The sequence below is a fragment of the Cetorhinus maximus genome, chromosome 13, assembly GCF_964194155.1.
Source record: "Cetorhinus maximus chromosome 13, sCetMax3.hap1.1, whole genome shotgun sequence".
In the NCBI taxonomy this organism is placed as follows: Eukaryota; Metazoa; Chordata; class Chondrichthyes; order Lamniformes; family Cetorhinidae; genus Cetorhinus; species Cetorhinus maximus.
The window spans coordinates 72,609,883-72,681,971 of record NC_135891.1 but is presented as its reverse complement, the minus strand read 5'-3'; the positions used below and the strand labels follow the sequence as shown (position 1 = coordinate 72,681,971).

General features: G+C 46.4%; 1 protein-coding gene across 2 annotated transcripts; it reads right to left on the bottom strand.

Annotated features, from left to right (window-relative positions):
- Nucleotides 1-34,114: 34,114 nt before the first annotated feature.
- Nucleotides 34,115-61,654, bottom strand: LOC144688686 (androgen-induced gene 1 protein-like). Of its 2 annotated transcripts, none has more exons than XM_078555522.1 (6): nt 61,231-61,654; nt 58,343-58,492; nt 58,089-58,190; nt 57,712-57,827; nt 50,225-50,376; nt 34,115-35,288 (listed from the first exon to the last, which is right to left on the bottom strand). In XM_078555522.1, the coding sequence occupies exons 1-6, from the start codon at nt 61,381-61,383 to the stop codon at nt 35,260-35,262; spliced, it is 702 nt and encodes a 233-aa protein (XP_078411648.1). In that variant the 5' UTR covers nt 61,384-61,654; the 3' UTR covers nt 34,115-35,259. The 2 variants fall into 2 exon arrangements, with proteins under 2 accessions (XP_078411648.1, XP_078411647.1); XM_078555521.1 differs by lacking the exon at nt 34,115-35,288 and adding an exon at nt 38,100-39,723 and having other exon boundaries at nt 61,231-61,649.
- Between the last annotated feature and the right edge of the window lie 10,435 nt (nt 61,655-72,089).

The following is a 72,089-nucleotide window of genomic DNA, read 5'->3' as shown; positions in this document are numbered from 1 at the left end:
CTGTTACTAAAGCATACAGAATCCTGAATTTATCAATAGGGGCATAGAGTAGAAAAGCAGGGAAGTTATGTCAGACATATATAAAACACTACTCCAGCTGAGGCCGAACCAGTGTCCAGTTCTGGGCACCGCACTTTAGGATGGATTCGAAGGCTTTAAAGCGAGTGCAGGAAAGATTCACAAGAATGGTTCTAGGGATGAGGAACTTCAGTTACAGAGAACAATTGGAGAAACTGGGACTGTTCTCCTTGGAGAAGAGAAGGCTGAGAGGAGATTTGATAGAGGTATTCAAAATCATGAGGGGTCTGGACAGAGTGGATGGAGAGAAATTGTTCCCACTGGTGGAAGGATTGAGAACCAGAGGGCACAGATTTAAGGTAAATGGCAAAAAAAAAGTAATGGAGACATAAGGAAAAACTTTTTTTATGCAGCACGTTTTAGGATCTGGAATGTGCTGCTTTCGAAAGGGAATTGGATTGTTATCTGAAAGGGGAAAATTAGGAGAGCTACAGGGAAAAGCAGAGGTGTGGTAGTCAGTGAATTGTTATTTCAGAGGACCAGCACAGACATGAAGGGCTGAATGGCCTCCAACTGTATTGTTCTGATTCTATGTATTACACATTACCAGCTCTAAAATAGCCTATTCCCTGGTTGGTTCCAGAACATATTGTTCTAAGAAACTGTGCTGAATGCATTCTATTACCTCATCCACCAGGCTACTTTTGCCAATTTGATTAGCCTGTTCTATATGAAGGTTAAAATCTTCCATGATTATTGCAATACCTTTCTTACAAGCCCCCATTATTTCTTAATTTATACTCTGTCCGACAGTGTAGCTACTGTCAGGAGGCCTATAAACCACTCCCACTAGTGACTTCTTTCCTTTGCTATTTCTTATCTCCACCCAAACTGATTCTATATTTTGATCCTCAGAACCGAGGTCATTTTCACAGCTGAACTGCACTGATCTCATTCTTTATTAACAGAGCCACCCCACCTCCTTTTCCTTTCTTCCTGTGCTTCCAAAATGTCAAATACCCATGAATACTCAGATCCCAGCCATGGTCATTTTGCAACCATCTCTCTCTGATAGTTATATCATACTCATTTATTTCTACTTGTGCTATCAATTCATTCAACTTTTTTCAACTGCTGCAAACATTCAGATAAAGAGCTTTTAATTTTGTCTTTTTACCATTTTTCTCTATTCTGATCTTATTTGCTGGTGCACAATTATGTCACGACCGAGATGGGAGGAGTGCGTGTATGATCCAGCCCCACTACTCCACAGGCTGTACCATTAATTTAAAAGTTTAATTTTCTCACCAAAATAGCCAATTGTCGAATTCCCCTCCTGGTGTCCAGAATAAAAGAGACTTTAACTAGGCTTCTTTCAATAAACTCAGAACGATTGTTAATTATAAAACAAAGCTTCTTTTTAACAAGTCGCAAATGCTGGTTAACACACAATTGTAATCGGCAAGTATAACAATCAATCTCTTCCTAAAGAATTCCCCCAGCACACACACACACACACACACACACACAAAGGACAAACAGATAGAGTCTCTCTGTAGAAATGGGCTTAAGAGGATTTGCATTATAAAATAAAGGATTAAGTTCACAGGGTCCTGGCGCTGTTGACCTGGAGTTCCCTCATGTCCCACAATGGTCCTAGTGGATGTCTGGAAGTTCTCACCAACTGGTCTCATCTTTGTAGGTCCAAATGCAGACCAGATGCACTCAGATGCAAGTTCTCTGGCTACAGATTGATAGCCACACACAATTTTAGGCAAGGTAGAGAGAGAGAGAGCCAGTTAGGGTAGCCTTCCTTTCTCAGCTTGTTCCCCAACAAGACTTCAAAACTAGCAGGTTCACAAATTCAGTTTTTTTCTCTCTCCCATGTGATTTCCAGCAAGTTACCAACCTTTGCCTTTTCAGTTTTTCCCCCTCAATTAACATGATTGCTGCTCAAAACAAACAATCAGATCTTCCTCAAGTACCATAAAGGTCGGGTGATTTCTTGGAAGGGTCTGGCTTGCTGGCAGTTCCAAGGTGAATTTATGGCCTTTTTTAAAAAATCCTATGATAGCATCCAAATGTACAGATAATGCCAAGTTCTTCCATTTTGTAAAAGAAAACTTTAGTCTCGAGAGATATGATTCTAAGATACCTCCGCCCTAAGAGATGAAACACCATTTCCAAATGTGTTTCATCACAAAGTATACAGAAAAAGATGTGTACAACATATAAAATAGAATTCAAACATGCACTCACTCAGCCATTCACTCCTTATACAGAATCTCTTCCGTTTTCTGACCTCTTTGCTTTCCAGATTTTTTCCAGAATTTGCATTCTTAATAATGCATCAGCAATTATATTATCTTTCCCAGCAATATGAAAATTTTTTCAGTTATAAGGCTTATTAGCAAGCTCCATCAGAATAGTGTGTCATTCTGAGACTTGAATTTTTCCACAAAGGCCAAAGGATTATGGTCAGGATATACTAGTGCTTTTTTACAGCCATGACAGATATATACCTCAAAATGTTTAAGAACCAGTAACAATCCTAGGGTTTCCTTTTCTACCGTAAAGTATCTCTCTTGATGTTGATATAATTTTTTAGAAAAGTGCCTCACTGGCTTCTCTATGCCCAATTCATCTTCCTGCAATAAGACTGCACCCACCCCCAAGTCACAAGCATCGACTGCCATCTTGAGGGGTTTAGCAAGGTTAAGAGCAGCTAACACAGGTTCATTAGTTAGGATCGCCTTCAGCTTCTCAAAAGCTGTCTGGCACTCACTTGACTGTACCACCTTTGCCTTCTTTTGCAATAAATCCGTTAGTGGAGAAGCTATTGTACTGAAGTTTGGCACAAATTTATGATAGGAGCCACTTATCGCCAAAAAACTCATGATTTCGTGTTTAGTTTTAGACATAGGGAATTCGATCAAAGCCTGTACTTTCGCTGATCTTGGCAACACTTGCCCTTTCCTGACAATGTACCCTAAATAAATTACTTGCGCTTTTGTGAACTCACTCTTGGCAAGGTTTATTACTAGATCCACCAACTATAATTGATTAAATAAGGCTTCCAATTGTTTTACGTGATCTGTTGCTGTAAATCAATACATCACCTAAATAAACCACACAGTCAGAAACATTAGTGACCACCTCTAAGTATGAAAATGTGGTGTCTAACTGACATAATATTTCAGTGTTAGCTAACCGGATAGTAGGAAGTTCGATTTGTGGGATGCCTAAATCTCCTTCCACCTCACTGTCACTGTGTATTTCGTCCTCCAATGTCCTAACTACCTGACATACCTGCTCCTTTTTATCTTCCTCCCTACGATGGTATTGTTTTAACATACTGGTATCACACAGCCGATTCTTTTTCCTACGATCTGGTATATTTATCAAAGGATTACCTTTACTAGCCCTCTTAATTACCTTGTACGGACCACTGAACCGTGCTTTCAGAGGTTCCCCCTGTAATAGCAATAATACTAACTCTGGTTGTCATGTTCAGGTCACAGCTTGCTTCTCTGCCCATTCTTTCATCTTTGTTTGAGAAACTTTAAAATGTTCTTGAGTCACTTTGCAGGCCCCCGACAGCCGTTCCTGGCACACAGACACATAATCTAGTATACAGAATTCATCCCTCTGTCCTAAAATCTTTGGCCAAAACTTTGGCTTTTAACACGCTCTCTGATGGAAAAGCTATGCCTTTCCTCAGCAAAAATGTTTGAGTGGCTCCTGTATCTCTTAAATTAAAGGACAAAAATCCTTTATAACTCTCATGTATCTCATTCACCTCTCCTGAACTCACACTCTGTTTCACAGTTGCAGTTAGCGCTACAACTTGATCTGTTATATTGTCAGTCAGGGTTCCTTTTCCTGAATCGTCCTTACATACTGCAATAAGTCTCATGGATTTCCCACGCAACCTCCAGCAATCGGCACAAACATGTCCCACCTTCTTACAATGGAAACAGTTAGGCCTTTAAATATCACTTCCACCCTCAGCACCTTCCTTTCTGGCCTGAAGAGGGGTTTCTGGGGCATTCCCGACTGTGCTTTTTCTTCCTTGGCTACTTGCCTTCCTTTCACCTTCCCATCTTCTATCCAACTTGGGTTTGTGGGGATGATGAAAAAAGAGTTTAGGTTTATGGACCAGCTCATAGTCGTCAGCCGTCCCCACTGCCTGTCTGTTTAACCCTCCAGTCTTCAACATGGGTTCTACCGACTGGAGGAAGTGAATTTTTAAATTCTTCCGAGAGAATTATTTCTCTAAGAGCTTCATACATTGTCTCTACCTTTAAAGCCCGTATCCAATGGTTAAAATGACTTTGCTTTACCCTCTCAAACTCAATATAGGTCTGCCCAGGCTGTTTCCTTATATTCCAAAATTTCTGCCTGTATGCTGCAGGGTCCAACTCATATGCACTAAGAATAGCCTTTTTTGCTGCATTATAATCCATAGACACTTCTTCTGACAGCAATGCATATACCTCATGAGCTCTATCCACCAACCTACTCTGTAAGAGAAACATCCAGATTTATTTTGGCCACTTAATTTGCTTAGCTACCTTCTCAATAGAAATAAAGAATGCCTCAACACCCTTTTCCTCAAAATTTGTAAGTGATTGTTCAAATTTAAACATCTCCCCACTGGGCTTTGGGGTGGAGGCGGTTGTTTCACCATCAGCACTTTCCTCAGCATCTGAGGCGTCTCTTTTAAATTCCAGCCTTTAAAGCTGATATTCCCTTTCTCATTCCTTCTCCCTTTCTTCCCTCGCTAACTGGTCTCTTTGGAGGTCAAGTCTTTGCTTTTCTAATTCTTGTTGAAATGCTCTCTCTCGTTCCCTTTCCTATCGTTCCCTTGCCTTTTCCTTCACCCGAAATTCCAGTTCCAACTTCTGTTCTAACTGAAATTGTGCCCATGTAAACTTGTCTCCTTCTGATTCTAAAGGGTTCTCTGGTTCTTGCACTTCCATTTTCAGCTTTTTGGCCACTCATCTTCAAAGCTGTGCTTTCTTAGCCCTCACACTAACTTCTGTCCGTAACTTTTCCACCACACTCACCAACTGAGCGACAGTTAACATCATTAAAGAATCATAACTTAACCCAGGCTGCTTCAAAAGCTCACTTGCATCAAAGGAAGTCATTTTAGTTTACTAATGTAAAAAGAAAAATGAAACCTGGTCTCTGTCCTTTTATCCCTTACCGATTGCTGTCATTCTGTATCCAATCACCTGCTGTCTGCGTTTCAAATCCCGCAAGAGCCCCCCAATTTACATTACAACCGAGTTAGGAGGAGTGCGCGTATGATCCAGCCCCACTACTCCACAGGCTGTACCATTAATTTAAAAGTTTAATTTCCTCACCAAAAGAGCCAATTGTCTATTTCCCCTACTGGTGTCCAGGATAAAGGGACTCCAACCAAGCTTCTTTCAATAAACTCAGAAGGACTGTTTAATATAAAACAAAACTTACTTTTTAAACAACTTGCCAGTACTGGTTAACACACAAATGTAATCAGGAAGTGTAACTATCTAGCTCTTCCTAGAGAATTCCCACATACACATAAACTTCATAAATAATTCACACACACACCCTTCCTAAAGAAATCACACACACACCAAAACCAATAGAGTCTCTGCAGAGATGGGCTTTGGAGGATGGTCCTTATAAAATAAAGGATAAAGTCCGCAGGGTCTTGACCCTGTCGACCTGGAGTCCTCTCGTGTGAAGTTCTCACCAACTGGTCTCAGCTTTGTAGGTCCAAATGCAGACCAGATGCACTCAGATGCAAGTTCTCTGGCTACAGATTGATAGCCACACACAATTTTAGGCAAGGTAGAGAGAGAGAGAGCCAGTTAGGGTAGCCTTCCTTTCTCAGCTTGTTCCCCAACAAGACTTCAAAACTAGCAGGTTAACAACTTCAATTTTTTTCTCTCTCTCATGTGATTTCCAGTAAGTTACCTTTTCAGTTTTTCCCCCTCAATTAAAGTGATTGCTGTTCAAAACAAACAATCAGATCTTCCTCAAGTATCGTAAAGGTCAGGTGATTTCTTGGAACAGGCCTGCTTGCTGGCAGTTCCAAGGTGAATTTATGACCTTTTTAAAAAAAATCCCAGGTTAGCATCTGAATATCCAGATCATGCCATGCCATCTTGTAAAAGAAAAATTCAGTCTTGAAAAATACGTTTATACACTCTGTCCCTTCCAGTCACACTCTGGTTATCATTATCCATATTGCTACCCTGCACTATTGCCTTGTCTTTTCTCTTTAACTTTCCAAATCTTCCCCCCTCACGTGAATCCTCCCCACTAATTAGTTTAAATCTATCTCTACAGCCTTAGTTATATGATTCGCCAGAACACTGGTCCCAGAAAGGTTCAGGTGCAGACTGTCCCAACGGTACATCTCCCACTTTCCCCAGTACTGGTGCCAGTACCCCATGAATTGAAACCCAGTTCTCCCACAGTGATCTTTGAGCCACACATTTAACTCTCTAATCTGATTTATCCTATGCTAATTTGCTCATGGCTCAGGTAGTAATCCAGAGATTATTACCTTTGAGGCTCTGCTTTTTAATTTAGCCCCTGACTACTTATACTCCCTCAGCAGAACCTCTTTCCTAGTGCGACCTCTGTTGTTGGTACCTACATGGACCACGACCACTGGATCCTTCCCCTCCCACTACAACTTCTTCTCCAGCTCTGATGAGGTGTCCCGAACCCTGGCTCTGGGCAGGCAACACAGCCGTCTAGACTCTCATTCTTGGCTGTAGAGGACGGTGTCTAACACCCCAGCAATCCTCGGTGAGTGTTTTTTATTGTACTGATGTCAGCTTTGAGCTCATGTTTATGTTGAGTCTAATATGTCCAAGCAGCAGCTGAAGAATTAAAACTCTGACTGTGCAAAACTCCAACAATCGTGCTCACCTCCTCCCTATACAGGTTTCCAATCCAGTAGTATTAACAGCTGCAGACGAATGTTGGTGTCCACAGGACTTCCAAAGCAGGTTATCCCAAACAAATTGACAGATATAGATAAGAATGGATTTCTTTCATAGTGAAGATAGGGAGAATCTGCATCATAAGGCTCTGAGTACTGTTAGGTACTGACTCAAATGTGAGGGCCCACCACCTCTTCCTTTTAATGTTGTAACATTTATTGCAACATTAAAGTATCAGATGCTCCTGGTGTAACAGTTTTCATCACAAAAAGGAAATAGCTGAGGACAATATTCATACAGAAAACTTAGATCGATTGAGTAGAGAAACAAAAATCTAAGAGACTTGCTCTAAACAAGGAAATGGCTGTAGTGAAATTTGAGGGAGCTTAGAGCAAACAATGATAGATAAATGAGCAGAATATTGCCGAGTGTGAGGAAAGAAAGCTTTGGACTTATATTGCATTTCCACAACAACAACATCACAAAATATTTCATAGTCAATAATGTACTCCTGAAGTGTAATCATTGTCATAATGAAATGCAGCAGTCGATTTGCACACAGCAAGCTCCCACAAACACAATGTGATAATGACCAGATGTGATGTTGATTGAGGGATAATTATTTGGCAGGACTCCTGAGAGGGCATATATTGAAGACGGATAGAAAAGACAAGAGATAACATGGCAATATTAATCAGAGGCAACTTATGCTGAACAGTGAGAGACTGAGGGAGAGAGAGAGAGAGCTCAGAATGGGCTACATTTTTAGGGGTGTGTTACACCCCTGTGGGAAGGAAGGCTGTGGGAAGGAAATCTGCAGTTAGGTCAGTGGGGGAATAGGAATAAATGTTAAAGTCTGTAAGTTACTACATATCGAGGTAATAAAGAAAATGGTTAACAGACACAACAGGAATGTTCATGCTTCACAAAGCTGATAGAATGAATTATTTCAGGAGAGAACGCAAACCCTCTATAAACTGAGAGAAGAGTTCCAGCATACAGTTAGATTTAGCATCATTATGGAAAAGGACAAAGATAGAATAGGAGTAAAAGTTCTAAATTGGGGGAAGATAAGTGTTACAAAGCTGAGAGGTGAACTGGTGAAAGTGGGCTGGATACAGCTCTAGAAGGGAAAAGAGTGCCAAATCAGTGGGAGGTATTCAAAAGTGAGATACTACAGGCACAGTGTAGACATGTCCCCACAAAGAAGAGAGATGGTAATGCCAAATCTAGAGCCCCCTGGTTAGCCAGAAGCATACAGGGTAAGATAAAGCAGAAAAAGAAAGCTTATGACAGTCATAAAAAGCTTAATACTGTGGAAAGCCTAGAAGAGTATAGAAAGTACAAGGGTGAAGTCAAAAAGGAAATTAGGAAAGCAAAGTGAGGATACAAAAAAATATTGGCTGGTAAAATCAAAGAAAACCCAAAGATGTTTTACTAGTACAAGAGCAAGAGGATAACTAAGGAAAGGGTAGGGCCTATCAGAGATGTACATAGTAACTTGGCATTGATGCTGAAGATGTGGGCAGGGTTCTCATTGAGTACTTTGTCCCTGTCTTCACTAAGGAGAGGGATGATGCAGACATTCTAGTTAATGAAGAGGAATGTGAAATACTAGATCCAATTAGCACAGTGATAAAGGATATACTGATATCCTTGAAGGTGGATAAATCACCAAGGCCAGATGGACTGTATCCCAGGCTGTTGAAGGAAGCCAGGGAGGAAATAGCAGGTGCTCTGAGGATCATTTTCCAATCCTCACTAGATACAGGCAAAGTCCCAGAGGATTGGAGGTCAATTCAAATCAATATTTTGCACCAGTCTTCATGGTGGAGGACGCTATAAACATTCCAAAGATATCAGATAAGCAAGTTGCTAATGGGAGGAAAGATCTTGTAACAGTCTCTATCACGAGGGATAAAGTATTTGAGAAACTAATGGGACTAAAGGCAGACAAGTCACCAGGATCTGATGGCCTGCATCCAAGGGTTTTAAAGGAAGTGGCTGCAGAGATAGTGGAGGCATTGGTCAAAATGTTCCAGAATTCACTGGATTCTGGAAGGGTCCCAGCCGATTGGAAAACCGCTAATGTGATGCCCCTGTTCAAGAAGGGAGGGAGACAAAAAGCAGGAAAGTCGTCAACCTAACATCTGTCATTGGGAAAATGCTAGAGTCCATTATTAAGGAAGAAATAGCAGGACATTTAGAAAAGCTTAACAAAATCAAACACAACATGGTTTTGTGAAAGGGAAATCATGTTTGACAAATTTGATAGAGTTCTTTGAGGGTATAACAAGCAGAGTTGATACAGGGGAACTGGTAGATGCAGTGTATTTGGATTTCCAGAAGGCGATAAAGTGCCACATAAAAAGTAATTGCAGAAGATAAGAGTTCACGGTATTGGGGATAATGTATTAGCATAGAGTGAGGATTGGTTAACACACAGAAGACAGATAGTCGGGATTAGTGGGTCTTTTTCAAGTTGGAAGACGTAACTAGTGGAGTCCCACAAGGATCTGTCCTAGGGCCTCAATTATTTACTATCTATATTAATGACTTGGAGGAGGGGGCAGAGTATAATGCATCCAAATTTGCTGGCGATACAAAAATAGGTGGGAGGGCATGTTGTGATGAAGACATAAGGAATCTGCAAGGGGATTTAGACAGGTTGAGTAAGTGAGCAAAAACTTGGCAGATGGAGTTTAATGTAATAAAGTGTGAGGTCATGCAACAAAAACAGAAAATGCTGGAAAAACTCAGCAAGTTTAACGGCATCTGTGGACAGAAAAAGGGAGTCAACGTTTCAAGTCATGCACTTTGGTAGGAAAAATCAAAAGGCAGACTATTATTTAAATGGAGAGAGACTCCAAAAAAGTGCGGCACAGAGGGATCTGGGTGTTCTTGTGCATGAAACATAAAAAGTTAGCATGCAGGTGCAGCAAGTAATTAAAAAGGCAAATGGAATTTTGGCCTGTATTGCTAGGGAGTTGGAGTTTAAAAATAGGGAAGTCTTGTTACAACTGGAGTACAATTTTGGTCCCCGTATTTAAGAAAGGATATACTGGAATTGGAGGCAGTTCAAAAGAGATTCATGAGGCTGATTCCCGGGATGAAAGGGTTGACTTATCAAGAACGGCTAAACAGGTTAGGCCTTTATTCATTAGAGTTCAGGAGAATGAGTGGTGATCTCATTGAAATGTATAAGATTCTGAGGGGGCTTGACAGGATAGATGTTGAGAAGATGCTTCCACTAGTGGGGGAATCTCAAACTAGAGGACATAGTTAAAGAATAAGGGGACACTCATTTAAAACTGAGATGCAAGGCAATTTCTTCTCTCAGAGGGTAGTGAATGTCTGGAATTCTCTACCCCAGCGCGTTGTGGAGGCTAGATCACTGAAAGTATTTAAAGAGGAGGTAGATAGATTTTTGAACTATCAGGGAGTTGAGGGCTATGAAGAGCTGGCACGAGAGAGGAGTTGAGGCCTGGGGCAGATCAACCATGATCTTATTGAGTGGCGGGGCAGGCTAGAGGGGCCAAATGGCCTACTCCTGCTCCTATTTCTTATGCTCTTATATCTGCGAACATTGTACCATTATTTAAAAAGGTGTGAGGGATAGCCCAGAAAGTTATAGGCTGGTCAGTCTGACTTTGGTGGTGGGCAAATTATTGGAATCAATTCAGAGATACAGGATAAACTGTCACTTAGAAAGGCACGGATTGATAAGGGATGGTCAGCATGGTTTTGTTAGGGGAAGATCATGTCTTACTAAATTAATAGAATTTTTTGAGGAAGTAACAAGGAGGAGTGATAAGGATAGTGTAGTGGATGTCGTCTACATGGATTTTAGTAAAGCATTTGACAAGGTCCCACATGGCAGACTGATCAGAAAAGAGATCCCGTAGGCAAGGTGGCAGGTTGGATCCAAAGTTGGCTCAGCGGGTAATGGCCAATGGATATTTTTGCGAGTGGAAAGTGGTTTCCAGTGGGGTTCCACAGTGCTCAGTGTTGGTGCCCTTGCTGTTTGTTGTTTATATTAATGATCTGGATTTAAGTGTGGTTGGCATGATTGGGAAATTTGCAGATGACACAAAAATTAGTCAGATAGTTGATAGTGATCAGGATAGCTGCTGTCTCCAGAATGATGTCAATAGTTTGGTTGAGTGGGTGGAAAAGTGGTAAATGAATTCAATCCGGAAAAGAGTGAGGTAATGCATTTGTGGAGAGCAACTAAAGCTAAGGAATACACAATAGATGGGAGGATATTGGGAGGGATTGAGGAAGTGAGAGACCTTGGAGTGCATGGCCACAGGTCCCTGAGGGTAGTAGGACAGGTGGATCAGGTGGTAAAGAAAGCATATGGAATGCTTTCTTTTATTGGAGGTATTGAATGCAAAAACAGGGATGTAATGATGGAACTGTGTAAAACACTGGTTAGGCCACAGCAGGAATTTTGTGTACAGTTCTAGTCATCACATTACAGGAAGGACTTAACGGTCTGGAGAGAGTAAAGAGGAGATTTACAAGAATGTTGCCAGGGCTTGAAAATTGCAGCTATAAGGAGAGATTGGATAGGCTAGGGTTGTTTTCTTTAGAACAGAGGAGGCTGAGGGATGAACAAAATTATGAGGGGCCTAGATAGGGTAGACAGGAAAGACCTGTTTTCCCCTAGTTGAAGGATCAGTTCCCAGGGTGCACAGGTTTAAGATGATTGGTAGAAGGATTAGAGGGGACACGAGGAAAAACCTTTTCACCCAGAGGGTGGTGGGTGTCTGGAATTCACTGTCTTAGTTGGTGGTTGAGGCTGAAATGCTCAGCTTATGTAAAAGGAACCTGGATCTGCATCTGAAGAGCTGTTACCTGCAAAGCTACGGACCAAGTGCTGGAAAGTGGGATTAAAAATGACCGGCTAGTTTCTTTTTTGCTCTATTATTGGCTGGCGCAGACATGATGGGCTGAATAGCCTCTTTCTGCACCATAACCTTTCTATGGTTCTATGGAGACTGCGAAATTTATGAATAAACCATTGAAGGCTCCATTTGAAAGAAAGGGTTTCTTGATCTGCAGAATGTTTTGGAGCTAGTGTTGTTCCTGGGATATTGCGAAGCAAAGTGAGAGCTATTGAAAGGCAGTCCCTGATCATTAAATAATATTAAACAACGGAAATCAAAAGTTAGGACTTTAAAGTTCAAGAGGAGTGTTATGTCTGGTGCTGCAATTTAGCAAGGGGGAATTGATGGTCCTGTGGGAAAGAGTAGGATTTCCCACACTCATATCACACACAGACAGCAAGTCTGACAAGGAACCAGGAGCTGGGAATAGACAACAGTAGCAAGGGTGAACCAGGGGCAAACTCATCAGCTAGAACCATCTCACAGTACAGTATGGCATTAGAACAGGGAAAAGCTTAGCTTTAAGCAATGGATGGAGGGTGTGGGTAAGAGCCCCCACATGAAGAGGCAAAAATGGGCCTGTGTCAGGATCTGATGATTCTGGGAATGTATAGTTCTCAGGGGGTGCCCACAATGAGCTGAGTAAAAAAACCGACATCATCTGATTATTATTTCTATTTCTCAGTCTCTCAGTGACATCATCCAAAAACATAACATCAGGTTCTACATGTACACTCATGACACTCAGCTCTTGCTCACCAGCACTGCTCTCAACCCTAAAATCCATTCATTACCCACTAACTTCATCCCTCTCCCTGGCAATGGCCTGAGGCTGAACTGCTCTACTCACAACCTTAGTGTCATTTTTGACCCTGGGATGAGTTTCCGACCACATATCTGGATCATCACTCAGGGACAGACGGTGGTGCAATGGTATTATCACTGGACTAGTAATCCAGAGGCCAAGGCTAATGTTCTAGGGACACAGGTTCAAATCGCACCATGGCAGCAGGTGGTGAGGGAACCAATAAATCTGGAATTAAAACTACTGTCGGTTGTCTGAAAAAAACCCCCACCTGGTTCAGGGAAGGAAATCTGCTATCCTTACCTGGTCTGGCCAATATGTGGCCAGGCTTAGAGCAATGTAGTTCACTCTGAAATGGCATAGCAAGCCACTCAGTTGTGAAACCTTAAAGGAATGAAACTGGACGGACGACCCGGCATTAACCTAGGCACCGGAAACAACCTAAGAGAGCTGTCCCACAGATTAGTCAAGCAACAGCCTGACACTGTCATACTCTCGGAATCATATCTCACAGATAATGTCACAGGCAACTTCCTTCATCATCCCTGGGTATGTCCTGTCCCACCGGCAGGACAGACCCAGCAGAGGTGATGACGCAGTGGTATACAGTTGGAGGGAGTTGCCCTGGGAGTCCTTAACATCGCTCCAGACCCCATCAAGTCTCATGGCATCAGGTCAAACATGGGCAAGGAAACCTCCTGCTGATTACCACGTACCGCCCTCCCTTAGCTGATGAATCAGTATCCTCCATGTTGAACACCACTTGGAGGAAGCACTGAGGTTGGCAAGGGCACAGAATGTACTCTGGATGGAGGACTTCAACGTCCATCACCAAGAGCGGCTCAGTAGTACCATTACATTCCGAGCTGGCTGAATTCTAAAGGACATAGCTGCTAGACTGGGTCTGCGGCAGGTGGTGAGGGAACCAATAAGAGGGAAAAACTTACTTAACCTCATCCTCACCAACCTGCCTGCCACAGATGCATCTGCCCATGAAAGTAACGGTAGGTGTGACCACCGCACAGTCCTTGTGGAGACGAAGTCCCATCTTCACATTGAGGATGCCTTCCATTGTGTTGTGTGGCACTACCACTGTGCTAAATGGGATATGATATTGGCCAGTTATAGCAACTCAAAGCTTGGCATTCACGAGGCAATGTGGACCATCAACAGCAGCAGAATTGTAATCAACCACAACCTTGTAATCAACCTCATGGCCTGGCATATCCCCCACCCTACCATTACCACCAAGCCAGGAGATCTATTCAATGAAGAGTGCAAGAGGGTATGCCAGGAGCAGCACTAGGCATACCAAAAAATGAGGTGTAAACCTGGTGAAGTTAGGACTATTTGCATACGAAACAGCATTAGCGGCAAGTGATAGATAGAGCTAAGCAATCTCACAACCAATGGATCAGATCTAAGCTCTGCAGTCCTGCCACATCCAGTTGTGAATGGTGGTAGACAATTAAACAACTCACTGGAGGAGGAGGATCCACAAATATCCCCATCCTCGATGATGGGGGAGCCCAGCACATCAGTGCAAAAGATAAGGCTGAAGCATTCGCAACAATCTTCAGCTGGAAGTGCCGAGTGGATGCTCCACCTTGGCCACCTCCTGAGGTCCTCAGCATCACAGATGCCAGTTTTCAGCCAATTCGATTCACTCCATGTGATATCAAGAAATGGCTGAAGGCACTGGATGCTGCAAAGGCTCTGGGGCCTGACAATATTCCAGCAATAGTACTGAAGACTTGTGCTCCAGAACTTGCCGCGCCCCTGGCCAAGCTGTTCCAGTACAGCTACAAAAGTGGCTACTGCCCAGCTATGTGGAAAATTGTCCAGGTACGTCCTGTACACAAAAAGCAGGACAAAACCAACCCAACCGATTACCACCCCGTCAGTCTAAAATGACTGAACAGTTGTGAACAGTGATACCAAGTGGCACTTGCTTAGCAATAACCTGTTCACACTGATGCTCAGTTTGGGTCCCACCAGGCTCTTTCAGCTCATTACAGCCTTAGTTCAAACATGGACAAAAGAGCTGAACTCCCGAGGTGAGGTGAGAGTGACTGCCCTTGACCCAGTGTGGCATCAAGGAGCCCGAGCAAAACTGGAATCAGGGGGGAATTTCTCTGCTGGTTGGAGTCATACCAAGCACAAAGGAAGATGGTTGTGGTTGTTGGAGGTCAGTCATCTCAGCTCCAGGACATCACTGCAGGAGTTCTTCAGCTCAGTGTCCTCGGCCCAACCATCTTCAGTTGCTTCATCAAGAAGAACCTTCCTTCCATCAATAGGTCAGGAGTGAGGATGTTCGCTGATGATTGCACAATGTTCAGCACCATTCGCGACTTCTCAGATACTGAAGCAGTCCATGTCCAAATGCAGCAAGACCTGGACAATATCCAGTCTTGGGCTGACAAGTGGCAAGTAACATTCGCGCCACACAAGTGTCAGGCAATGACCATCTCCAACAAGAGAGAATCTAACCATCGCCCCTTGACATTCAATGGCATTACCATCACTGAATTCCCACTATCAACATCCTGGGGTTACCGTTGATCAGAAACAGAACTGGACTCGCCATATAAATACTGTGACTACACGAGCAGGTCAGAGGCTAGGAATCGTGTGACGAGTAACTCACCTCCTGACTCCCCAAAGCCTGTCCACCATCTACAAGGCACAAGTCAGATGTATGATGGAATACTCCCCACATGCCTGGATGAGTGAAGCTCCCACAACACTCAAAACTCAAGAAGCTTGATACCATCCAGGATAAAGCAGCCCACTTGATTGGCACCACACCAACAAACATTCACTCCCTCCACCACTGATGCACAGTAGCAGTAGTGCGTACCATCTATAAGATGTACTGCAGGAACTCATCAAGGCTCCTTAGACAGCACCTTCCAAACTCATGATCACAACCATCCAGAAGGACAAGGGCAGCAGACACATGGGAACACCACCACCTGGAAGTTCCCCTCCAAGTCACACACCATCCTGGCTTGGAAATATATCACCATTCCTTCACTGTTGCTGGGTCAAAATCCTGGAACTCTCTCCCTAACAGCACTGTGGGTGTACCTACACCACATGGACTGCAGCTGTTCAAGAAGACAGCTCACCACCACCTTCTCAAGGGCAACTAGGGATGGGCATTAAATGCTGGCCCAGCCAGTGAAGCCCACATCCCATGAATGAATTTTTAAAAAGTAGCTCCTCCTGTTTATTCTCCTTGTCAAAGTATTTTTTGAGCATATTTACATGGCACACTCGTTGACTCTTCCTTCTATCTGGGGTATTTACTATGTAGTTTACCTCAATCAGTCTCTTTTCAATCTGGCAAGGTCCACTAAACCTTGCCTTCAATAGTTCACCTGATACTGGCAACAATACTAATCCTTTTCCCCAGCCGCAAAACTATGAGCCTTTGCTCTTTTGCCTGCCTTTGCCTTCATCACTTGTTGAGATATCTATAAAAGTTTTTGAGCTAGTTAATGCATCTTACTTAATCTCTCTCTGAATTTCATCACATAATCCAGGAGAGTCGTTTCAGAACTAATTTCTCCTGAATCAGTTTGAGTGGTCCCCTTACTTCATGACCATAAATTAACTCAAAAGGGCTGAACCCTGTTGACTCATTAGTGGATCCCAATCATGTGGATAGTCTTGACTATATACTTTAATCGTATCTTTAAAGTTTGATGCCACCTTTCTAACGCACCTTGTGATTAAAGGTGATTGGCTGACAACCTAAATTGCTTTATTTCAAGGCTGTTCATACTTCCTTAAACTTGAAATTTGAACGCTGATCCGACTGTATTTCTTTTGGTAATCCATACCTTGTAAACTCCTCTACAATCACCTTTGCTGTAATTTTCCTTAAAAGTATTCTGGAAACTTCATGAACACATCCATGATTGTCAATAAGTACTGATTTCCACTTTTAGTCTTAGGGAGGAGTCCTACACAATCAATCAGGACCCTGTTAAAAGGTTCCTTAAATGCTGGAATTGGGATTAAAGGTGCAGGTTTAATCACTGCCTGAGGTTTTCCTATCAACTGACGTGTGTGACATGTTTGACGGAATTTGATTACATCTTTGTAGTCCAGGCCAATAGAAATGTTTTTCTTTCTTAGCTTGAGTTTTCCTAATTCCCAAATGTTCAGCCATTGGAATTTCATGAGACACTCTCAAAATTTCACTCCAGTACCCATATGGTATCACTACTTAGCACACTATCCCCCACTGTTCATCTGCCAGGGCATGAGGTGGTCTCCATTTCCGCATTAACACGTTGTCTTTAAGGTAATAAAACTCTGGAATATATTCTGCTTCAGTTTCAGAATAAGCTGTCAGGTAAAACTGCTTTAAGTCTGGATCCTGCTGCTGGAACTCCACTAACTTCAAGGAACTAAACACCTCAACCTCATCCTCTTCAACCTTCTCCTCCTGAGTAACTAATCGTTTCAAAGATTCATCGAGCCAACTAAGGTTCAGTATCCTCCCTGTCTTTTAGGTCCCTCCTCTTCCTGTTGAAACTTGTGCATTTGTGACTTCATAACCACACAATCTGTAAACAATCCAGTTTGCTCTTTCTGTAAAACCTCTGTTAATTGTGCCTCAACAGGCTGTTATACTACAGTTGGCATTGGGCGGAATTTTCCGTGTCTGTTAGCAGCAGGCGTGAAAGGTGGCGTGAGCGGACAAAATGGCGCTATCAGTTTCATGACGGCGGGAAGGCAAGTTGGATCATCCATTCAGCCCACCGATGGCAGGCCACGCTTCCCACCATCAGTTGTCGGGAACCTCATTGTAATACATCAGCAAAGCATTATCAGGCCATCCCGCCAGGCTCTTGCTCACCCACCCACCCCCACCCCACCCCCGGCCCAACAGGGCAGCCATGTAGCGTCCACGTGGTGGTCGGCACTCTCCGGGAAGCGTTAAGGGGCTGTCACACAGGTTTTTAGTACACCCATGCTAACCACGTGTCTGCCTCTTTTATCCTGCAGGAGGAGTACATCAGGATCATGGAGCCTGATAAACTAGCTGTATGCCTGATGGCCTATAGAGCACGAAGAAGATGAAGGAGAGAGTGACTGAGGCTCCTGGATGAGCAGAGGCAGGAGCAGCAACCTCAGGAAGAAGGGGCGGCTGGGGCTCCCACACACACCGCCCAAGAGCCACAGGGAACCATCGCAGGCCGGTGACACCCAAGGTCTATAGACGCTGCCTTTCATTCCTGCAGATGACCAAGAACACTGCAAATGTCTAGGGAAATGGTCGGTAACATCTGCCAGTTACTGCAGGATTTGGCACCACAGGGACATGGAGGGCATCCACTGCCAGTGGCTGTGAAAGTGACCGTGGTGCTCAATTTCTATGCCAGTGGCTCCTTTCAGGGCTCCACCGGTGACCTCTGTGGGATTTCACAATCCACCACCCACAAATACATCATGGGGTCATGGATGCCATCTTCCCCATGGTACACAACTTTGTGCATTTTGCCCGGGACTGGGACAGCCAGGATGCAAGGGCCATTGGATTCGCCCTGATCTCGGGATTCCCACAGGTGCAGGGTGCGATTGACTGCATTCATGTGGCGCTCAGACTTCCATTGCAACACACAGTGGACTTCATCAACCACAAGGGCTTCCACTCACTGAACGTGCAGCTTGTGTGCGACCACCAGAAACACATCCTGCAGGTATGTGCACAGTTTCAAGAGGCAGCCTCAGACTGCAGCAGAGTAAAGGTATAGCGAAGCTCATGCTGCAACTCACACCTTGGTGGAGCAAACCATCGGGATGCTGAAGATGAGGTTCCAGTGTCTGGACCGGTCTGGTGGAGCCCTGCAATACAGTCCGCAGTGGGTGTCATGCATCATCGTCATCTGCTGCGCCCTTTACAACCTGGCGCTGCAACGGGGAGAGGAGCTGGCTGAGGAGTAGATGGGGGTGCTGAACGTCGCCTCTGATGAGGAGGACGCCAACAGGGATAAGGCTGAGGAGGTCCTCAGAGGTGATGATGACGGGGATGAGGCTCTCGTACTGGCCAGACGAGGCAGGCACGCTTGGGAGGCCTCACAGCTGCTAGATTTGTGGAGAATGATGACGACATGCAGTGAGGTGACCCCATACTTCCTCACATCGCATTTGTGAATGTTTGACTCCAGTCTGGCTTATGGCAGCGCTAATACCCTCTCTCAAAATATTCCTGTCATGAAGACGCAGTGGAGGCCCTAATAGTCGCTTGATTGCAGGAGAATGATGACAACATACATTGAGGACACTCCATAAATCTTCACACAGCCTCTGAGAACGTCTGACTCCTGTCGGGCTGAGGGCAACTCACTTGTGCTCCATGATCAGGGCCATCTCAGAGACACAGCCATGAAACTTTAGAAGCATCTGATGCTTTGTCCATCTTCAGCACCGGAGCCCTTCAAGAGCTGGTGCACAGCATCACTGGTCACAGATGCTGGTGTGATGGGGGCCAGCCCCACCTTAAAGGTGCTGAGAGCACACAGAGAGTATGAGGGAACTCTGTGGCGCCTGCCCACTACATTCTGGCAGCAATGACCAGCACTGCTGAGGTGCAGGCATCAGTAATGTTACCAGGGAGTGTGAGGCTGGACCATCACTGTGGTCTGAAGGCTGCACAAAGCACAGGGAAGAGGTCCTGGGCTGAGGCACCTGCCTTTATCTTGTGCAGAAAGGTTTCACATCTGAGTGACAAGAACACTGTTCATCAGAACAAGGAGACACAGGCAGGGAGACATTCTTGGTAATTTATTGACCATAATGAACAGTATGTACAAGTGATTAACACCCGTGCCCAGGCTGTGCAACTAATTCTCCTTAACCTTCCTAACCCTGCCGCTACATCTTGGTGCTCCCCCAACATCCACAGCCGAGGTGGATGCAGCCTGCTGACTGTGACACCCTGTCTGTGGTGACTTTGGCGGGCGTTCTCTGGAGGGCCGAGACTTGGAGGGCCCCGGCCTGCTTTCAGGGTCCTGCTGTGTGGCAGTGGCACCCTCCTTGGCCTGTGGAGCTGGAGTCACCTGGATAGATGGGCCTAGAGTGTGCACCTGTGGATCCTCCTCCCTATGGGTACCCGAGGGCCCCAGGCTGACTCAAGAAGCAGAGGTAGCTGGAGTGAAATTGAGCTGCCCGGCACCCCTCTTGCGTACATACTGATGAAGGCCAACTAAGGCATCAGTGATGTAGTTGAGCCCGTGCAGCAGCGCAGAAGCGAAGTCCTGGACCAAAGTCTTCATGGTAGCCACCATCCTACCAGTGTTGACCTCGGTGTGTTGCAATGCCGGCGCTATGACCTCAGCCTGAAGACGGACAGACTCCTCCATCGTGCCTTGCAATCTGAGGAATGCAGCAGACATTCCTTCCTCATGTTCCCAAGCTTGTCTTTGCAGCTCCAGCAACTGTGACATGACCGAGTCCAGAGGTTCATCATCTGACTCGGACTCAGCACCGTTCTGCCCTCCAGCAGTCCGCCGAGTGCCAGGGACCTGAAAAGTCCCTGCCTCCGCCTGCTTTGGATCAGACAGTGCGATGTGCTCACCAGATTGTGATCCTGAGGCTACTCTAAAGCTAGGTCCCACTGAGGTGTGTGTCTCTGCATTGGTGGAGGGTGTGGGTGAGCGCAGTGACCGGACTTCGGGGAGGGTGCCTCCAGATTCCTCTTCAGAGGTTTCTTCAGGGCTTGATTGGAAGCCCTGGGTCATGGACTCTGTCGGCTGTTTGACAGATGTGCCTGTGAAAGCAAGGAGAGATAATTAGTGCATGGCAGTACCTGTGAAAGAGGACACATCATTCACAGCATGGTTGTTGCACTGCTGGACCCTCACTTGGTAGAGCAGCGCCGACCTCACCATCAGCACAGGACCGGTCCCGGTCATCACCGGCCAGCTGGATGGCTCTGTTTTCAAAGTTTGTGAGGACCTTGATTTTGTGCATTCCGCCACCAGTCTGCGACCTCTCCCTCTTGTTGTGTGCCAGCTTGTCCTGCATGGATAAAGATAAAGAAAGTATAAGCAGGATGTCTGCCGGGCCAGATGGTAAGTACGCCTGGCCTGTGTGGGTGGTGAGTGGTCCCATGGACGGGATGAGGACAATGACAGTGAGTGTGAGAGAATGAATGGTGATGTCCCTTGAATTGGCAGTGAGTGAGGGCCCTGTGGATGTGTGATAGGTTTGTGAGGGTGTGCATGGACAGTGATGAAAAGAGTGCCTTACCCTGTCAGAACGGAAGAGATCATTTATCCTCTTGTGGCACTGGGTGGCTGTCCTCTTCTGAAGGGAGTTGGCACTGACCACCGCTGTCACCGCCTTCCAAGCCTGATTGATCACATTGCTGTGCATCCTGAGGCCAGAGCGGGGACATCCAGCAGACCTCCATGGCATCCAGCAGTCACTCGAGGGACCCGTCATTAAACGGTGGGGAGAGTGGTGGGGGTCTGCAGTCTTCTTGCCTTTGAGGGCCATGTCTCCTGGGCAGCAGTGGTGAGCTGGAAGCAATGAGCACTGTGCTTGTGGTTGGCCTTTAAACATGGCGCCCGGCGTGATGCAACGGCGGGTTGATGGCGCGTGGGTGAATGAGGAGCCTGCCCGCCAAGGGAATGGCTTGTATCCCGGAAGTGCATAAATAATGAGGTTGGCTTGGGACGATGCAACGTGAAAACCTGCCATCGCCGTTGGCGGGCAGCACATCATCTTACCTGCCCTCTACCACAAATGTGCAAATTTAGGAAAATTCTGCCCATAGTCAATATCTGCGATCCAGCCTTTTATCATTCCCCAGAATAGACGGACCCCTGCAATGGGCAATTTCTCTACTACCCCAACAATCACTTCTCCTGATTTCAAATCACTTTTAAAATTTACTTTACACAATGAAATAGGTTTGACTTCACCATGGATTCCTTTAATTAATATTTTGCCCTGCAATAACCCTTCTGGACAACAGATAGCACTATCCCATAACATTAAGGACTGGCTAGCCCCAGTATCCCTTAAAATTTTGACATCCTTTCCTGCTCTTCCCTGTACACATGGATATATTTTCCCTTCGCATATAAAATCTTTAAATATCTCTGCAACCTGCCCTTCAGAACTCCCTCGGGTAAGTTGTGAAGACATTCCCACTCCTCTAACCACCACTGATTCTTCTTGCTCCACCTGTAAAAAACCGCTGGTTTATCTTGCCTCTGGATCTCAGAGCCCAGAGTACAATTACTTCCAGAGTTTTTCTGAGTTCCAATTACTGCAATCCGTTTCTCATTTAACCTCCAATAACTTGACCTCATATGTCCAGCCTTATTATAATGGTAATATATCAGTTCCTCCCTTCAACTCTACTTTCCACCCTTCTATCTTTAATTGATCGGCGTCCTTCAGCTTGATCCTTGTTATGAATATTTTTACCATCACTAGGTTTTCTAAAACAGCAGCTTCCCTGATCTTTTCACTTTGTCCTTCATCTAAATATGTCTTAATGTTTACCAGAATGCTATTTCTAAATTCTTCCATAATCATAACCTCGCTTACATTTTCAAAAGTCTTGTCTAATTTTAATGCCCTGAACCATTCATCCCAGATAATTTATTTTTCTGGTGCAAAAACTACAAAAGTCTTATGAGGTCTCTTCTGTAAAGTTCTAAGCTTCAACTGATAAGCTTCAGGGACAAGCTCATAAGGATTTAATATTGTCTTCTTTACTGTCTCATAATCTACAGATTGTTCCTCTGATATGCTTGCATACACATTCATTGCTGTACCTGACAAAACACTCTGTAACATGATAGTTCCAAGCACCTCTTGGCCAATTCAATTTCATAGCTCTCTTTTCAAATGAGGTAAAATATCTTTCAACTCCATCCTCTGTCAATTTAGGCACCAACTGAAGATTTTTAGTTAAATCAAATTCCTCAAAAATTCATCAAAGTCACCATCTGAATCGCTATCTCTCTTTTCTTCCTTCAAAGTTTCACTTTAGACAATTCATGATGTCAGTCTTCTTTCTCTCTCCGAAGCTCTCCACCCCTTTCCCTCTTCCTCAATTGCTAACCTCTCTCTCTGGAGTTCAAGTTCAAGCCCTTGCATTTCTATCTTTTGTAATCTTTTATTTTCCTTTTCCTGCTCCTCTATCCCCATTGAAGCTGTTTTTATTCCTATTTCCTTTAATTGTTTTCTTTTTCCTTCTTTTTTCTTTTTACCTCGAGTTTTTTTCATTTCTCTTTCCGTTTCTCTTTCTTCCAATTCAATTCCATTTCCTGTTCAAGTTCAAGCTTCTTCATTTGCAACTAAAGTCTTACTACCTCCAGCTGTTTTAGGAATCCCCTTCTCCAACCTTCAATGCTGGGTAAGTACTTTCACCATAGTAGCCTTACAAAATTCTGCTTTTATTTCTACCTGCACTTCATCTGCTAATTCTTTCACCTGAGTTTTAGTCAGAGATTTCAAATACTCCACAGTTACATTTCCACTCCCAGAAAAACCGTAGCAAGTGCCAAAGCCATTTTACATTCTAACCAGTTTCAAACTCCTCAACACAAAACTCCTGAGTTCAACATTCTTCTCATTTCATATCCCCTGGATTCACAAACCTCAACCCAATCAAGGAATTTTAACAATCCTGCAAGGAGCCCCCAAATTTGTTATGACTACTGCTAAGTGTTAATTGCTGCGCAAATCAAATCCCAGAGGGAAACTTGGCTTACGGACCATAACTTTTTTGTATTTTGAAAACAAGAAGAAGGTGTACCGATCTCAGCAGTAAGAGGTCCTGTAACACTTTTGGGATTTTAAAAATTAATAGTAGAAGTTATATTACCAAGAGTAAAAGAAAACTTACATATACAAGATTACAGTTACACAATAAAGGGTTAGTCTTGCAAAACATTCCCCCCAAAAAACTCTCCACTTGGTCAAACCCACAAGTAAACACCGCCAGGCAACACTCCCGTATAGATGTTAACTATATAAGATATCCAGTAATATCACACAAAGCAAAATACTGTAGCTCCAATAAAGGCATACCACATGACCTCTACCCTCATCCACTCTTCAGTGGAATCCACTTCAGAATATAACAGCTAAGAATTTTCTGGCTTGACTGGATGGTTGATTCAAACTGCACCTCCTCCCAGCCCAGAGCTAACAGCTTCCAGCTCAGCTCCGGCAATCTCTAGCTAAGCTCTAACTCTAAAATACCCTCCCCCCACCCCACCCCTTTCATCTCCAGTTCCATTGTTCTCACACCTGCCAGAAACTCAAATCCTTCCAAATATAAAATCTTTCATGTTTCCATCTTGCCTTTGCTTTTGGGTCAATAAAATATAATATTCCCACTACTATTTACCTATGGAACTCCTGCAAGACGGAAACATGTTTCTTGTTACCTTTGACTCTCCTTTGATATTCAAACAAACTCTCAGCTTATCTAAAATTGCAAATGTTAGATCTAACCTATTTACCTGTACCTCAAACTTAACACCTCTATCCTTTTCATGTTTGAACCCCCCAGACAACCTGACTCTTATCAATCTCTTGCTCAGCTTAAGTAAATCACACAGGTATGTAGATACCCAGCCTTCTTTACAGGATAACACATATTATGATCCCAGCTGATGTTAACAAGCCTTATTCCAGGGTGGAACCCAGCTTGATAGATCCTAACTTTTATTTTTGTTTAGATACCTGGAGAGTGCTACTGAACAGGAATCAGCTGATGAATTTTTAACAAAAGAATAAAATATTTATTAAACAAGAAAAGATGAACCATATTACAATACTCCTTCACCCATAACTATACCTTTACAGATATATACAGATTTATAAGGAGAACACAAGTTACAAAAGCCATCTTATGCTCTAATATTCACAGTAAGTACATAGTCCATGTAAACAAACAGGCAACCTGTGGTCAGATACATCACACTCTGAAACCAAGTGACAGATGCCACCCCAAACAGATGCTATGGATCTCTCATCAACTCCCCCCAGACGCTTGTCACACAGTGAACCAACCAGTCTCACTGAATTCCGTCCTTCACATGAGGGTTTCCAATCTCTGCTCTCCTTGAACTTGCTTTGGAATCTTCTCCCAAACCACGCTTTCATTCAGACGCCTTTAGCAAGAGTCCACCTCCAGGGTTTCGACCTCTTGTTCCAATGTTTGTCTCCCAGGATCATCACATGCATTCAAGCTGTCTTCCATGCACTCTCTCTCACCGACTCAGCTGTCAACAGTACACCACTGTTTCACACGCTCATAGTAAAGAGTTGCGGACCTTCAGTTGTCTCCTTGAACCTCTGGCTTCTTGCACGCCGATATCACTTTAAATCTGCTTCCTGCAGCTTTCTCCCTTTAAGCTTGGAGCCTTCCTCTCTGCTCCTTACTGCCACTCCCACAGAACAGGACCTTTTCCGTACCCCCATTCTTCCTTTGACTAGAAGGTATTCTTGGGACTCTTCCATTCTGTCTCACCCCTTGACCTTAGCACCTTTTGGTTCTTTGGAGATATCTACTCTCTCTGTAGTTCCCTCTTCCAGTATCAAGTCTCCCTGGAATCCTGGCTTCAACTTCATTTTGGGACTTCCTATCTGTCCTTCTGCTGTCCAGCTCTTCTGGCAGCTGCTTCCAACTGAACTCAAACTGCTTTATTTTAGTTTTGTCTGTGTGTGTGTTGGGGTGGAGGGGTCTCCCTCTCTGGACCCCTGTTGCTAGGAACAGCACAGTTTTTTCTACTCTTGATTTTGCTTTAACTTCTCTTCTAGAGTCATAAAACTCATTAGAAATGTAGGTATACAAACAGGGCTTTAGACCTGCTGTCTAAATTTAAAAATGAAACTAGATCCCAGGTTTCACCTTTTAAAGTGAAACTAAAACTCACCTCTTAACGCACAAATACAGAAATACAAATAAAACTTAAACATTAAAGATATACCTCATTCCTAACACACTGAAATACACATTTAACTTAGTTAAACTATCTCTATTTCCTAACGCACAATATTCCCCAAAAATATTTTTAAAAATAATGCCCATTCTCCCACAGGCCAGATGATAAGAATGTCTGGCATGTGTGGTGCCATGGGCAGGATGAGGGCACAATCCGCAGGGCAGATGAAGGTGTATGTGAGAGTGAATGATGACGTCCCTTGAGTGAGGGCCCTGTGGATGTGTGATGGGTTTGTGAGTGTGTGAGTTAAGAGTAATGAGATGAGTGACTAGGCTTGGCAGAATGGAGGAGATCATTCATCCTTTCTCAATACTGGGTGGCTGTCCTCTTTTGCAGGGCATTGGTGCTGATCACTGCTGCCACCGTCTCCCAGGCTGGATTTGTCATCTTGTTGTTGGTCTTCACCCAGAGTCAGGCTAGAAGACTTCATGATGGGCCTCCATAGCGTCCAATAGGTGCCTGAGGGAGGCATCGCTAAATTTGAGGGCAGCATGTTTCCTCCCTTTGGCAGCCGTGATTTTGCAGCAGCTTCTGATCCCTTAAAGAGTGCTAGCTCTGTGCAGAGGCACCCTTTAAATATGGCAACTGGACTACAGAAGACCTAACGGTGGGGGCAGGCAAATCAGAGGCCACCCCACCAGTAGCCCAGTGTGTTTCCATGGAATGCATTATTAATGAGAATGGGAATGGAACAATACGGCACAAAAAGCTGCCATTGCAGCCGGCGGGTAATAGGTCCTTTGTCCTGCCCACTACTGCACTCAGTGAAAGTCTGGGATGAATCCACCCACAGTAGCAGCAGTATGTACCATCTACAAGATGCACTACAGGAACTCATCAAGGCTCCTTAGACAGCACCTTCCAAATGCATGGTCACTACTATCTAGAGGGACAAGGGCAGTAGAGGCATGGGAACACCACCACCTGACTTGGAAATATATCGCTGCTCCTTCACTGTTGCTGGGTCAAAATCCTGGAACGTGCTCCCGAACAGCACTCTAGGTGTACCTACGCCACATGGACTGCAGCAGTTCAAGAAGGCAGCTCACCACTCAAGGGTAATCTGGGATGGGCAATAATTGCCGGCCTTGCCAGTGAAGCCCACATCTCATGAATGAAAAAAAATAATTCAGGCCACCTATTTCCATCCCCATATCATTCAATTCTTGTTACATCTCCGTCATCTGGTGCTGAAATATTCATCCACGCTTTGTTCCCTGTGGACTTGACTATTCCAACCCTTTCCCCCCATTTTAACCTCCAGAAACTTCAGCTCATCCAAAACTCTGCTGCTTGCCTCCTAACTTGCACTAAATCTCTTTCACCCATCATCCCTGGGCTCACTTATTACAATGGCTTCCAATCCAGCAACACCTCGATTTTAAAATTCTTATCCTTGTTTTCAAATCTGAAATTTATCCAAAAATCTCACCCCCTCTCCAACTCTAGTATCTCCTTCAGTGACAAGGGGTCCATTTTTGGTTGACAATTGCTCCTCTGAAGTTTCTTGGGAAAATTAACTCCATTAAAGGGGCCACATAAATGCAAGTTATTGTTGTTACTGAAAGGCCAAAAATATAACAGAGGGTCAGGCTTGATATTGAGGGAATCGGCCTGTTACTGAGAGTCAGGCCTCTTACAGCGTGCTTTTAATGTTTTCTTTGCATATAAATTGGGATAAGCACACTAGCTCAGAAAGGTATTGAATTTTTTTTAAGGGTTTTCAGGGTAGTTTTAGAATATATAGAACAGAAGCAGGTCATTCAGTCCCACCTGTCTATGCTCCAATCTCCTCCTATCCTTCTAATCTAACTCCATTAACATAACCCTAAAACCATTGAAAGGTTAGGGTGCACAAAGAAGCCATTCAGCCCATTGTGGCTGCTCCAGCCATAACAAGAGAAAAAATTAAACCAGCCGCTCATTTTAATCCCACTTTCCAGCCCCTGATCATAGCCTTGCAGATTACGGCATTTCAGATACAGATCCAGGTTCCTTTTAGATGAGCTGAGCGTTTCAGCCTCAGCCACCAACTTAGGCAGTGAATTCCAGATGCCCACCACCCTCTGGGTGAGAAAGATTTTCCTCACGTCCCCTCTTAATCCTTCTACCAATCACCTTAAATCTATGCCCCCTGGTAACTGACCCTCTCAGTTGGGGAAACAAGTCTTTCCTGTCTAGCTTATCTAAGGCCCTCATAATCTTGTACACTTCAATTAGGTCACCCCTCAACCTCCTCTGTTGTAAGGAAAACAACCCTAGCCTATCCAATCCTTACTCATAGCTGCAATTTTCAAGCCCTGGCAACATTCTTGTAAATCTCCTCTGTACTCTCTCCAGAGCAATTATGTCCTTCCCATAATGTGGTGACTAGAACTGTACACAACATTCCAGCTGTGGCCTAACCCGTGTTTTATATAGTTCCAGCATTACATCCCTGCTTTTGTATTCAATACCTCATACAATAAAGGAAAGCATTCCATATGCTTTCTTGACCACTTGTCCTGACACCTTCAGGGACCTCTGGACATGCACTGCAAAGTCTTTCAATTCCTCTGCTCCTCCCAATATCCTCCTATGTATTGTGTATTCCCTAGCTTTGTTTGCCCTCCCAAAGTGCATTACCTCACACTTCTCTGGACTGAATTCTATCTTCCGCTTTTCCACCCACTCAACCAAACCATTGATATCATTCTGGAGTCAACAGCTATCGTTTTCACTGTCAACTACATATCCAATTTTTGTGTCATCTACAAATTTCCCAATCGTGCCTCCCGCATGCAAGTTTAAATCATTTATACAAACAGCAAGGGCACCAACACTGAGCCCTATGGAACGCCACTGGAAACCACTTTCCACTCGCAAAAATATCCACTGACCACTACCCTTTGTTTCCTGTCGCTGAGCCAACTTTGGATCCAACCTGCCACCTTCCCCTGTATCCCATGGGATCTCACTTTTCTGACCAGTCTGCCATGTGGGATCTTGTCAAAAGCCTTACTAAAATCCATGTAGACAACATCCACTGCACTACCCTCATCAATCTTCCTTGTTACTTGCTCAAAAAATTCTATTAAGTTGGTAAGACACGATCTACTCCTAACAAAACCATACTGACTATCCTTGATCAATCTGTGCCTAAGTGACAGTTTATCCTCTCTCTCAGAATTGATTGCAATAATTTGCCCACCACTGAAGTCAGACTCACCAGTCTATAATTCTTTGGCTTATTGTATCAAATATTTCACACTCCTCCTCATTAACAAGAATGTCTGCATCATCCCTCTCCTTCGTGCTCATTGAGAACCCTGCCCAGATCTTCAGCATCAACACACTAGTTACCATTTACATCTTGATTAGACCCTGCCCTTTCCTTAGTTATCCTCTTGCTCTTAATGTACTGCTAAATCATCTTTGGGTTTCCTTTGATTTTACTGCCAATATTTTTTCATATCCTTTCTTTGCTCTCTTAATTTCCTTTTTAACTTCATGCCTGTACTTTCTATACTCCTCTAGGCTTCCTACAGTATTAAGCTTTTTGTGATTGTTATAAGCTTTCCTTTTCGGCTTTATCTTGGCCTGTATGCTTCTGGATAACCAGGGGGCTCTAGATTTTGCAGTGCCACCCTTTTTCTTTGTGGGGAAATGACAACACTGTGCCTGTAGAATATTGCTTTTGAATACCTCCCACTGATTTGACACTGTTTTCCTTCTAATAGCTGTATCCAGTCTACTTCCGCCAGTTCACCTCTCAGCTTTGTAAAATTTTTCTTCCCCTAGTTTAGAACTCTTACTCCTATTCTATCTTTGTCTTTTTCCATAATGATGCCAAATCTAATTATATTATGGTCACTATCTCCAAAATGGTCCCCACTGCTACTTCATCCACTTGTCCAGTTTCATTTCCTAAGGCTAAATCTAGAATTGCACCCCCTCTCACTGGGCTTATGTGCAGGCTGAGTTTTGAATGCAGTTCAAGAATTTTGTGCCCTCTGTGTCCTTCACACTGTTTGTATCCCAGTTGATATTAGGATAGGTGAAGTCCCCAACGATTACTGCCCTTTTGTTTTTGCATTCAGAAATTAGCCTATTTGCTTTTCTAACTCCCTTCCACTATTTGGGGGTCTATAGTATACTCCTAGCAGTGTGGCTGCTTCTTTATTTCTGAGCTCAACCCATATGGCCGCATTTGATGCTTCATTGAGTATATCATCCCTCCTCACAGCTGTAATTGATTCTTTGACGAATAATGCTACACCCTCAGCTGTTTTAACTCCCACTCTATCCTGTCTGAAAACTCTATATCCAGCGATGTTGAGTTTGGCCTATTTTTGCCCCTCTTTAAGCCAACTTTCTGTTATAATGATGGTATCATGCTACTGTGTATCTATCTGTGCCTTCAGCTCATTGGCTTTATTATACTTCTTGCATTTACGTACATACCTTTTAACACTGCCAAATTCCTGTGCTGTACACTTTTTAACCTGTGCTTCTTCTGTCTTTCAGAGTCACTCACTAATTCTCCATCTCCTGTTCCCTGCTCTTAATTTGCCCTCAGGTTCCCATCCCTCCACCAATCTAGTATAACCCCCCCCACCCCTCAGAACAGAACTAGCAAATCTCCCTGCGAGGGTATTTGTCCCAGTCCTGTGCAGTTGTAGACCATCCAGCTTATACAGGACCCATCGTCCCCAGAACCATTCCCAATGCCTCAGAAATCTGATGCCGTCCCTCCTACACCAGCTTCCCAGCCATGTGTTTAATAGTTGAATTCTCCTATACTCACTAGCACATGGGACTGAGAGTAATCCTGAGATTACTGCTTTAGAGGTCCTGCTTTTCAATCTCTTTCCCAGCTCCTTGAAGTCTGCTTTCAGGGCCTTTCCTACCAAAGTCATTGGTACCAACGTGGACCACGGCCTCTGGCTGTTCACCCTCCCCCAGAAGAATGTCCCGCAATCGTTATATGACATCCTTGACCGTGGCACCAGGGAAGCAACATACCATCCTGGAGTCACGTCTACAGCCACAGGAACACTCGTCTCATCCCTGACTATCAAATCCCCTATCACTATTGCTCTTCCACTCTTCTTCCTCCCCTCTGTGGCACCCATGCTGCCACAGACTTGGCTCTGGCTGCACTCCCCTGAGGAACCATTGATCTCACCAGCATCCAAAATGGAAAACTGATTAGCAAGCAGGATCGACTCAGGGGACTCCTGCACTACCTGCCTATTCTCTTGGACTGCCATTCTCTTTCTGCCTCCAGGCTCCTAACCTGTGGTGTGACCAGCTCTCTGAATGTGCTATCCATGTAGCTCTCGGCCCCATGGATGCACCACAGTGATTTCAGCTGCCGCTCGAGCTCCGAAACCCGGAGCTCAAATTTCTGCAACTGACAGCACTTCCTGCACGTGATCATCTAGGACACTGGTAGCATCCACATATTACAAGACACGGCCATGCTGCTCTGCTATTGGTTCAATTTACTTCCCTTATGTCAACTTTATTTTACTTTGGTTTACTTATATGACTTTATTTTACCTGACCTTGACTTAACTTTACTTCCCTACCGCCTGTGTTTCTTACTGAAATCTCAGCAGTTCCTTCTTTTAAGAAGAATGTGTTTTTCTGATTTTCAGCTACTTGAAGACCCTCCCTTCACAGCAGTTTCTCACCAACTGATGAACTTAGGTTCCTCCTGTGATGTCACTCTTGGATGCTTTCAAAGCTCAGCCCTCACGTGCAGCTTTTCAACTCCTGGAGGCTAAGAAAGAAAGAGAAAGAAAAAGAGCACCTCCATCTCCTCCTCCCTTCTCACCAAACTCGCAGTAATTCCACTTTGTAACAGTGCACTATGTGCAACAGTGCACTCCAACTCTCTTCCCTTCTTCCTGTGTTTACCTATTTCCCCTTTAAATGTATCTATTCAATTCAACCACTCTGTGATAGTGAGTTCCACATTCTCACCACTCTCTGAATAAAGAAGTTTCTTCTGAATTCCCTACTGGATTTCTTGATGCCTATCTTACATTGATGGCCTCTCATTCTGCTCTTCCCCACCCTGTACCCACTCTATCAAAACCTTTCAGAATTTTAAATAGGCCATCCTTCAGCCTTCTTTTTTCAAATGAGAAACATGCACCCTGGTAGATAATCCCAGAAATGTAGGGGTATATCTTTGTCAAACTTTCTTTATGCCTTCACTCTCAATGACCTTTCTTTTAATATAGTGACTAGAACGGCACACAGTATGTGGTCTGAACAAGATTTGATACAAGGCTACTGTCTTCTTAATTTTATCCCTCTGGAATAAACCCTGGTGAGTAGTTTGCTTATCTTTAATTGTCCTGTTAACTTGTATTGCTACTTTTAATGAATTGTGTATTTGTTTTCACGATCACTTCACTCCTTTACGTTACATTATTATTTTCTAAGTAACATGCAACCTAATTTTTTTGTCAAGATGTAATATCTCACATTCATGTGTTGAACTTCATTTGCCCATTATTTTCCCATTCTGCAAGTTTATTAATGTCCTCCTGCAGCTTATTGCAGTCTTTCTCAATATCTCCACCTCCATCTGATATGGCTGATAAGTCCAATGTGCGATCTGCAAAGCAGGTGGTGCTTGGGCAACTGCTCTGTATGTTGCTGATGAAGTCTCTCAATGTGTTCAGTGCCTCCTAAATGAATCTTCTCCATTTTGGTCGGTCACAAGCCAGGGTCTCCCTTGAGTAGGCCTCTTCAGGAATGCTTTGAGGACATCCCTAAAGTGTTTCCACTGTCCTCCTGGGGGTCTCCTGCCACAAGCCAGGAATCTGGTGTCAGGCATACGAACGACATGCTAGAAACAGTGGAGCCCAAAGACACTTAGGGGGTCCAGGTTTATAGATGATTAAAATATCATGGACGGGTACAAAAAATTGCAGAATCACATCTAACGCTGGACATTTTGTTTTGAGTTTTAAAAGTTGAATACAGTTGTGATTCTGCGATTGGACAGCATTTACTGAACAATTCTGAGTGTGCTAATAGCCACACGAACAACCACTTTCAATTAACTAGTTGAGCTCGTAACATGGCTCACTTAGCTTGCTAGAAGTGACATAAGTTCATATGCAGGGGCCAGTCCTCTGTAAATAAAAGGAGTATGTTCAGACCTCATGCCTTTTTTGAATTATCAGGAGCTTGGGGAGCCTTTCCCCGTTGCTTCATCCATGGAAATGACTCGGCCAATCAGCATCCTTTTCCTCTGGTCATTTGTTCCTGGTCGGGAATGTTATTGATGATTGGGCCTGTTGCATATAGACATCTAAAATTTACAGCATGTGAGGGCTTTTTTGTTGTGTTTTAGGTGCTATCTTTTTATCTAACATGCTCATTCTGTACCAGATTATTAGTTTGGCATTGTATTAACCCCAGAATGATGGAACACCAAGACAGAATCTCAACTGCCATCCTAAATGACCAATGGGTGGGGCATTCTCCATACATGGTAGGGTAGTTAAACACAGTCACTGTCATTTCAAATGATGTTACTCCAAGTTTCAATCTTTGTCAGATATCACAATTTTGTGCTGACTTCCTGTCTGCTGACCCCAGTGCCTGTTTCAGCTTCTGACTGTTAGGATAAAAACAAAAAACTGCGGATGCTGGAAATCCAAAGCAAAAATAAAAATACCTGGAAAAACTCAGCAGGTCGTTAACTGTGTTCCTCTCCGCAGATGCTGCCAGACCTGCTGCATTTTTCCAGGTATTTTTATTTTTGTTTCTGACTATTAGGAACTGGACTCTCTCCTGCACGGACAGCCCTCCCTCCGCTTTCAAACTGAGCTAGAAACTTGAATATCCTCAGAACAATGAGGGATGAGCAATAAATGAATAAACACATCCTCACAACAAACAGAACTAAGACCTGGATTTCCCTCTGTATTCCTTGTACTTTCCCTGGAAATGCTACACTGCCTCATTGTCACCACAAGCTGCTGTTTAGAAATGTTCAGCTGGACAGCAGCAAATTCTCAAATGATACTGACTGGCCCTTGAGTTTCCAATCACCCAGATGAGTGTACATAATAACGCAGGGCTTCCCATTAACTTAGAAAAATGAGCAGATCCATCTTCTCAAGGGTAATTAAGGATGGGCAGCAAATGCTGGCCTTGCCAGCAATGCCCACCTCCATGAAAGTGAAAATAACTTGTAACGCCGATTGCACAGTTTGTCCACCCACCCTCTCCAGTCTATTTAACTAGCATCCAGATTTCAATCCTGTTGAGATTGGAATGGGAAAATAATCAGGCACCAGATTCACACTACTCTAAACTTAACGAAAGTCTCCGATATCCAACTATCCTGAGCCTAACTCACCAAAAATGTGCAGAGTTAAGTGGGGCCAACCACACATACTAGCCAGTTCCCATCTCAATAAGAGAATTCTAGAATGCAATGGCTAACCAATCACTGTTTAATCACAAAGTCTGGGTCACAGTTTCTCACAAAATTACAATCAGAAAGGATAAGCTCAATGTGGTCACAGGTCAGTGTGCAAGGTCAAAAAGGAAATGGCAGAGACGTTATACAAGTATTTTGTGTCTGTCTTCACAGTACAAGACAAAAAAGCATTCCAAGAAGAACTGAAAATCAACGGACAAAAGGGAGGAATTTAAAACAGTCATTAATCACCAGGAAAAAAGTAGTGGAAAAACTTTAGACTTAAGACGGAGATGAGGAGGAACTTCTTCACTCAGAGGGTCATTCATCCTTGAGATTCTCTTCCTCAGAGAGCAGTGGAGGCTGGGTCATGGAATATATTCAAGGCTGAGTTAGATTTGATGATCTACAAGGGGGGTCAAGGGTTACACGGACAACCAGGAAAATGAAGTTAAAGCCACAATCCGATCAGCCACGATCTTATTGAATGACAGAGTGAGCTTGAGGGGCCAAATGGCCTATTCTTGCTCCTATTGCTTATGATCGTATACCCCCCCAAGGTCAGGGTTAAGTATGAGGGTAAATCACCTGCCTCTCCCTTTCCCAGAAACCAGGTACTGGATGAGTTTGGTTATGAATGAATTTGGATGGGTCAGAAAGTAGAATAGCCCTTGCATTAACAGGGAATCATTCATTCGCCATTCAGGGGTGTGACGTTCACATAGTCTATCTTGCTCTTTAGCCCATCATTAACTGCTCACTAAAGAGGCAACTGCTGCCAGCTGCTGGGTGTAAGAATTTAGATCACGGTACAACGAGCTCTGGGCCGGGAATCACCGAGCTCCGGGCCGGGAATCACCGAGCTCCGGGCGGGGAAATCAATGATCTGGTGTCACCATCTTAGTACCGACATGCCCACTATCTTCAAGTGGCTGATGGGGATTTTAATGAGAACAGGCACCTCTTGATCCATCTCATTGTTACAGGGAGCTCTCAAACATAATTCAATCATCTTGGAGATTAATCAGAAAGAAGGGATATTTCACTGTGACTAGAGCTATTGTCATTAACCCTTACACAAATTGATCATGAGGCCAACAGCAAGATCTCAACAGCAATTCTACGGCCACTGTCTTCATGTTATTTAATCCCAATTGTCAGCTGATCACTTCACCTTCATGGATTTCACAGTGCCTGTAATGAAACAGAACAAAAACAGTCATAGCAACAGAAAATAGAGTCAATAATTAGGCTGGAATCTAATCGCGTGCTTTGCTTTGGGGGGTGGGAGATTGGGGGTGGGGTGGGGGGGAAGAGAGAGTTTTCATTTAAAATAACAGATACCCGAGGATGAAATAAAGCACTCTGGAATCTAACTGCGGGCCAAGTTGGCACTACATGGGCAGATACAGGGTAAACCTCCCGCTACACTGACCCCATCAAACACTCCCAGGACAGGTACAGCACAGGGTTAGATACAGAGTAAAGCTCCCTCTACACTGTACCATCAAGCACTCCCAGGGCAGGTACAGCACGGGGTTAGATGCAGAGTAAAGCTCCCCCACACTGTACCCATCAAACACTCCCAGGACAGGTACAGCACGGGGTTAGATACAGAGTAAAGCTCCCTCTACACTGTCCCCATCAAACACTCCCAGGACAGGTACAGCACAGGGATAGATACAGAGTAAAGCTCCCTCTACACTGTCCCCATCAAACACTCCCAGGTCAGGTACAGCACCTGGTTAGATACAGAGTAAAGCTCCCCCACACTGTACCCATCAAACACTCCCAGGACAGGTACAGCACCCGGTTAGATACAGAGTAAAGCACCCCCACACTGTACCCATCAAACACTCCCAGGACAGGTACAGCACGGGGATAGATACAGAGTAAAGCTCCCTCTACACTGTCCCCATCAAACACTCCCAGGACAGGTACAGCACAGGGTTAGATACAGAGTAAAGCTCCCCCACACTGTACCCATCAAACACTCCCAGGACAGGTACAGCACAGGGTTAGATACAGAGTAAAGCTCCCCCACACTGTCCCCATCAAACACTCCCAGGACAGGTACAGCACAGGGTTAGATAGAGTAAAGCTCCCCCACACTGTACCCATCAAACACTCCCAGGACAGGTACAGCACCCGGTTAGATACAGAGTAAAGCTCCCCCACACTGTACCCATCAAACACTCCCAGCACAGGTACAGCACAGGGTTAGATACAGAGTAAACATTCTATGGTCTGCAGGGCCTGATGATTGGCCAAACCAAAGAATGATGACAAAACGGGACATACAAATGCTTCTGTGCAACTAGGTTACACACTTGGCGGGGCGACAGCGTGGTGTGCTCTGACTCAATGGATTTCACCACTCAATTGGACAGCTTCAGAAATACGTTGAGACACATTTCGGAATATATCAGTGTGTGGGGAAACAGGCCACAACTGTGGCTGACAGCCTGCTGTCAGGAAATGACTTGACTTGTGGGTGTGTACAGGGAGGGGGTGTTGTGGGGTAAGAAAATAAACTACGTGAGGTTAGTCTTGGGACAGACAGAAACATTTTAAAGCTTAGTAGTAAACGTCCAAAAATGTCTGCCAAGCACAGATAAACGTGTAAATGAAGGAAAATGTCTTAAATTGACCACGAACAAACTGGAAAGGCAGAATCCTGCACTATAAAACAGTGACAGAGACCCCCACCCAATCAGTGATAGACTCCCACCTGTGAGACAGAGACCCCCCCCAGCCTCAACACAGTGACACAGAACCCCCCACTCAAACAGTGACACAGAGACCCCTACCCTAACACAGTAAGAGACACCCCCACCCCAGTGACAGAGACCCCGCCCACTGAGACAGACCCACCCCAATAGTGACACATACACCTCCATCCCAACACAGAGACCCCCCCAGCCCAATGACAGTGACACAGAGACCCCCACTCTCAGTTACAATGAGACCCCCACCCCAACAGAGTGCCACAAGAGACCCCCCGCCCAGTGACACAAGACCCCCGCCCCAGTGACACAGAAATCCCCCCACCCCAAAAGAGATCTCTCCACAGTGACCCTCGCCTCAGTGCCACAGAGACCCCCGCCCCAGCGACCCCACCCCGACAGTGACACAGAGAACCCGAAACCCCATTGAGAGAACACCCCGCTCCCCAGAGTTAGAGAACCCCCAGAGGCAGGGAGACCCCAGTGACGACACTCCCACCCCCCCCATGCCAGTGACACAGATAGCCCCAACCCCAGAGGCACCCCACCCAGAGTGACCTAGAGGCCTCCCACACACACACACTGCACCACCCCCACCCCAGTGAAACAGAGCCCCCCTTCCCCCTCAGTGATACAAACCTCCACCCCCTCCATACACACTGAGAGACCACCAACCCCCATACACAGTGACACAGAGACCCCACCCACCCCAGGAGTTATAGAAAACATCCAGTGACAGAGGCACCCCTAGTGCCAGATAGTGGCACCCCGAGGCACCCCACCCGTGACATACAGACCCCACCTCCCGCACAGTTAAACAGAGACTCTCATCCACAGTGACCCCCACCACCCAGCTACCCCCATCCCCCTCATGAGAAAGCCGCCACCCATACCGTGAGAGCCCACACCCCCACACAGTGACACAGAGACCCCAACATCCAACCGTCACACACACAATGGCCCAGATCTCCCAGTCAGCAGTAATGCTGGGGCGATCACTGCTCACTGTCAAGGTTACTGTCAAGATCACTGCACCCCAAACTTTGTGTTCTTCCAGCCAGATCTTCCAATCCCAGGTGCAGCAGTGATGCTTCAGAGCAGCTAATCCTTGTGGAGGAATAGCAAAGAGGGGCAGAAAGGAGGATACCCCCCACCCCCAGCTTGTTAACACATAAGCTGCTGTATTCAGGTGTTTAAAGATGTCAAAGGTTTTCAGTAGGTGAGCGAGCGAGTGGGTGGGATTGACGGCAGTGGGCGGTCGGGCCAGGGGAGCGGGTGGTCAGGCCAAGGTGTGAGCAGTTCGTGGGAGGTGGCGGGTTGAGTTACAGTGTTAGTCTCTGGTGTAACTTGGTGATTAAACAGTGTAACAACTATAGGGTATCAGGTAAGCAGTATGTATCTAGCCCAAGGCACTGACACTGAGATCAGTATAAAAGACATTTATGGAGGTTCCAGTCAGCACAAATCAGCCCATTGCAAGTTTAAGCTTCCTGTGCAATTACAGCATTTCTACAAAGGTCAGGACTTTTGATGCACCCTGAAGCACAACTGGCAGACATCTCATCATTCACTACAGTTAGCATCGAAAGATCTGATCCTGTGACACAGAGACTCTCTCCCCAGCCCAGCCACAGTGACAGAAATCCACACCAAAGTAGTCAGCCAGTACATTAAATGCTGAAATAAAGCTGTACATATTTTGTATCATGATAATTTTATTTGGATACTTTACAGAAATTTTTTAAAAAGTAGAAACTGTCTTCTATGGCAGGTACTGACCTGACACAATCAGTAAATCCATCTTGTATAAACTGGGACCAAGAACATGGCTGAACACTTCCTGCTGGAGTACTTCCCAATCGCCCATTGTGTACTGCCCACATCAAACACTGATCAACTCATCATTCTGGGGTGAATATTGCACAATGCCAGTGGGGGACACACCCTGGATTCTCTGGAACATTAGTTCAAATATCTGAAAGGAGAGCTGAGATCTGGGGAGGGGGATAGTGGATCCACAGATCCTCAGACAGTGTGGGCAGCACCCTGGGGGAACAGGATCTTTCCTGGGCTATCTCAGGGTTTCACCCTGCTCCCACCCTACACACACAGCTGCATTAACTTCTACCTCAGGCTGTCAGCTTTTAGGGAGGGCCAATTTACTTTCAAAAGTTAAGAGTTGAATTGAGCTTTAGCCACTTCAATCTTGAATCCTAATAAAGGTGGTGTCCAGCCAATTTGCAGCTCCCTACTTGGAGTCTTAGAGAGGCAAGTTAATTCATCAGAGGTTGGGAATCAAGCCTGGAGGCCTCCTGCTGTGCCCTGTGCCTGCCTCAGTTCCACACTTGATGCTGCATGTACTCCTGAACTCACTGGCGACATGCCTTTCCCTGTCCTTTTGAGACTGGGCAGCTGAGTTTTTAAGGGGAGGCAAATGTGTTTTGGATTGCTGATCTCTTTTTGAGTATCAGTGTCCACATCAGGCTCACCAGAAGACACGCCAGCACACTTACTCTCTACAGAGGTGGCCGGGTTAGCTCTGGGATTAACAGTGGTCGGAGGCAGAGAGCAAATCGCAGGCTCAGCTGGCTGAGCTTGGACTTGGGCAAGTGCACTCAGATGCTGGGCGATATTGCCCATCAGGTCTATCATCTGGTCCAACTTGCCCGCCAAATGTTCAAAACCCTCCTTTTGAAGATCTAGAAGCTTCTGTTGGAAAGGTTCTGGGAAGGGGGGAAGTTTGCTGAGGGACTGGGAGATGGTTGGTGTAATGGGTGGAGGTGAAGAGTCAGGGCAGAAAGACATATCAGGATCACTGCCAGCCACGCTGCTCTTGTTCGAGTGGCTCTCCTGTGCCTGCTCTTGATTGAAGCAAGATTCATTCACACATTGATCCGGAAGCCCTGTGAATATAAAATTCAATCTTATTAATAAACATCTGCAGAAGCTCGTATAGATAGCGATTATGAAATACTAGAGTGATCCCCCCCAGACACTGTTTCAGAGTGACCCCCAACCCACACAGACAGTATTTCAGAATGGCGCCCCAGTACACTGAGTGTTTCATAAGGAGGTCTGGGGAGGTAATGGCGTAGTGGTTTTGTCACTGGACTAGTAATCCAGAGGCTCAGGGCAATGCTTTGGAGACCTGGGTTTGAATTCTGTCATGGCAGATGGTGGAATTTGAATTCAATTAAAAAAATCTGGAATTAAAAGCCTAATGATGACCATGAAACCATTGTCGATTGTTGTAAAAACCCATCTGGTTCACTAAATGCCATTTAGGGAAGGAAATCTGCTATCCTTGCCTGGTTTGGTCTATATGTGACTCCAGATCCACAGCAATGTAGTTGACTCTTAAAAGCCTTCTGAACTAGGGAAACTGGGGATGGGTAATAAATGGTGGCCTGGCTAACGAAACCCACACCCATGAACAAATAAAAAAAAACAATGATCCTATACACAGTGTTTCACAGGAGTGGTAGGCTCTGTTAATTTGGACAAGCTTTGCTGATTCAGAGTTTGAGTTGTAGTGTGTGTTTCTGGTCCTTGATTGTCATCTTCTAATTTATAGTAGGAGGTTTAATTTGAGGGGTGAGGAGGCGGCTGCTCTTCCTGTTCCTCCTGATCGTACCTTCCGGTATACGGATGAGGTATGACCTTGGCTGATCATCATCGCTCCAGACAATGAAGCCCTCTCTTTCAGGGTCCCTGATCCACACCCTTTTGTGTAACTGTGGCTGTCTGTCCTGTCTAGAAGCCTGCTCCTGCCACAGCTGCTCCTGCCAGAGCTGCTCCTGCCAGAAGCCTGCTGCTGCCTGTAGGACTGTTTTCGGTATTGGATGTTTTGATAGTCCTTGACTGCCAACCCTGGGATTAGTGTCTTTGGTTGCATTGGGGATTGGGTAGAGTTCTCTGTCCATCAGGAGCTCTGACAGGCCAATCCACATTTCAGCGGGGTTAAAAGCGCCAAGGGATGTCGTCGTTCTCTCTCGAAGAGCTTTAATGGTGTGGGCACCCCTTCCTGTCTCACCGTTTGATTGTGGATATCTTGGGGAGCTGGTACGGTGTTGAAAGCTGTAACTGATGGCAAATTGGGTGAAGTGTTCATTTGCAAAGTGCAGGCCGTTATCGGATACCACTTGGTCTGGGATGCCATGGCTCAAACATTTCCTTCATGGATCTCATGGTGATCGTCAAGAGTAATTGTTTCACCTCAATCTATCAGGATAAGTAGCTAATCATGATGAGGAAGGACTTGCCATTAAAGATGATTAAATTGATTCCCAACTGTTCCCACAGCCTGGTAGTGAACTGTGTGGGGATGAGGGGCTGCGTCTGGTCCAGCTTCTGCAAAGCACACGTCTGGCAGTTTGCGATCATTTCTTCAATGATCCTTGATATGCCCAGCTGCCATACTGCAGATTGGGCACACGCTCTGCACTTCGTAATGCCCAGGTGAATTTTTTGGAGAATCGCCAACCAAATGGAGACCGGAAGGACCAGCTGCTTGTTGTATGCTCGTACATCTATCACAATGAAGTGTTTTTGTGGTTCAAGCCAAATTTTCACGATGCTGCACCCCCTCCCGGCCTCCGCCGCTGCTGCCCTTGTTGACAGTAACAGCGGATGAGGACATCCTCCCCATCTCACATCTGCTCCTGGCAGATTTGCTGAAGTTTCCCTGAGGTAGCCGGCAGTTGTCTCCTCACCAATTGGGAGTATGACTGGAGCTCCTCAACCAGGTTGATATCATGTGTTGCAGCAAGGGCGACAGTGGCCCTGGATAGGGTGTCTGCAGTCGTTTGACATTTCTCTTGTACATACACCATACAAATCCCATGAGACAAACGGAATCTCTGAATTCTGGAGGGGGCGGGGGGTGGGGGGGCATCTCTGCAAGTTCCTTTGCATCTAACAGTGAGACCAGTGGTTTATGATCCATTTCAACGGTGACTTTCAGGCCCATAATGTAGTCAGAGAACTTCTCGTAAGCCCTGATGGCTGCAGGAGCCTTCTTTTTCTGTGTCTGACAGTCCTCTAGATGCATAATATACAGGGTGGTGGCATCCATCCAGTTGTTTCTGAATTAAAACTGCCCCTGGGCCTGTGGACAAAGCATATGTTACTACAGCAGTGGGCAAGGATGAGTCATAATGAGCCAGGATATTGGGTGAGAGCAGCATGGCTCTGATGTGCCTGAACGCTTGCTCCCTGGTGCATCTGGCCTTTTTTGAGAAGGCGTCAGGGGTTCTGTGACCAGATTCAGAAATTTCACCAACAGGTTCACCATACCCAGGAATCTCTGGAGGTCTGGAAAAGATGATGGAGCTGGGAGCTCGCTGATAGCTTTCGTTTTTTGTGCGTTCGCCATGATGCCTTTGTGATCATAACTGAATAGAGGACTTGGAGAACTCTCATTTCTCACTTAGTGACAACCCTGTTTCCTGCAGGTGTTCTAGGGCAGCCGTGGGTCTCCTGTCATGTTCTTCAACCAAAACATCATCCATGTGGCAAATGACACCCTCTAGGCCTTGCAAAATGGCGGACATCATGCGTTGAAAAATCTTGGGTGCCGAGGTAATGCCAAATGGCAAACAGCTGAAACAGAATCTGCCAGAGTGGAAGCTGCCAGAAGCCACTGTACAGCTGTGTTGTGGGTGGAATCAGGCGTTGTGTCACTAGCCATGGTACTTTGTCTGAGAGGACTATAACACTGGCTTTGGTATTCAATTTGAAGTTGGTGAGGTAACCGTTTACTGAGATATCCGTATTCCAAAAGAGAATCCAGGATCCTTGGCTTCACCCAAGAAGCATGGCTGAGTCTCTTCCTGGTGTGGTGCCTCAAATTCATGGATTGTCTTGGGATCCTCTGCCCGACTGGGTGTCTTAGCTTTGCATAGCTTTCTGAAGTGTTCCAGGCGGTTGCAGTTGAAACACTGCGCTGAGATTGCTGGACATTGCTCTCACCTGTGAAGATGTTTGCCTCCACAGCACTGACATGGTCACCCACCCTATCACAGTCGGTTTGGGTACTGCCCTCCTTGGCCTGGAGTCTCCCTGCCCCTTTGTTGCTTTACTAGCTGGACAGTTGGGGTTGCTTTTGCCAAGTAAAATGAACTGGTGCTGATTGGTGCAGATTTCAGGCCATCTATTAGGATGGCCTTTTTCTAGAGTCAGATCTGCCTTGGCCTGTTGAATGTCTGGAAGGTCATTGGCAGCCACTCCAACAACAATTCTGTCCCTTATGAGTTCTGAATTAACGTCGCCAAAGTCACAGCCTTTAGCAAGCCTGTATAATTACTTTATAATAGTCAACCTGTTCTCCAGGCTGTTTGACATGTTTGTTGAATTTCACTCTAAAACTTTGTTGCTTCTTGATTTAAATATGTACTGAATGATTTTAGAGCAGGCTGCTCTGGCGTTTTCTTTTACAGCACTGAAGCTTTGTAAGCTAGTCCTGGCTTAGAACGGAATTATTTGTTCAGCCCTGCTGGGTCCTTTGACTCTACTCTCTGTGGGCATTCACAACGGGCCTCCACGAGATCTTGTGGAGTCCTCAGCTGCACAGTGGAGTATTTTCTTTTGCCTTTCTGCTTCCAATTCTGCAAAGTAGCTTCCCTTAGTCAGGTCAGAATGCTGCACCTTCAGTTTTCCAGCATTTGCATTTCTGCTCCAGCTTCTCTGAGGTTCTAGGTTTTTCCATTAGCTGCCACCATGTTGTTATGTTGTTTAACAAAAACAGAATTACCTGGAAAAACTCAGCAGGTCTGGCAGCATCGGCGGAGAAGATAAGAGTTGACGTTTCGAGTCCTCATGACCCTTCAACAGAACTGAGTAATATTAGGAGAGGGGTGAAATATAAGCTGGTTTAAGGTGGGGGGAGAGAAGTTGTGGGGGGGGGTGGTTGTAGGGACAAGCAAGCAGTGATAGGAGCAGATAATCAAAAGATATTACAGATAAAGGAACAAAGAGGTGTTGAAGGTGGTGATATTATCTAAACGAATGTGCTAATTAAGCATGGATGGCAGGACACTCAAGGTACGGCACTAGTGGGGGTGGGGTGGAAAGACTGACGGGACATTACAGGTATAGATTTAAAAATAATGGAAATAGGTGGGAAAAGAAAAATCTATATAAATTATTGGAAAAAACAAAAGGGAGGGGGAAGAAACGGAAAGGGGGTGGGGATGGAGGAGGGAGTTCAAGATCTAAAGTTGTTGAATTCAATATTCAGTCCGGAAGGCTGTAAAGTGCCTAGTCGGAAGACGAGGTGCTGTTCCTCCAGTTTGCGTTGGGCTTCACTGGAACAATGCAGCAAGCCAAGGACAGACATATGGGCAAGAGAGCAGGGTGGAGTGTTAAAATGGCAAGCGACAGGGAGGTTTGGGTCTTTCTTGCGGACAGACCGCAGGTGTTCTGCAAAGCGGTCGCCCAGTTTACGTTTGGTCTCTCCAATGTAGAGGAGACCGCATTGGGAGCAATGAATGCAGTAGACTAAGTTAGGGGAAATGCAAGTGAAATGCTGCTTCACTTGAAAGGAGTGTTTGGGCCCTTGGACGGTGAGAAGAGAGGAAGTGAAGGGGCAGGTGTTGCATCTTCTGCGTGGGCATGGGGAGGTGCCATAGGTGGGGGTTGAGGAGTAGGGGGTGATGGAGGAGTGGACCAGGGTGTCCCGGAGGGAACGATCCCTGGCGGCATTCCGTTGGCAGGCTTTAAAGTGGACAAATCTTCAGGTCCGGATGATTTGTGTCCCAGGCTGCTGAGGGAGGCAAGAGAGGAGATCGCAGGGGCTCTGATCCAAATTTTTAATTCCCCTCTGGCCACGGGGGAGGTGTCAGAGGACTGGAGAACAGCTAATGTGGTTCTGCTATTTAAGAAGGGTTGTAGAGATGAGCCAGGGAACTACAGACCAGTGAGTCTCACGTCAGTGGTAGGGAAACTATTGGAGAAAATTCTGAAGGAGGGAATCCATCACCACTTGGAGAGGCAAGGTTTGATCAGGGATAGTCAGCATGGCTTTGTCAGAGGGAGGTCATGCCTAACAAATTTGTTTGAATTTTTTGAGGAGGTGACCAGGTGTGCAGATGAGGGTAGTACAGTTGATGTAGTTTATATGGATTTCAGCAAAGCCTTTGACAAGGTCCCACATGGGAGACTTATAAAGAAGGCAAAAACACATGGGATACAGGGTAATTTGATAAGGTGGATTCAAAATTGGCTTAGTTGTAGGAGACAGAGGGTAATGGCAGAAGGATGCTTTGGTGACTGAAAGCCAGTGTCCAGTGGCGTTCCACAGGGATCTGTGCTGGGTCCCCTATTATTCGCCATTTATATAAACAACATAGATGGCTATGTGGGGGATAGGATTAGTAAGTTTGCAGATGACAAAGATTGGCCGGGTAGTTAACAGTGAGATTGAGTGTCTTGGGCTACAGGAAGATATAGATGGGATGGTCAAATTGGCAGATAAGTGGCAGATGGAATTTAACCCTGAAAAGTGAGAGGTGATACACTTTGGAAGGAGTAATTTGACAAGGAAGTTTTCAATGAATGGTATGGCACTAGGAAGATCTGAGGAACAGAGGGGCCTTGGCGTGTGCGTCCGTAGATCTCTGAAGGCGGAGGGACATGTTAGTGAGGTGGTGAAAATGGCATATGGGACACTTGCCTTTATCAATTGAGGCACAGGTTACAAAAGTAGGGAGGTCATGTTGGAGTTGTATAGAACCTTGGTGAGGCCACAGCTGGAGTACTGTGTGCAGTTCTGGTCGCCACATTATAGGAAGGATGTGATTGCACTGGAGGGGGTGCAGAGGAGATTCACCAGGATGTTGCCTGGGATGAAACATTTAAGTTATGAAGAGAGGTTGGATGGACTTGGGTTGTTTTCGCTGGAGCAGCGAAGACTGAGGGGCGACCTGATCGAGGTGTACAAGATTATGAGGGGCATGGACAGGGTGGATAGGGAGCAGCTGGTCCCCTTAAGTCCAAGGTGAGGGGCAGGAGGTTTAGGGGGGATGTGAGGAAAAACATTTTTACCCAGAGGGTGGTGACGGTCTGGAATGCGCTGCCTGGGAGGGTGGTGGAGGCGGGTTGCTTCACATCCTTTGAAAAATACCTGGATGAGCACTTGGCACGTCATAACATTCAAGGCTAAGGGCTAAGTGCTGGTAAATGGGATTAGGTAGGTAGGTCAGGTGTTTCTCACGTGTCAGTGCAGACTTGATGGGCCGAAGGGCCTCTTCTGCACGGTGAGATTCAGATTCTGTGACAGCTCTGCTCTCTGCCCCAGTCTCTGCTCTATCCCTGGATCTCAGGTCTCCGCCCTCACCCCTCCACCACCACCCCACCCCCCAGGTCTCTCCCCTCCCCGCCTCCACCCTCCCCACCCCGGTGCCCAGGCCTCTGCCCCAGGTCTTCAACCTCACCCCTCCACCCACCTTTCCCGGCCTCCGCCCTTCCCGCCCCGGAGTTCCGCCTTCGCTCCCCCCACCCCGCCGGGGCCCCAGGCCATCGGGGCAAAGATCAGGCTGCTGGGTTAAAAACAGACCTTGCACAGACTTGTGGAACATAAGCTCTGACCTCGGTGGGTGTGGGGGGTCAGCAGGTAGCTGGGCACAAACGGAGCCACAATAAACACAATGCTGAGTCCAGGTAGCATGCCAATCAGGAACAGAGGCTGAAACCCAGTTAGGGAAAGGAGAAAGGGTAGTGGGCGTTGGGGGGGCTAGGGGATGGGGCTGGCGCCGGAGGGGTAAGGGCGAGAAGGGGCGTGTTCCAGGGGGTGGTGGGGAGGGCCAGGCGTCAGGGTGGGGAGATTGGGGGGGTAGAGAAAGAGAGTGAGCCAGGTGCCCGGGGGGAGGGCCAGGTGCCTGGGGTCAGGGGCGGAGGCGGGGTTGGGGGTAGCTGAGTGTCGACGGGAATGGGCGGGCGTCGGGGAGAGAGGTCCTTACCTTGGCTGGAGTTGCTGTTTGTGATCCTGACGAGCTCAACACCAGGCTCCAGTGTACTGCTGACTCTCAGGCAACCTGCATCACTAAGATAACCTCAGCACAGAAGCACATTTAGCACAATAAGCAGCAAGAACCAGTAGAAGAGAATAGGGAACAGGCAGAGCAGTAAACCACAAATGATAAAGCAACATTCACGCATAGTCACTGGGGGCTCAGTCATTCAGCTGCCCCTGACCTGGGTCTAGCCCTCCTGTGTCCCTGATGCGCTCCTTCATTTCCATTTCTGCTCACTTCCTCTGGGAATTCCACCAGTGGAACCATGACTGCACACACAATCTGCCGAAAATACTTGAATAACTACAAACCTCTGCCTGCACACCTCCATCTATACAATACCTCAATCACAGAACTACTCAAGAGTGGGTTATACTCAGCAGCAGCTGAGCTTCAGTTCCCAACAAGCCTCCTAGAGGATCACACCCTCACCTACTATCAGTTGGTGCTTAGCAGCATTTCCTATTACTATTGTATCTCTGCAGGGATCTAATTTTTACCACTCTGGGTGCCTGTACATTTAAAGCTGCTGTACCTGTCCTGTGAGTGTTTGATTGGGACAGTGTAGAGGGAGCTTCACTCTGTATATAACCCCGTGCTGTACCTGTCCTGGGAGTGTTCGATGGGGAGAGAACAAAAGAAATAGGAACAGAAGCAGGCCATTTGGCCCCTTGAGACTGCTCTGCCATTCAATAAGATCATGGCTGCTGATCTTGTTTCAATTTCTACATTCCCATCTAACCCCCGATAATCTTTGATTCCCTTGCCTAAAAATAATTTATCTACCTCTGCCTTAAAAATATTCAATGACCCCGCCCCCAGCACCTTCTGAGGCAGAGAGTTCCAAAGTCTCCAAACCCTCAGAAAAAAATTCTCCTCATCTCTGTCCTAAAAGGGCAATCCCTAATTTTAAAACAATGCCCACTAGTTCTGGACTCACCCACAAGAGGAAACATCCTTTCCACATCCACCTTGTCGAGGCCGTTCAGGATTCTGTATACTTCAATCAAATCACCCCTCACTCTTCTAAACTCCAGTGGAAACAAGCCCAGTCTGTCCAACCTTTCCCCAAGACAACCCACTCATTCCAGGGATCAATCTAGTAAACCACCTCTGAACCGCCTCCAATGCATTTACATCCTTCCTTAAATAAGGAGACCAAAACTGCACACAGTATTCGAGGTGCAGTCCCACCAATGCCCTCTATAACTGAAGCATAACATCCTCACTTTTATGTTCAATCCCTCTCGTAATAAAGGATAGCATTCCATTAGCCTTCTTAATTACTGAACCTGCATACTAACTTTTTGTGACTCACATACTAGAACACCTAGATCCCTCTGTGCCTCAGAATTATGCAGTCATTCTCCATTTAAGTAATACTCTGCTTTTTTGTTCTTCCTGCCAAAGTGAATAACTTCACATTTTCCCACATTAAACTCCATTTGCCAAATCTTTGCCCACTCACTCAACTTGTCTATATCCATCTGCAACTTCCTCATGTCCTCTTCACAACATACTTTCCTGCCTATCTTTGTGTCATCTGTAAATTTAGCTACCGTGTCTTCACTCCCCTCATCTAAGTCATTGATGTAAATCGTAAAAAGTTGAGGGCCCAGTACAGACCCCTGTACGGTCACATCCTGCCAATCCGAAAAAGACATTTATGCAGACTCTCTGCTTTCTGCCAACCAGCCAATCTTCTATCTACCTCTACACCATGCACTTTTATTTTCCGTAATAATTTTTGATGTGGCACCTTATCAAATGCCTTCTGGAAATGGGGACAGTGTAGAGGGAGCTTTATTCTGTATCTAACCCCGGGCTGCACCTGTCCTGTGAGCGCTTGTTGGGGACAATGTAGAGGGAGCTTTATTCTGTATCTAATCCCGTGCTGCACCTGTCCTGGTCCAAATTCCAGGTTTTAAATAATAATAAAATTAAACAGTTTGATGAGCCCCTCTACTTCCCCAGAGTAATACAGGATTTGGAAAATTTCATTGCACATTATGAATTATGACATGCATAGAGGCAATGTAGGACAATTGTGGGTTTCATCTTGTGTGAGTAGTGGATGTGTTAGGGAGGCAGTGGAAATGAGGATTGGGATACGATCTACTGTTCATTTAGTGTAATCATCAGTACCAGAGATCCCCAGGGCCACGCACGACCCCACCGCCCTCCCACTGACCTGGTCTCCACCACACAATACCCCCCCGGTTGGTCCCCCAAACCCCCACATACATGCTCTATCACATAATAGAGATCGAGCTGAGGATTGGCTTCTAGAGATCCACTGGCGCACCAATACCAACGTAGAGATCCACTGGCGCACCAATACCAACGTAGAGATCCACTGGCGCACCAATAACAACGTAGAGATCCACTGGCGCACCAATAACAACGTAGAGATCCACTGGCGCACCAATACCAATGTAGAGATCCACTGGCGCACCAATACCAACGTAGAGATCCACTGGCGCACCAATACCAGGGTAGAGATCCACTGGCGCACCAATACCAGGGTAGAGATCCACTGGCGCACCAATACCAGGGTAGAGATCCACTGGCGCACCAATACCAGGGTAGAGATCCACTGGCGCACCAATACCAGGGTAGAGATCCACTGGCGCACCAATACCAGGGTAGAGATCCACTGACGCACCAATACCAGGGTAGAGATCCACTGGCGCACCAATATCAGGGTAGAGATCCACTGGCGCACCAATATCAGGGTAGAGATCCACTGGCGCAACAATATCAGGGTAGAGATCCACTGGCGCAACAATACCAGCATAGAGATCCATTGGCACACCAATACCAGCGCAGAGACCCACTGGTGCGCCAATACCAGCGTAGAGTTCCACTGGCACACCAATACCAGTGCAGAGATCCACTAGAGAATTCCCATAGAAAGCCACTAGATTACCAGTGCAGAGACTGAGCCGAGACATGGGCACTGACTGGGTAGAGTTCAGCTGTTTAAAGCAAACAGCTACATTTTCAAAGGAATGTGACATAGAATCAATAAAAGGCCCACATATAACTGTGTGAATGGAGCTGGTCCTGCGATTGAGCTAGGATAAGGTCCAGCTCAGATAAAAGCAAAAAAACTGCGGATGCTGGAAATCCAAAACAAAAATAAAAATACCTGGAAAAACTCAGCAGGTCTGACAGCATCTGCGGATAGGAACATAGTTAACGTTTCAAGTCCGAATGACCCTTCAACAGAACTAAGTAAAAGTTACTAAGTTTTTTTTACTTAGTTCTGTTGAAGGGTCATTCGGACTCAAAACATTAACTGTGCTCCTATCCGCAGATGCTGCCAGACCTGCTGAGTTTTTCCAGATATTTTTGTTTTTGTTAAGGTCCAGCTCAGGTCAGTTTGACTTACCCCATCGCCAATGATGCAGTTTCTCACCCACAACATAAAGGGCAATGGTTACAAGAACAGCTGCTGTAAGAAAGATCCCCACGCCAACGGGACTGAGTGCCTCCAGAATGGGGTAGACCCAGATTGCTGACCTGTGGCGAATCCACAGCACCCTGGAAAAAAAAAAGATAGCAGGGTTTATGTGGAGAGTATCATCGCTTTTTCTGTCCCCACTGTGTATAACCTCAAGTTAGGGGCACAAGAGAAATCTTAAATATGTAAACATACAGTCTACATCACTGATGTACGGTCACATAATAACATAGTATGCTGAGAGTGTCATGAAAATTTAAAAAAATCATAATATTGTGATTTATTGCAACGGTAGACTAATAGTGGGGTTTGGATTAGTTTCTGTGTCAGTGCGCGCGCGTGCCAGCCAGTGCGCGTGCCAGCCAGTGCCCGCGCCAGCCAGTGCCCACGCGCGTGTCAGCGTGTGCGTGTGTGTCTGTGTGTGTGTGTCAGTGTGCTTTAATTGAATTGCAGACAGCTAGTCTGGAGTTTTTCAGTTATCAAGAGAAGCTAGGTTTGAAATGCTAAATACGTAAACATGGCTGAAGTTTTAGAATGAGAGGTATGAGGAACATTTGCATTTTTGGATAAACCAGACTCATGAGTTTCAAAGAAATGGTAATGTATTACACCTAGCCAAGAGAATAAACCAAATAGAGTTCTTATTTTTCCCAACTATTACTCATAATATGGGTACGATGGAAAATGCATTTAATAGGAAAAATAAAGTTGCAAAGACAATGGGACAATGGAATTTACATTAAAAAGGGAGAAACCTGTATAAAAAGGAGGAGATGAGGTTATGTAAGGAGAAGACATAAGATCTAACAAGTGTGAAAAGCCACCAACCTCTATGTATCGAGCTGATGTCTACAGGAACTGAAGCTAAGAGAATTCACTTTGATTATCACTGTCCAGGGTATTACATGCTTTGCCTGGGTCTGTTGAAATCTATGTTGGTTTACTGTTACTATGTTGTTTTACTTAATGGAGGTATAACTGGGAGCTAGATTAATTAGGAGATTTTGGAGTTATTATAGTAGTAATTCATAGACCTAGGTATGTGCTTAAAATGTTGTCTTCTATTAATAAATGTTTAATTTAGTTGTGTAAACAAAACCTCTCGGTCGTCACGGGCTCATTACTACTGAATTCAAGGCACGCATCTTGAAATAAAGTACAAATTGCTAACAGTTGTGGCAGCTGTTTCAAGTTTCCCTCTGGGATTTGAGCAGCTCAGCGTTTACCAACCGCTGTGCCATAACAGAGAGATAGTTCTGTGTGAAGCTTCATACTTAGCCTTGTACTGTACATAGTTAGAAGAATATTTAATGAAAGCTAAAGTTTACCAACAGCTTTGCCTCCAGCAGTCTCTGTTGATCCTGACCAGGGACAATCTAAGCTAAGACCCACAACGATGATAACAGATGGTGACAGCAGAAAAGATAACAGAAAAAAGAGTAAAGAGCCCAGTAACTGGAAGAGGCAGTGAGAGAAATGACTGCAACAGATGGACAGCACTAGAAAAACGTCAAAAGAGCTCAAGCAAAGGCTAGAGTGAAGAAAAACCATGGAGAAAATCTTACCCTTACCAGAATGCTTTAACATGTGGAAGGCCCAGATCAAGCCGAGAAGTGGCAAAACTGACATTGTAGGTTTACCAGATATAGAACCGCTTCATGATTAGCAGAGAAGCTTAGCAACGAACAGGTCAGTACCCTTCTCTGCACCATTGGCAGTAGTGCAGATGACGTAATGATCAAACAGGGCATAAACAAAGAAACGGTGACATACGAAGATGTTGTAAAAGCTTTTGGTACATATTTCAGCCTTAGAAGAGAAACAATCAGAACGGTGAAGTTCAATAGGTGCGCCCAAAGACCGGGAGAAAGCGTAGATTCTTTCATTAATGATTTATATCAACTAGCAAGGAATTGTGAACATGGAGTCGTGAAAGACAAATTAACTCAGCATTTCACTGTTGTAAGAGTGTTAGAGGAGACTTTATCAGAATTTCTACAGTCCAGAGAGGGTTTAACACCTCCGAAGGTAGTTAACAAGGTAGGCAGAAACAAGAAAGCAAAATTGTTTATTTGTTTGAGGCAACAAGGAGATTTTGTGGAGAAATACAACTGACATGGTGCAGATTGTAGGATACACAAGTGGCAGTGCACCTAATCCAAAACAGGGAATGAGCGAAGAGAGCACAGCAGCCGCCATTGCTCAGTGTTCTTGCTGTGCGGGAAAAGCTGCACTGGTGCAAAGAGAGTCTCGCCAAAAATGCAGAGTGCCATTCTTGAAAGAGGGGAGGACAGTTTAAATCTGTATGCTGCAGCAAAAAGCTCCTAATACTGACATTTAAAGATAAACCAATGAAAACACGTAGAATTCAAGGAATTGAAAATGCAAAAGACAATGAAGTGCCACTCTTGGGAGAAATTACAGGATCCAATGGGAACATGGACATTGTCAACAGACATTGAACAAACTTCAAATTAGACACCGGAGCAGGAATTTCAGTTCTTTCAGACACAGGACAGTGGCTAAAGCAAGGCTTCCTCTAGCCATCAATCATATGACTTGATGGTCCAGGAGGCATTTTTATTTTTAAAAAATTTATTCACAGGATGAGGGCTTGGCTGGCTGGACCAACATTTATTGCCCATCCCTAGCTGCCCTTGAGAAGGTGGTGGTGAGCTGCCTTCTTGAACCACTGCAGTCCATGTGGTGTAGGTACACCCACAGTGCTGTTAGGAAGGGAGTTCCAGGATTTTGACCCAGCGACAGTGAAGGAACTGTGATACATTTCAAAGTCACGAGGGTGTGTGACTTGGAGGGGAACTTCCAGGTGGTGATGTTCCATCTATCTGCTAACCTTGTCCTTCTCTGTGAGCCAGAGATGAAGGCAAAGACTTCAGTGGGGAGATGCAGGACCACGTAAATATCATATTGAACAGAGTTAGAGATGTGGGGGATATGTAGTCTAAAAGCATTAATATCAAATACATCATCGGTAATGGACAATTACATGATAGAACAATCTCTCAGCATACTACATAAAGCCATGTGGTAAGCTTGTCTTGTTCAGGCTTGACTCCAACAGTCTCCATTGATCCTGACCAGGGACAGCCTCATCTAAGGAAGGGGGCGGGAGGGAGGCAGGGACGTGGGCAGAGAGCGCAGGCGCAGAGGGAGAGGGGCCGCGGAGGGAGAGGGGCCGCAGATGACCGAGAACCATGGTCACCGAACACTGCGCATGTCAAGGGAACTGGTTGGTCACATCTGCCAACTGTTGCAGGATTTGGTGCAGTGGGGACATGGAGGGCATTCACTGCTCGTGGCTGTGAAAGTGACCGTGGTGATCATTTTTTTTTTTTTTTTAACGCCAGTGACTCCTTTCAGGACTCCACAGGTGACCTCTGAGATTTCACAAGCCTCCACCCACAAATGCATGAGGTCAGCCATCTTCATGAGGGCACACAACTTCGTGCATTTCGCCCAGAACCAGGAGAGCCAGGATACAAGAGCAAATGGATTTGCCCACGGCCATCTCACACGGCGCTCAGGTCTCTGTCGCAACAAGCGTTCAATTATGTCAGCCGCAAGGGTTTCCACTCACTAAATGTGCAGCTGGTGTGCAACCACCACAAACGCAACCTGCAGCTCTGCGCTCAGTTCCCAATGAGTGTGCACGACTCCTACATTCTCAGTCAGTCACAGATCCCTGACGTCTTTCAGGGTCCACAAGGGCTGCAGGGATGGTTCCTCAGGGACAAGGGCCCCCCGCAGAGGATGTGGCTGATGACACCCGTGCAGGGCCTCAGACTGCAGCAGAGCGAAGGTATAACCAGGCTCATGCTGCAACCCGCACCTTGGCGGAGCAGACCATCAGGATGCTGAAAATGAGGTTCTGGTGTCTTGACCAGTCTGGTGGAGCCCTGCAATACAGTCCGCAGAGGGTGTCACGCATCGTCATCACCTGCTGCGCCCTTTACAACCTAGTGCTGCAACGGGGAGAGGAGCTGGCTGAGGAGTAGATGGGGGAGCTGCACATCTCCTCCGATGAGGATGTACACAGGGATGAGACTGAGGAGGCCCTCGAAGGCAACACTGATGGCGATCAGCCCATCGCACTGGCCAGACAAGGCAGGCGCACTTGGGAGGCCCTCATAATTGCTAGATTTGTGGAGGATGATGCTGCATGCAGTGAGGACACTCCATAGATCCTCACAGCCTCGGAGAATGTCTGATTCCTGTCTGGCCGAGGGCAATCGTCTCATTGGCGGGCAGCCTCTGAATTGCCCGCCACACGTTACCACACCATTTCCTTGCTCCAGCTGCCATATTTAAACTGCAGCTGTCCACACAGTTCTCCATACTTGCAGCCCAGAACTGCTCCAGGGAAGACACGGCCCTGAAAGCCAGGAAGAGTTCAGTGACCTGTCACTAGAATGCCTTTTGGAGGCCCAGCTGTGAGATTAGGGTCATATCATACGGACGCAGCTGTGAAACTTTAAATGCATCTGATCCTTTGTCAGCCTTTAGCACCTGACCCCTTTAGGAGCAGTGTCACTGGTTCCAGATGCTGGTGTGATGGGGGCCAACCCCATCTTAAAGGTGCTGAGAGCACACAGAGAGAATGAGAGAACTCTATGGCGCCTGCCCACTACATTCTGGCAACGACCAGCACCGCCGAGGTGCAGGCATCAGTAACGTTTCCAGGGAGTGTAAGGGTGGACCATCACTTTGGTCTGAAGGCTGTAGAGAGCACAGGGAAGAGGCCCTGGACTGAGACACCTGCCTTTATCTTGTGCAGAAAGGTTTCACATTTGAGTGACACGAACACTGCTCATCAGAACAAGGAGCCATAGGCAGGGAAACATTCTTGGGAGTTTATTGACAATAGTGAGCAGTATTGTACAAATGATTAAATCCCGTGCCCAGGCCGTGCAACTGCATCTTTTTAACCCTGCCGCTGCGTCTTGGTGCTTCCTGGACATCCACAGTGGAGGTGGAGGCAGCCTGCTGACTGTGCTGCCCTGTCTGTGATGAACTTGGCAGGCGTCCTCTGGAGGGCCAAGACTTGGAGGGCCCCGGCCTGCTTTCGGGGTCCTGCTGTGTGGCAGTGGCACCCTCCTCGGCCTGTGGAGCTGGAGCTGCTGAGGTCACAGGAAGAGGGGAGTTGGATGGTCCGGACACTCTCAGTCACCTGGGTGGATGACCCCGGGGTGTGCACCTGCTGATCCTCCTCCCTATGGGTCCACGAGGGCCCCTGGCTGACTCCGTGAGTGGAAGGAGTAGCTGGAGTGGGATCGAGCTGCCCAGCACCCCTCTCACATACATACTGTTGAAGGCCAAATATGGCATCAGCGATGGAGTTGAACCCATGCAGCAGTGCAGGAGCGACATCCTGGACCAAGGTATCCATGGCTGCCGCCATCCTGCCAGTGTTGACCTCAGTGCATTGCAATGCTGGCGCTATCACCTCAGCCTGAAGACGGACAGACTCCTCCATTGTGCCTTGCAATCTGAGGAGTGCAGCAGACATCCCCTACTGGTGTTCCTGAGCTTGCCTTTGCAGCTCCAGCAACTGTGACATGACCGAGTCCGGAGACTCGTCATCTGACTCAGACTCGGCAACGTTCTGGCCTCCAGCAGTCCTCCGAGTGCCAGGGTCCTGGGAATTCCCTGCCTCCGCCTGTTGTGGATCAGACAGTGCGATGTGCTCACCAGATTGTGACCCTGAGGCTACTCTAAAGCTAGGTCCCACCAAGGTGTGTGTCTCTGTGCTGGTGGAGGGTGTGGGTGAGCGCTGTGACAGGGCTTCAATGAAGGTGCCTCCAGATTCCTCTTCAGAGGTTTCTTCAGGGCTTGATCGGAGGCCCTGGGTTGTGGGCTCCATCAGCTATTTCCCAGATGTGCCTGCGGAAGCAAGGAGAGATAATTAGTGCATGACAGTGACCTGTGAAACAGGACACATCACGCACAGCATGGTTGTCTGATGGTTGTTGCACTGCTGGATTTTCACTTAGTAGAGCAGCGCCGACCTCACCATCAGCACAAGACCGGTCCCGGTCATCGCCAGCCAGCTGGATGGCTCTGTATTCAAAGTCTGTGAGGGCCTTGAGTTCAGGCATTCCTCCACCAGTCTGTGACCTCTCCCTCTTGTTGTGTGCCAGCTTGTTCTGCATGGATAAAGGTGGAGAAAATGTAAGGAGGACGCCTGCTAGGCCAGATGATAAATGTGCCTCGCCTGTGTGGGTGGTGAGTGGCCCCATGGACAGGATGAGGACAATGACAGTAAGTGTGAGAGAGTGAATGGTGATGTCTCTTGAATAGGCAGTGAGTGAGGGCCCTGTGGATGTGTGATGGGTTTGTCAGTATAAGAGTTAAGGGTGATGAGAAGAGTGACTTATCCTGGCAGAACAGAGATCATCATATTCTTTCGGCACTGGGTGGCTGTCCGCTGTACTGGGTGGTTGGCGCTGACCACCGCTGCCACTGCCTCCCATGCTGGATTAGTGATGTTACTGCCCATCCTGTGGCCAGAGCGGTGGGAGAGGGCATCGCGGTGGACCTCCATTGCGTCCAAAAGGTGCTCAAGGGTCACGTCAATAAATTGAGGGGCTGCAGTCTTTTTGCCTTTCAGGGTCATGTCTTCTTTGCAGCAGTCCTGGTCTGGAAACACAGAGGTGTGCACGCAGCTGCACTTTAAGTATGGCGTCCAGCGTGATGATGGTGTGGCGAGCGAATGAGAACCTGCCCGCCATCAAAACGGCATGTTTCCTGGAAATGCATAAATAATGTGGTGTGGTTGGGGTGATACGGTGTTAAAAGACACCATTGAGGCCGGCAATGGCTGCCCACTGATTTGACCCTACTTTTTGCTCAGCAAGTTTGATTTTTTCATACCAGTTTTTATTTGAAATTCATGTTTAATGTTTGCCAAACCTTATCTTCCGAAACTCGGTCATCAGCCCCTTGAGCGAGAAAAAAATTGAAACGTGGCCCCCAGTGTGAAAAGGCTGGGCAAGCCTGAGTTAGAGTAAAAGCCAGAAACATCCAACTTCTAACCGTTTTCAAGAAACCAGCAAGAATCCTTCAGACCTGCAACGTTTTCAAACACCTTAAGGACTATAAAGACGTGACCTGTTTCTGTTCCCACATCTCTCCCTTGATCATAATGGGAGAGGGCAGAGCAAGCAGTGGAAGCGGCATGGGATAAAGACATGGCAGAGAGACAGAAAACAACCACTTCCTCAGAGCACACCTCCTGAATCCAGTCCCTGTACCTGAGCCACTGCGGTCAATTGTACAGTGCCTCACCGCCCCCAAGCCACTGCCCCATAACCATTGGCTGGATCAACACTGACAGTGTGGACCTTTCCCTTTTCCTGTTGGCACCTGCTTAAACTTGGCAACTAAGGGTAACTCACCAGAGTAAATAGGAGCTGCAGAAGGTGACGAGTAGAGCCATGCCTCCCTTGCGACTAGGGCAGTGATGTGGGACCAGGATCAGTTCCAACGTGAGCAGCACCAAAACCACCGAGTGCTGTAAAGAAGAGTAAAACCAGAGTGTGAATGGGTCACGATGGGGTGCCGGGGCGGGGGGCCGGGGCACAGTTCTGAAGTGTGGGCTGGGGGTAATGTGGGGTGCGGGCTGACTTGGTGGGGGGCAGGTAGGCCAGGCATGGGTTGGGTCAGGCACAGAAATTCCCAACACTTTCAACAATTATAGAAAGACTTCAAGAAACCAGGAGGGGAAGCGGCACTGAGGGCAACATAGAAGGCTCCAGACACACACACTACTCACCATGGCGTGATTCATCCACGTAGGGATGATCTGGTCGAGAATCTTTGGGTAAACAAGCTCTCGGTCAATGGCATAAAGAAGCCAGAAACTCACAACAACAAACTGGAAAAGAAAGAAAAAGAGTCAGCTCATCAACTCCAACCAGGGACCAGGATTTGACTGAACCACGACCCCGCGGGCGGGGTCCAGCCCAACCCGACCTTGGGAGCCACGACCCCAGACCTGTGTTATTCTTGTTGACAGTAAACACTTACAAAGCCTATGGGAAAGGCAAGGCCTGCAAAAAGCCAGTCTTGCAGAGCACTGATCCTCAGGGAGAGTCGCTGCACACGTTTACCAGGCTGAGGGAGGAGGCACAGCAGGTCTGAGAGGACAGACACTCCAAAAAAGCTGGTCTGCAGAACCTAAAGAGAGAATAACATCAATCAGCTTCACCAGCTTCCTATACTGTACTGGTTGAACTAACAATAGTCTGCCTAGGCAGAGGCAGACAGTGCTGCCAGAGAGATAAAAGACCAGACAAGAGCGGGGACCAGGGAGGGCACCGGCACACTCAAAGGACACGTCCAGCACGGTGTTAGATACACAGTAAAGCTCCCTCTACACTGTCCCCATCAAACACTCCCGGGACAGGTACAGCATGGGGTTAGATACAGAGTAAAGCTCACTCTACACAGTTCACATCAAACACTCCCAGGACAGGTACAGCACCCGGTTAGATACAGAGTAAAGCTTCCTCTACACTGTCCCCATCAAATACTCCCAGGGCAGACCATAAGACATAGGAGCAGAAATTAGGCCATTCGGCCCATCGAGTCTGCTCCACCATTCAATCATGGCTGATAAGTTTCTCAACCCCATTCTCCCGCATTCTCCCCATAACCTTTGATCCCCTTACCAATCAAGAACCTATCTATCTCCGTCTTAAATACACTCAATGACCTGGCCTCCACAGCCTTCTGTGGCAATGAATTCCATAGATTCACCACTCTCTGGCTAAAGACGTTGCTCCTCATCTCTGTTCTCAAAGGTCTTCCCTTTACTCTGAGGCTGTGCCCTCGGGTCCTAGTCTCTCCTACTAATGGAAACATCTCCCCCATGTCCATTCTATCCAGGCCTTTCAGTATTCTGTAAGTTTCAATCAGATCCCCCCTCATCCTTCTAAACTTCATCGAGTATAGAGCCAGAGTCCTCAAACGTTCCTCATATGTTAAGCCTATCATTCCTGGGATCGTTCTCGTGAACCTCCTCTGGACCCTCTCCAGGGCCAGCAAATCCTTCCTGAGACACAGGGCCCAGAATTGCTCACAATATTCTAAATGCGGTCTGACCAGAACAACAGGTACAACATGGGGTTAGATATGGGGTAAAGCTGGCTCTACACTGTCCCCATCAAACACTCCCAGGACAGGTGCAGCACAGGGGTAGATACAGAGTGAAGCTTCCTCTGCACCGTCCCTATCAAACAATCCCAGGACAGGTACAGCACGGGGTTAGATATGGGGTAAAGATCCCTCTCCACTGTCCTCATCAAACACTCCCAGGACAGGTACAGCACGGGGTTAGATACAGCGTAAAGCTCCCTCTCTACTGTCCCCATCAAACACTCCTAGGACAGGTACAGCACAGGGTTAGATACAGAGTAAAGCTCCCTCTACACTGTCCCCATCAAACACTCCCAGGACAGGTACAGCACAGGGTTAGATACAGAGTAAAGCTCCCTCTACACTGTCCCCATCAAACAATCCCAGGACAGGTACAGCACAGGGTTAGATATGGGGTAAAGCTTGCTCTACACTGTCTCCATCAAACACGCTCAGGAAGGGAACAGCAGGGGATTAGATATGGGGTAATGCTACGTCTCCACCAAATACTCCCAGGACAAGTACAGCACTGGGTTAGATACAGAGTAAAGCTGACTCTACACTGTCCCCATCAAACACTCCCAGGACAGGTACAACATGGGGTTAGATATGGGGTAAAGATCCCTCTCCACTGTCCTCATCAAACACTCCCAGGACAGGTACAACACGGGGTTAGATATGGGGTAAAGATCCCTCTCCACTGTCCTCATCAAACACTCCCAGGACAGGTACAGCACGGGGTTAGATACAGCGTAAAGCTCCCTCTCTACTGTCCCCATCAAACACTCCCAGGACAGGTACAGCACAGGGATAGATACAGAGTAAAGCTCCCTCTACACTGTCCCCATCAAACACTCCCAGGACAGGTACAGCACAGGGTTAGATACAGAGTAAAGCTCCCTCTACACTGTCCCCATCAAACAATCCCAGGACAGGTACAGCACAGGGTTAGATATGGGGTAAAGCTTGCTCTACACTGTCTCCATCAAACACGCTCAGGAAGGGAACAGCAGGGGATTAGATATGGGGTAATGCTACGTCTCCACCAAATACTCCCAGGACAAGTACAGCACAGGGTTAGATACAGAGTAAAGCTCCCTCTACACTGTACCATCAAGCACTCCCAGGGCAGGTACAGCACAGGGTTAGATACAGAGTAAAGCTCCCCCACACTGTACCCATCAAGCACTCCCAGGACAGGTACAGCACGGGGTTAGATACAGAGTAAAGCTCCCTCTCCACTGTCCCCATCAAACACTCCCAGGACAGGTACAGCACAGGGTTAGATACAGAGTAAAGCTCCCCCACACTGTACCCATCAAGCACTCCCAGGACAGGTACAGCACAGGGTTAGATACAGAGTAAAGCTCCCTCTCCACTGTCCCCATCAAACACTCCCAGGACAGGTACAGCACGGGGTTAGATACAGAGTAAAGCTCCCCCACACTGTACCCATCAAGCACTCCCAGGACAGGTACAGCACAGGGTTAGACACAGAGTAAAGCTCCCTCTCCACTGTCCCCATCAAACACTCCCAGGACAGGTACAGCACAGGGTTAGACACAGAGTAAAGCTCCCTCTCCACTGTCCCCATCAAACACTCCCAGGACAGGTACAGCACAGGGTTAGACACAGAGTAAAGCTCCCTCTACACTGTCCCCATCAAACACTCCCAGGACAGGTACAGCACAGGGTTAGATACAGATTGAGTGAGTGAGTGAGTAAGTGAGTGTTCCCCCTCCCGGCTCTAACAGGAGCCCCAGGCTCTGTGCCTTTACCATGTTGATGAAGGTCAGATATTTCCAGCGCCCTCCGTATGTCGAGGCTCCGAGCAGCCGCCCGCCTGATGTCAGCAGCAAATCCTGGTACAGTGTGAAGAGATACCAGAGGAAAACGGGAAGGTGGAGGAGGATAGCCCTGGGATGAGGCATGATTCCGGGAGCAGGCTTTCCGGTGGGAAGGTGCGGACTTTATTCCGGGCTTTCCCCTCCCCGCCCAGCCCCGCGCTCACGGAGCCGGAGGGGCGGTGCTGGTTGTTAATCATTCACTCCCCCTAAGCCTGACCGGGAGGCCATAGCTTCCGGACACCTCATCCTGGTCTTCCATTGTATCCCAGAGCCCGGGAGGGGAGTGGGGTTCAGTGCCCGACACCCCCTCCCAGGGTTTTAAACCATCAGACACCCCCCTCTCCAGCAGTGGCACAGTCCAACCCGGATCCAGACCCCATGACCCGGAAATTGCCGGTTGACCTGCGAAATTCAAACTGACCAATGGGGGGTAGACTCCGGTCCCTGACCCCTCTGACCCTGCTTCCTTACCCCCCCATCTGACCTCGCCCCTGCCCCCATGACCCCGCCCCCTGACCCCCCCTGCTGTCAGGATTGACAGAGGATAGAGTCAATTCTTATTTCATCATTTCAAGTTCTCTTAAAATTCATTTCAAGAGTTTTCCCCATTGGTTTATATTTAATTGAAAGCTATACAAACTTATAAAAGCAAATAAATGTTTTGATCTAAAATATAATTACATAGAACTTTAAAATAAATACACACTCATCAGGAGTTGGCCCTTGAGGGACATCCCTGCCATTGTTGGCATTAAAGGTGGCAGAGCCTCAGAACTTTGTCAGTATTCCTCAAGCTCTCTCCAATAACCGGAGCACGATGTCTCTAAAGCACCAGCCCAAGTTAAGGCCACAATTTTAATCAAAATCACAGTCTAGCACTTCAGTCTCACAACTGACAAGACCTGAGTTATAGCGTCATTATGGCACAGAAGGAGGCCATTGAGTCCAGTTCTCCATAGAGCAGTGCCACTCACCCACTTGGTCCTCAAAGCCTTCAAGGTTTACTTCCTTCAAACTCCCAACCAATTTCCTTTTGAAATTATTCATCATCTCTGCTTCCACCACCCTTATGGGCAGGGATAAATTTCAGGTCATTACCGCTCGCTGTGTAAAAATGTTCTTCCCCACAATCCCCCACATGCTAACCTGCTGCTTTGTTTCCCATTAGTAATACTTCTTGTAGTTTTACCCTTCCCTCCACCCCCCCCCCACCCCATTTTCTAGATTAAAGTCCTGTTGACCACCCTATTTACCCTTTTCGCTAGAACATTGGTCCCAGATCGGTTCAGGTGGAGACCGTCCCAACGGTACAGATCCCTCCTGTTCCAATACTGATGCCAGTGCCCCACGAAATGGAACCCCTCTTTTCCGCACCACTCCTTTAGCCAAAGTACCTTGAATAGGTACTTTGCGTCAGTCTTCACAGTGGAAGACACAAGTGACATCCCCAAAGTTCAAGAGAGTCGGGGGGCAGAGGTGAGTATGGTGGCCATTACCAAGGAGAAGGTGCTAGGAAAACTAAAAGGTCTGAAGGTGGATAAATCTCCTGGACCAGATGGATTACACCCCAGAATTCTGAAGGAGATAGCTGAAGAGATAGTGAAGACGAAAGTGGTGATCTTTCAGGAATCACTGGAGTCAGGGAGGGTCCCAGAGGACTGGAAAATCGCTAATGTAGCCCCCGTTTAAGAAGGGAGTGAGGCAAAAGACGGGAAATTACAGGCCAATTAGCCTGACGTCAGTCGTTGGTAAGATTTTAGAGTCCATTATTAAGGATGAGATTTCAGAATACTTGGAAGTGCATGGTAAAATCGGGCAAAGTCAGCATGGTTTCATCAAGGGGAGGCCATGCCTGACAAATCTGTTAGAATTCTTTGAGGAGGTAACGAGTAGGTTAGACAAAGGAGAGCCAATGGATGTTATCTACTTGGACTTCCAGAAGGCCTTTGACAAGGTGCCGCACAGGAGGCTGCTCAGTAAGATAAGAGCCCATGGTGTTAGAGGCAAGGTATTAGCATGGATAGCAGATTGGCTGTCTGGCAGGAGGCAGAGAGTGGGGATAAGGGGGTCCTTCTCAGGATGGCGGCCGATGACTAGTGGAGTTCCGCAGGGGCCAGTGTTGGGACCACAACTTTTCACTTTATACATTAGTGATCTAGATGAAGGAACTGAGGGCATCCTGGCTATGTTTGCAGATGATACAAAGATAGGTGGAGGGACAGGTAGTATTGAGGAGGCGGGGAGACTGCAGAAGGATTTGGACAGGTTAGGAGAATGGGCAAAGAAGTGGCAGATGGAATACAACGTGGGGAAGTGTGAGGTCATGCACTTTGGTAGGAAGAATAGAGGCATAGACTATTTTCTAAATGGGGAGAGAATTCAGAAATCTGGAGTGCAAAGGGACTTGGGAGTCCTAGTCCAGGATTCTCTTAAGGTTAACTTGCAGGTTGAGTCGGTAGTTAGGAAGGTAAATGCAATGTTGGCATTTAATTCGAGAGGACTAGAATATAAATGCAGGGATGTGCTGCTGAGGCTTTATAAGGCTCTGGTCAGACCACATTTAGAATATTGTGAGCAATTTTGGGCCCCGTATCTCAGGAAGGATATGCTGGCCCTGGAGAGGGTCCAGAGGAGGTTCACGAGAATGATCCCAGGAATGAAAGGCTTAACATATGAGGAACGTTTGAGGACTCTGGGTCTATACTTGATGGAGTTTAGAAGGATGAGGGGGGATCTGATTGAAACTTACAGAATACTGAAAGGCTTGGATAGAGTGGACGTGGGGAAGATGTTTCCATTAGTAGGAGAGACTAGGACCTGAGGGCACAGCCTCAGAGTAAAGGGAAGACCTTTTAGAAAAGAGATGAGGAGAAACTTTTTTAGCCAGAGAGTGGTGAATCTATGGAATTCATTGCCACAGAAGGCAGTGGAGGCCAGGTCATTGAGTGTATTTAAGATGGAGATAGATAGGTTCTTGACTGGTAAGTGGATCAAAGGTTACGGGGAGAAGGCGGGAGAATGGGGTTGAGAAACTTATCAGCCATGATTGAATGGTGGAGCAGACTCGATGGGCCGAATGGCCTAATTTCTGCTCCTATGTCTTAAGGTCTTATGGTATTATCCCCCTGCATCTGTTGCCCAAAGCCTTAAATCTGTGCCCCCCTCATCCTTGTATCATCAGCCAATGGGAACAGTTTTTCCTTCTCTACTTTATCCAAACCTGTCATGATCTTGCACACCCCTATCAAATCTTCCCTCAATCTCCTTTGCTCCAAGGAGAACAATCCAAGCATCTCCAAACTAACCTTGTCACTAAAATCCCTCATCCCCGGAACCATCCTGATGAATCTCCCCCTACACCCTTTCTCAGACCTTCATATCCTTCCTAAAGTGTGGTGACCAGAACTGGAAACAATACTCTAGTTGTCGAATAATTAGAGCTTTTTCAGGTTCAGGGTGACTTCCCTGCTTTTGTACTCAGTTTATGAAGTTGAAGATCCCACGCCCTTCACTAACTATATATCCTGCCACCTTCAAAGGTCGATGCACATAAACCCCCAGGTTCCTCAGTCCCTGCACACTCTTTCGAACTGGGCCATTACATCTATATTGCTTCTTCCTATACCTTCTGCCATAATGTATCATCTCACACTTCTCTGTATTAAATTCCATCTATCACTTGTCTGCCTATTCTACCAGCCTATCAATTTACAGAAAATGTCAGCTAATGCAGCTCAAGCTCTGAGTTTTGGAGCTGAGCAGCAGCTGGAGTCACTGCAGCGCATCTTCGAGGCTGAGAGCTCCATGGACAGCACACTTATAGATGTGGTCACCCCGCAGCTTAAGGATCTGCAGGCAGAGAGGGAACGGGCAGGTTGGGCAAGAGTCACCTGAGTGCATCTCACTCTCAAAGCAGTATTCAGTTCTGAAAGCTGATAAGGATAATGGCCCCTCTGGAGAGGTGATGGCGTAATGGTATTGTCACTGGACTAGTAATCCAGAAACCCAGGGTAATACTCCTGGGACCCGGGTTCAAATCCCACCATGGCAAATGGTGGAATTTGAATTCAATAAAAATCTGGAATTAAAAGCCCAATGATGACCATGAAAACATTGCTGATTGTTGTAAAAACCCATCTGGTTCACGAATGCCTTTAGGGAAGGAAATCTGCCGCCCTTACCTGGTCTGGCCTACATGTGACTCCAGCCCCACAGCAATGTAAATTACCCTCCGAAATACTCACTGAAATGGCCTAGCAAGCCACTCAGTTGTATCAAACCACTAAAAAGGTCTCGAAACTGGACGAACCACCCGGCATTGACCTAGGCACTGGAAACGACAACTGCAAATTCAGCCCTGTTGACCCTGCAAAGCCCTTCTTACTAATGACTGTGGGCTAGTGCCCAAATTGGGAGAGCTGTCTCACAGACTAGTCAAGCAACAGCCTGACATTGTCATCCTCACAGAATCATATCTGACAGATAATGTCCAGACACCATGACACCACCATCACCATCCCTGGGTATGCCCTTTCCCACCAGCAGATGTAGTGGCACAGTGGTATATAGTCGGGAGGGAGTTGCCCTGGAGTTGTGTCAACATCTACTCTAGGCCCCATGAAGTCTCATGGCATCAGGTCAAACATGGGCAAGGGAACCCCTTGCTGATTACCACGTACTGCCCTCCCTAAGCTGATGAATCAGTGCTCCTCCATTTTGAAGGAAGCACTGAGGGTGGCAAGGGCGCAGAATGTACGCTGGGTGGGGGACTTCAGTGTCCATAATCAAGGGCTCGGTAACGCCACTACAGACCAAGCTGGCCGAGTCCTAAAGGACATAGCTGCTAGACTGGGTCTGCAGTAGGTGGTGAGGGAACCAAGAGGGAAAAACATACTTGACCTCATCCTCACCAACCTGCCTGCCGCAGATGCATCTATCCATGACAGTATCAGCAGGAGGGACCACCGCACAGTCCTTGTGGAGACGAAGTCCCATCTTCACATTCAGGAAAACCTCCATTGTGTTGTGTGGCACTACCACTGTGCTAAATGGGATAGATTTCAAACAGATCTAGCAACTCAAGACTGGGCATCCATGAGGCGCTGTGGGCCATCAGCAGCAGCAGAATTGTACTCAACCACAATCTCACAGTCTCAAACACAACCTCATGGCCCGGCATACCCCCCACCCTACCATTACCATCCAGCCAGGGGATCAACCCTGGTTCAATGAAGAGTGAGGAGGGCATGCTAGGAGCAGCACCAGGCATACCTAAAAATGAGGTGTCAACCTAATGAAGCTATAACACAGGACTACTTGCGTGCCAAACAGCATAAGCAGCAAGTGATAGAGCTAAGTCATCCCACAACCAAGGGATCAGATCTCTGCAGTCCTGTCACATCCAGTCGTGAATGGTAGGGAAAATTAAACAACTCATTGGAGGAGGCGGCTCCACAAATATCACCATCCTCAATGATGGGAGAGCCCGGCACATCAATGTAAAAGATAAGGCTGAAGCATTTGCAACAATCTTCAGCCAGAAGTGCCAAGTGGATGATCCATCTCGGCCTCCTCAGGAGGCCCCCAACATCACAGATGTCAGTCTTCAGCCAAGTCGACTCACTCCATGTGATATCAAGAAACGGGACTGAAGACACTGGATACTGCAAAGGCTATGGGCCCTGACAATATCCTGGTAATGGTACTGAAGATATGTGCTCCAGAACTTGTCATGCTCCTGGCCAAGCTGTTCCAGTACAGCTACAACACTGACATCTATCTAGCAATGCGGAAAATTGCTCAGGTATGCCCTGTACACAAAAAACAGGATAAATTCAACCCGGCCAATTACTCGATCATCAGTAAAGTGATGCAAAGGGTCATCCACTGTGCTATCAAGTGGGAATTGCTTAGCAATAACCTGCTCACTGACGCCCAGTTTGGGTTCTGCCAGGGCCACTCAGCTCATGACCTCATTACAGCCTTAGTTCAAACATGGACAAAAGAGCTGAACTCCCGAGGTGAAGTGAGAGTGACTGCCCTTGACATCAAGGCAGCATTTGACCGAGTGTGGCATCAAGGAGCCCTAGCAAAGCTGGATTCAATGGGAATCAGGGGGAAAACTCTCCACTGGTTGGAGTCATACCTAACACAAAGGAAGATGGTTGTGGTTGTTGGAGGTCAGTCATCTCAGCTCCAGGACATCACTGCAGGTGTTCCTCAGGGTAGTGTCCTCGACCCAACCATCTTCAGCTGCTTCATCAATGACCTTCCTTACATCATAAGGTCAGAAGTGGGGATGTTCGCTGATGATTGCATAATGTTCAGCACAATTCGCGACTCCTCAGATACTGAAGCAGTCCATGTCCAAATGCAACAAGATCTGGATAATGTCCAGGCTTGGGCTGACACATGGCAAGTAATATTCATGCTACACAAGTGTCAGGCAATGGCCATCTCCAACACGAGAGAATCTAACCATCGCCTCTCTATGTTCAATGGTATTGCCATCACTGAATCCCCCACTATCAATATCCTGCGGGTTACCATTTTCCAGAAACTGAACTGGACTAGCCATATTGTTACAATCCCAGCTGAGGTTACCACTGGATAAGCCTGATCCCAGAGTGGAACCCAGCTTGATAGATCCTAATTTTTATTTGTCTGTTTATATACGTGGAGAGTAGCTACTGAACAGAGGCACAAGGGTCAGCTACTGAACTTTTAACAAAAGAATAAACATTTATTCAACAAGAAAAGATGAACTATATTACAATACTCCTTCACCCACAACCATATCTTTACAGATTTGTAAGGTAACACAAGTTACAAGGGCTATCTTATACTTTAATGCTCACAGTAAGTACACAGTCCATGTAAACCTATGGCGACCTGTGGTCAGACACACCACACTTTGAAACCAAGTGACAGATGCCAACTCAAACAGATGCTATAGATCTCTATAGATCTCCTCAACTCCCCTACCCACCTCCAGACGCTTGTCACACCGCGAACCAACCTGTCTCACTGAATTCTGTCTTTCACACGAGAGATTCCAATCACCTCTCTCCAGGGCCTCACCTTGAAGTCTTCTCCCAAACTGATGCTTTCTCTCAGCCGCCTCCTGCAAGGGTTCACCTCCAGGGTTTCAAACCCTCCTTCTGATGTTCCTCTTCCCTAGGTCATTACATGCATTCAAGCTATCTTCCACATACTCTCTCTCACAAACTCAGCCATCAACAATACACCACTGCTTCACATGCCCATAGCAAAAAGTTGCAGACCTTCAGTTGCCTCTATGGTCCTTTTTGCCTCTTGCAAGCTGTTCTCGCTTTAAATCTGCTTTATGTCTCTTTAAATCTGAAGCTTGGAGCCTTTCTCTCTGCCCCTCACTCTTAACTTCACTTAACAGGACCTTTTCCAGGTTCCTGTCCTTCCTTTGACTAAAAGGTCTTCTTTGGACTTTCCCCTGTTTCACTCCCCTGGCTTTTGGGGTTTTCCTTAGCTTGGGACTGGCTATCTGTCCCCTTTGCTCCAGTCTCTCTCTCTGGCAGCTACTTTCAACCAACCTTAGCTTGGAGCTGGCTATCTGCCCCTTCTAGGCGGCTTCTGTTTGGCAGCTATCATCCAAACCAGCTGAAATCCAGCAGATTCCAAAACACACTGCTGTTCCTCTTCTTCTGTGTGTCTGTGGGAGGGATCTGCTCTTGCTAGGCAACAGCCCAATTCTTCTACAATTGTTTGTTTAACCTAGCTTACAGCCTTTAAAAAAAAGCCTTCATTAGAAATGCAGACACCTTTTAAAGTGAAACTAAAACTCAATTTGACCTTTCTTAACGCACAAATACAGAAATACAAATCAAACTTAAACTTTAAAGCTAAAACCCATTCCAACACCCACAAAAACCAATATAACTTATTTAAACAATCTCTATTTCCTAACAATAAAAGTACTGCAGCTACAAGAGCAGATCAGAGGGTCGCAACTCACCTCCTGACTCCTCAAACCCTGTCCACTATCTACAAAGCACAAGTCAGGAGTGTGATGGAATACTCTCCACTTGCCTGGATGAGTGCAGCTCCCACAACACTCAAGAAGCTTGACACCATCCAGGGCAAAGCAGCCAGCTTTGTGGACAAAGCAGCCACAAACATTCACTCCCTCCACCACCGATGCACAGTAGCAGCAGTGTGTACCATCTACAAGATGCACTGCAGGAATTTACCAAGACTCCTTAGACAGCACCTTCCAAACCCATGACCACTACCACCTAGAAGGACAAGGGCAGCAGATAGATGGGAACACCACCATCTGGAAGTCCCGCTCCAAGTCATTCAACATCCTGACTTGGAAATATATTGCCGTTCCTTTGATGTCAGGGTCGCCACCATGGATGACATCAAAGGGCATGGCGGAGAAAATATACTGAAGAGGACTGGTGCTAGTATGTGGCCCTGTTTAACTCCATTGGTGACTGGGAATTGGTCAGGAGACTCAGCATCATTCAGGACACACTTGAGCATGCCTTCATGGAAATGTGGAGAAATTCTCAGGGCAGCCGAATTTCTCCATTCCCTTCCAATGGCCCTCACAGCTGACTGTGTCAAAGACCTTGATCAGGTCAATAAACATGGTGTGGAGGTCCATGTTCTGTTCTTGGCATTTCTCCTGGAGCTATCTAACTGCCAACACCATATCACTGGTTCCACGACCTTTTCTGAAACTTCACTGACTCCCTGGTAGCAGATTCTGTTCGGGATGTTGCACTAAGAGGTTCAGAACGATTCTGCCGAAGATCTTGCTGACAATGGAGAGGACTGAGATTCCTCTGATTGTCGCAAGATTGGTGATTTCCTTTTTGCTTCTACAGGTGGGCAATGGAGGCATCTTTGTATTCTTGCTTCCACGTGGACTGAAAGAGTTCAGTGAGCTTCTCACTCAGGCACTGACCTCCAGCCTTGTAGAACTCAGCTGGAATGGCACCTGCTCCTGGAGCTTTGCCACTAGACAGGAGTTTGATTGTGTTCGTCGTTTCTAACAGTGTGGGAGGGTCATTAACAGAGCAATTGTAGCAACCGATGGCAGCCTGTTAATTGTTCTTCATTAATGGGTGAAGGCCAATTGAGGATGTGGTTAAAGTGCTCTGCCCACCTTTCTAGAGTTTGAGCCTTTTCTGTGAGCAGTGTGGATCTGTTGGCAGTGAGGATTAGTGATGAACAAATAGACTGATTTCAGATCATTGTAGAATCTCTTCCAGCCTTTGTGGTCGGCATATGACTGAAATTCTTCTGCTTTCTGATTCCACCAAGTGCCTGCACCTCTCAGAGCTTGGACAGTCCTTTGGATATTGCGATAGGCATTGTGCTTGGATTATGATGACATGTCCTTGAGGTAAAACCTGGAAAGGGAACGGTTCTCCTCCAGTAGTTTCTGGATTACCAGGCAGGTAGTGCAGGAATCCCCTGAGGCCATCTCGCTCTCTAACCACTTTTCCATTTTGGATAGTGGTGTGTGAGATGGTTCCTCAGAAGACTGTAGCAAGAGCCACATTTGTGGCACCACAGATGGCTCAGCTGCACAGGAGGGAAGGAGGAAGAGTGGAAGTGCTATAGTAGAGGGGATTCCATAGTTGGGGGAGTTGACAGGCATTTCTGTGGCCGTAGACATGACTCCAGGATGGTGTGTTGCCACCCTGGTGCCAGGTTCAAGGATGTCACAGAGCGGCTGCAGGACATTCTTTTGGGGGAGGGTGAGCAGCCAGAGGTCGTGGTCCACATTGGGATCAATGATATAGGTAGGAAAAGGGATGAGGTCCTGAAAGCAAATTTTAGGGAGTTTGGAAGGGAATTAAAAAGCAGGACCTCAAGAGCAGTAATCTCAGGATTACTCCCAGTCCTAATGAGTATAAGAATAGGAAGATTGAGCAGTTCAACACGTGGCTGGAGAAATGGAGTTGGAGGGAGGGTTTTAGATTTCTGAGGCAATGGGGTTGGTTCTGGGGCAGGTGAGACCTGCCAGGACGGGTTACAGATTAACAGGACTAGGACTTGTGTCCTCATGGGTAGGTTTGCTCATGCTGTTGGGGAGGAATTAAACTAGATTGGCAGGAGAATGGGAACCTGGGGTGAAATTCAGAGTGGAGAGGGAAAAAACTGGCAGTGGGAAGTAGAGAAGCATTAACTGATAAGGAGGATATATCAGAGAGTAGTATCAAGGTAAATAGAATACTTTGAGAGTTTGATAGAATTAGAGTAGGTAACAGTAATTCATGGATGGATCCTGGTCACCAGTTTGTTGGGACTCAGTGATCCAGGTTGCATGTTTTTTTTGGGATGGCCGAGTTGGTACAATGGACAGAGTTGGTCAGCAGACAGTTCTTAGGTGACACGTATTCTGTTTATTTACAAAGGTACTCAGCAGCTACACTTATGTGCTTTCAACTCAAACCCTGTCTCCATATTTCTGTTTACTAATTCAGACTACTGACTACAGAGGTAGCCCGTGCTACTCCTAAAAGCCTAAATCAGGGCTGATGTGCATGTATGTGAATGCACAAAGTGTGATTAATAAGATTGGTGAACTGCAGGCACAGGCTGACAAATGCAATATTATTGCTATAACAGAGATCTGGCTCAAAGAAGGGCAGGACTGGGAAGTGAAATATTCCTGAGTACAAGGTGTTTACAAGAGACAAGAAAGGAAGAAAAGTGGTGGGAGAGTGGCAATATTGATTAAAGATTGATTATAAGTACTTGGGGGAGAGGATGCTCCAAAGGGGTCAAGGAGAGAA

Excerpts from the sequence above, each read along its gene's own strand:
- LOC144688686 (XM_078555521.1), bottom strand. The coding sequence starts at position 61,383 with ATGCCTCATCCCAGGGCTATCCTCCTCCACCTTCCCGTTTTCCTCTGG. Across the intron at positions 58,493-61,230 it reads ATCTGACCTTCATCAACATG|GTTCTGCAGACCAGCTTTTT; the intron begins GTAAAGGCACAG and ends TTCTCTCTTTAG. Across the intron at positions 57,828-58,088 it reads CGTGGATGAATCACGCCATG|CACTCGGTGGTTTTGGTGCT; the intron begins GTGAGTAGTGTG and ends TCTTCTTTACAG.